The 70,758-nt window shown below is 39.3% G+C and overlaps 6 protein-coding genes and 2 long non-coding RNA genes across 13 annotated transcripts; 4 read left to right on the top strand and 4 right to left on the bottom strand.

Moving 5' to 3' along the window:
• Window positions 1-1,938: 1,938 nt before the first annotated feature.
• Window positions 1,939-2,565, bottom strand: LOC148715309 (uncharacterized). The gene has a single exon (XM_088705076.2). It carries the CDS (start codon window positions 2,563-2,565, stop codon window positions 1,939-1,941), a length of 627 nt encoding a protein of 208 aa, XP_088561202.2.
• Window positions 2,566-4,382: 1,817 nt separating this feature from the next.
• Window positions 4,383-4,943, bottom strand: LOC103712830 (uncharacterized). Its single transcript, XM_008799470.2, has one exon. It carries the CDS (start codon window positions 4,941-4,943, stop codon window positions 4,383-4,385), a length of 561 nt encoding a protein of 186 aa, XP_008797692.2.
• Window positions 4,944-6,258: 1,315 nt separating this feature from the next.
• LOC103712808 (uncharacterized) lies at window positions 6,259-10,054 on the top strand. The gene is made up of 2 exons (XR_604996.6): window positions 6,259-6,728; window positions 9,600-10,054. It is a non-coding gene; the product is annotated as an uncharacterized LOC103712808 (long non-coding RNA).
• Window positions 10,055-20,378: 10,324 nt separating this feature from the next.
• LOC103712809 (adenylate isopentenyltransferase-like) lies at window positions 20,379-22,058 on the top strand. The gene has a single exon (XM_008799446.6). The coding sequence runs from the start codon at window positions 20,541-20,543 to the stop codon at window positions 21,795-21,797; it is 1,257 nt and encodes a 418-aa protein (XP_008797668.5). The 5' UTR covers window positions 20,379-20,540; the 3' UTR covers window positions 21,798-22,058.
• Window positions 22,059-25,040: 2,982 nt separating this feature from the next.
• On the bottom strand, window positions 25,041-29,851 carry PRPL35 (Ribosomal protein L35). Of its 2 annotated transcripts, XM_089924051.1 has the most exons (4): window positions 29,538-29,851; window positions 29,345-29,461; window positions 25,421-25,465; window positions 25,041-25,302 (listed from the first exon to the last, which is right to left on the bottom strand). In XM_089924051.1, exons 1-4 carry the CDS (start codon window positions 29,784-29,786, stop codon window positions 25,225-25,227), a joined length of 489 nt encoding a protein of 162 aa, XP_089780177.1. In that variant the 5' UTR covers window positions 29,787-29,851; the 3' UTR covers window positions 25,041-25,224. The 2 variants fall into 2 exon arrangements, with proteins under 2 accessions (XP_089780177.1, XP_008797670.2); XM_008799448.6 differs by lacking the exon at window positions 25,421-25,465 and having other exon boundaries at window positions 29,538-29,847.
• Window positions 29,852-30,893: 1,042 nt separating this feature from the next.
• LOC148715308 (uncharacterized) lies at window positions 30,894-38,271 on the top strand. 3 transcript variants are annotated; one of them, XR_016395798.1, is made up of 5 exons: window positions 30,894-31,099; window positions 32,578-32,646; window positions 32,796-32,937; window positions 33,086-33,153; window positions 37,941-38,271. It is a non-coding gene; the product is annotated as an uncharacterized LOC148715308 (long non-coding RNA). The 3 variants fall into 3 exon arrangements; XR_016395797.1 differs by having other exon boundaries at window positions 30,895-31,099; window positions 32,592-32,937; XR_016395796.1 differs by having other exon boundaries at window positions 30,895-31,099; window positions 32,578-32,937.
• A 7,008-nt stretch (window positions 38,272-45,279) lies between these two features.
• LOC103712811 (Regulator of Vps4 activity in the MVB pathway protein) lies at window positions 45,280-61,065 on the bottom strand. Of its 2 annotated transcripts, XM_039125797.3 has the most exons (6): window positions 60,779-61,065; window positions 56,287-56,419; window positions 56,081-56,184; window positions 47,525-47,696; window positions 47,306-47,446; window positions 45,280-45,919 (listed from the first exon to the last, which is right to left on the bottom strand). In XM_039125797.3, exons 1-6 carry the CDS (start codon window positions 60,826-60,828, stop codon window positions 45,533-45,535), a joined length of 987 nt encoding a protein of 328 aa, XP_038981725.3. In that variant the 5' UTR covers window positions 60,829-61,065; the 3' UTR covers window positions 45,280-45,532. The 2 variants fall into 2 exon arrangements, with proteins under 2 accessions (XP_038981725.3, XP_088558527.2); XM_088702401.2 differs by lacking the exons at window positions 56,081-56,184; window positions 56,287-56,419; window positions 60,779-61,065 and adding an exon at window positions 47,970-48,079.
• A 4,259-nt stretch (window positions 61,066-65,324) lies between these two features.
• LOC103713958 (NAC domain-containing protein 92-like) lies at window positions 65,325-67,510 on the top strand. 2 transcript variants are annotated; one of them, XM_017844460.5, is made up of 3 exons: window positions 65,325-65,673; window positions 66,128-66,408; window positions 66,618-67,510. In XM_017844460.5, the coding sequence occupies exons 1-3, from the start codon at window positions 65,520-65,522 to the stop codon at window positions 67,125-67,127; spliced, it is 945 nt and encodes a 314-aa protein (XP_017699949.4). In that variant the 5' UTR covers window positions 65,325-65,519; the 3' UTR covers window positions 67,128-67,510. The 2 variants fall into 2 exon arrangements, with proteins under 2 accessions (XP_017699949.4, XP_008799244.4); XM_008801022.6 differs by having other exon boundaries at window positions 65,326-65,673; window positions 66,140-66,408.
• The last annotated feature ends 3,248 nt before the right edge of the window (window positions 67,511-70,758 follow it).

The following is a 70,758-nucleotide window of genomic DNA, read 5'->3' as shown; positions in this document are numbered from 1 at the left end:
ATGCCTCCCGAATCAACCCCACCCTCCAGTAGCCCCCCTCAGAGTCCAGTAGATCGCTGACCCTGTGCCCTAATAATCTCGCCGAGTCCACCAAGGTCGGCAAGCGACAGATCGGCCACTCGGTCACCCAGCTGTCCTCCATCACATCAATAGAGCGACCGTCCCTAATGGCCCATCTGATCTCCAGGAGCACCACCATAGCTCTAACACACACCTCTCTCCAGACCGGGGAATGATGACGCCCAGCTCGCACCCCAAGTTCCAACCCTCCATACTTGGCCCTCATCAAAGAGGACCACATACTCTCGGGCTCCAACACAAATCTAGCAACATGCCTCGCCGCTAGTGCCTCCCGCCTCGCCACCAAAGACTGCACCTCCAGACCGCCTACGCTGATCGGCTGGCACACAACCTCCCATGCTAGCAAATGGATACCGCCTCTACCACTGCTCCTCCCCCAGATAAACTTCCTGAAAAGCTGCTCAAGGGATCTCAGAGCTGACACCGGGATCACGGCATGGGACAGAAAATAGATGGAGACTGATGTAAGAACTGAGCGAACCAAGGTAATCCTACCCATCATGGAGAGTGAGTGTATCTGCCATCCCTCTAACCTGCGTCTGATGCTGAGCTCAAGGGAGGTGCAGTTCCTAGTCCTCAACCGTCGACCGCAGAGTGGGATCCCCAAGTATGTCAACGTACCCGCCTGCTCACCCACCCCCAGTATCTCCAATATGGAGTGCTTCACCGCCACTCTAGTCTTCGGGCTAAACATAACAGACGATTTGGACAAGTTGACCCGCTGACCCGACATAACACAATAATCCCGAAGTACCTGACTTATCACCCGGGCCCCTGCCTAGATGACTTGGCTAAAAGCAAGCAATCATCAGCGAAGAGTAGGTGAGAGATCGCAGGGGCCCCCGCCATCGGTCTGTAAGCCTCCAACTCCTGACTGGCCACCGCCTGCCGAAGAGATCTAGACAGCGCATCCGCACGGATAATGAACAACACTGGGAAAAGTGGGCATCCCTAGCGCAACCCGCCAGACGACTCAAAAAAGCGGGACGGCATACCGTTCACCAGAATAGCAAAAGAAGGAGCACTAATGCAGCCCATGACCCACCTGATCCATATCTCATGAAACCCATATCCCCGCAAAGACTGTTGCACAAAGTCCCACCTCATTCCGTCATAGGCCCTCTTCATGTCAAGCTTGATCCCCATCAAGCTTCTCCTCATCGGCGCCCTCCGAAGGTCAAACATAAACTCCTGGGCAATGAGTACATTGTCAGATATACTCTGCCCCTCCAAGAAAGCTCCCTGCTCTGGGCTGATGAGCCTAGGAAGAACACCCCTCAACCTGACAGCAAGAATCTTCGTCGTGACCTTGTACAGAGTCGTACAAAGGCTAATCGGACGAAAATGACTCGGCTCCGAAGCATCTAGCCGCTTCGGTAACAAGGTGATGATCGTCTGCTGCCACTCAACCGCCATCACAGTCGAGCTGAAAAACTGCTGTATGGCCTCCATCACGTCACGTCCAACTATCATCCAATATCTCTGAAAGAACACCGGTGGAAATTCATCCGGCCCCGAAGCCTTGTCCCCCCTGAGGGACCACACCACCTCCCTGATCTCCCTCTCCGAAGCCGGCCTGATCAGAGCTTAAGTCTCCTCCTCTGTAACCCCGTCCGCTGGCAGCGGAATATCTGCTAGACTCGCACCTGCTGACTGCTCTGTTCACTTGACCCTAAAGAAACTCACCAAAATCCTTTGGATCATATTCGGATCCTCCGACTGCTGCCCATCCTTACCTCTGATAGCTCTGATCCGATTTTGATGCCTTCTAATCACTGTCGCCTGGTGAAAAAATCTGGTATTTCTATCCTCCTCCATGATCCATTGTACCCTCACCTTCTGTCTCCAGAATATCTCCTATTGTCTGAGAAGGGCATCTTGCAGAGCCAATAAAGATCTGAGCTCCCCTACCTCCTCATCCAGAAGCCCCCCTCCTCGAACCTCATGAGCCTGTAATCTAGCAATGGCCACCTCTGACTCCTCAATCCTACTAAAAATATTCCCTACTTCCTCCCGGTTCCACCTCCTCAGTCGCCTCCTCGCCAACTCCAGTCTGCGGGAAATCCGATACATAGGATCACCCCTAACTGGGATGCTCCATGCCTCCCTCACCATCTCCCATGATTGCGGATAGCAAAGCCACAGCTTCTCGAATCTGAAGGGGGGATGCACTGGGGTGTATGCATCTGTACACACCAATAAAGGGCAATGATCGGACGCAATCCTGAGTAAATGCCTCACTCGGTGATCCGAAAACCTCTGGACCCACCCAGTTGTCGCACAGGCTCTATCCAGTCTCTCCCAAACTCTAGCACCACCCTGCTGATTGTTGCACCATGTAAATCTCGGGCCCACAAATCCCAGATCTATCAGTCCATTAGCAGTCAAGAAATCCTGAAACTCCTTCACCTTCCTCTCATAAGAGAAAGGCTTGTCCCCTATCTTCTCCTGAGGATCAACTATGCAATTGAAGTCACCAGCCATCATCAAAGGATAACCCTAACAAATCAACTGCGATGCTTCCGCCCAAAGCCTCCGTCTCTTTCTGAAATCAGTGCTAGCACACACCGCTGCAAGGACCCAAGGGGCACTAGTACCCTCCGAGATCACCATGATCATCTCTTGGTCACAAACATGAAAGATGTCCAATCTAAAAGATCCCTGCTTCCAAGTGACAATAATGCCACCCGACAGCCCACGAGACTCCACTGCGTAGAATCCCCACGATCTGGGAATCGCTCTTCTAGCCTTCTGTAGGCTCCTCCCGGACAAGCAGGTCTCAAACAGCACACATATGTCTGGACTATGCTGCTGCACAATCCTACGAAAAGCCGGGGCAAAGGAAGGCTTCCCCGCACCACGGCAATTCCATAGGAGAACTTTCATTGATCACTCATGGGAGTATCACAACCCACTATCCTGGGGTTGCAATCATGAAACACTGCCTCATCCGTAGTCCTGCCACTAGCCAAGTCTCCTGGTAACACCCTCTTCGCTACTACCTTCAGTTGGCTCAAAACCAGATGATGATCATCTCCACATTCAGGCTGTACCACATGACTAAAGCAAGAGGACTTCACATGGTCATTAGCACCCCCTACCACAGCCCCCCTCTGCCCACTGTCAGCCTCCAACCCGAAGCCCCAGGCCCCTTCAGCACACCTAGCATGCTCCTCTGATCTCTCCCCTTCACTGTTCAAACGTGCCATATGGCATGGTAGCAACACTGCTTGAGCCTTGGGGCAGCCTCGAGGATCATCCCCCACTCTGCTAGCCCCGGAACCATCGACCATCACCTCCCCAGCAGGCCCTTCCTTTGGCCCCAACTTGCCGATCAATTTGGCCGTCGACGTCTCCCCCAAGCCGGAGAGGTTAGCCGCCGCGGAGAGGGATCTGTCCATCTACTTCCCCACGGGTACCACATCCCCACACCGGAAGAGGCCACCAGCACACTTGGACTCCCGCACCGCCCGGGGGGGCCGATTACAAGCTGCCGAGTGGGGTGGAGGGAAACTCCTACTCCTCCGGTGATCCCCCAGCCGACCCTTTCTGGTTGAAGCAAACCCCCCTGCAGGAGAGAGATGGCGCATTGTGGTCGAGCCCTTGGGTCTACAAGGGCTCCTGCTTCGCTTCCTAGAGCTCACACCTAACCCACTGAGACATACCTTGGGTTCAGGTCTGACCCCACCCCGATCATGTCCACTGCCAGGTTCGCCCCCTTCCTCGACTGCAGCCCGAATCGGATCAGCGTCGTCCCGATCCGAACCCAGCTCTTGGCTTGACTCAGTCCCCGTTTCCGCTCCATGGGAGAGTTGACTCGGTCCGGCCTTGCTCACACCCACACCGGCTGCCGAGACATCCTTCTCCGGTGTCCTCCGTCGGGCGAGCTTGGTAGGCTTTTGCCACCCCTCGGCGTCGATCGGAGAACCCTCATTTTCCATTCTGTGTTCGGAAGGTTTCTTGCCGGAGCGAGGAGAAGTCGGCATCGAGTTCAACCTTGCCCCGGACTCACTTTTCTCCTTTCCCCGAGCCTGCTTCATGGCTGCCCGTGGATATCGAGAGTTACTTGTGACCATCCACGATCCAAACGTCGGCATTTCCTCCGGGATATCACCTTCCCTATTCACCTAGTTTGAGCTCTCCGGGAAGTTTGTCCCTTCCACTTCCTTACATTTCCCCCAGACCTCCCCCAGCTCCGCCACCCCACGGGTCGTCGAGTGGTAGAGACACTCCACAGCCGCATGCCCGATTCGACCTCACCGAGAACAGGGTGCCGACAGATTTTCATAAATGAAGCTCTGCTAGAAGAGCTCCCCTGCCCCCTCCGAACATCCCCTCACCAGAATGCCCGGCTTGAGTGGGACGGAATAGTCCAGTTCGATCTTAACTCTGGCAAAGCCGTACCGCCGCCCCTGCTTTGTGACTCCATCCTTAGCCAGCGGGATCCCGGGACTAGATGCAATTCGAAGGATAGTGGGCTTCTTCCAGTAGTCCAATGGCAGCCGCGGCAAGCGGAGCCATACTACCACCCTTCCTACACCCTCCTCCCCAGGAATGAAGTTAGGGCGCCACCAATCCATAGCAAGGAGTTGTCCGGCAACCATCCACGGGTCATTCGCCATCGCGGCCTCCCGATCCCCTTCATTTGCAAACCGGACGGCAATGAATCCGTCCATAAGCGTAAAACACTCCACCTCATAGCCCAGACGCCCCACCCGCTTGATCTCCCTCGCTACCCAATCCACCGGGACACTTCTCCCCAGGCTTCGCACTAGTACCGTTGTGCTCCGCCACTCTGCCCGGTTCCTCTCCAGTTCCTCCTCGGGAACAACCACCACCTCAGTGAACTTCCTCTGCAACATCTCCAGCTCCAACGGGGAAGTCCGATGACACGTCCATGTTTGCCTCCTCGGCTCACCCTTCGCCACCTATGCCCATGTGCGACCCTTCGCACCACCCCCAGGAGCAGAGACTCTAGGTCCCTCGGCCTTCCCTGGAGCTGGCATTGTCGAGCCACCCCCCAGGTCGGCCGTGACCCACACCCCCACACCTGTTCGACAGAATTCCCCAAAGACCCCCTAGGTAGCGCGAACTGCGCGACAGAATCCCCCCCCCCCCGCCCCGCCCCGCGCGCGCGATCTCTCCTTAGAAGTTCCCTAGGCACTCTTTATATAAAGTGAGGTTGGTTACTGAGGGAGGAATGCAGGCGTGTACCTTAATTAGGCAGTGAACAATAACCATTGCATCATGCACATCGTAGAGCTTAACTGGTTCAAATCGTACAATAATTGCTTCATGTATGTCACAAGCTGTAAGCATCCCACCACGTGTCCCATAAGTACACAAGGTCATAATCATCTTTATAACGAGCTTTAACCGTCTTAAATATGCTTTAATCTAAAGATACGCGGCTTGTTGCTATCGGTTGGTCGGTCTACTCAGATTGACATGATAGCTCAAGTCAACACAAGGTGCATAGTTCGGTTGCTTGTCAAGATCAATAGTAGTTACAAAATGATGAAAGCACTACTCGAACTTGTTTTATAGTCGAAAGATGCTTCGTTCCTCTCTTAAATCTCCTCCAACCCAAGATATACTAGGCACTAAGAAATTTAAAGGCAAATATAGAGACATACTTTATAATTTCAATATGCCTACAAGAGATAACAAAAGAAGAAGGATGGTAGAGAGAGAGGGGCTAAAGTGAGAAGATAATAAGCTAGGTCCACAAATTGATTGGGTCTCTTCGAGCACCAACTCAGACCCTAGCCGAGTAATGACCAAACACATATAATCCTGAGTTGGATTGAGTATATCTAAATCCTGACCCATTTTTCAGAATCAAGCTTGGGCTTTCTATTTTGTGACCAAATATATCCAATTAGCCTACTCAAGATGGAACATGGCAAGGTGTTTTGCATAAAAAAACGTTCCAATCTTTCACATACGATGCAATTGCCTAATCATACCCTGGAGTCACTTTGAGATGCATGATTGCATGTTAGCATATCTGTTCATGCCCGATTGCATATCTGGTCATGCCGAAAGACCTAACCTGATACCATCCCAAATTATATATAAATAGAATTTGAAATATGCATATAAATATAGTTGGTCAATATGTATTATTAGTGACAATATGCCAAATTGTTAGTTGGATTCTTCTAAAATGACTAGTTATAATGAGTATATATTATCACTGTGTGATAATAACACAAGAATTTTATTAAGTCCATCAGTTTCTAGAAGATCCTTAGACCATGGGTTGTATCTAGTCCTTGATCCATCATGTGATACGTTTTATTGGTCCAACATAAGTCTGGCCATCTTTGAATTGGGCTGCAAATAGATAGGTCCAAAGCAACGCACAGGGCCCGTGGAGAGCGGTCCATCTTGCCTCGTTTCTCGCAGAAGCAGCCATGGAGAAGGGCAAGGGTCTGGCTCCGAGATGGGCGGTGGAATTCGCCGAGTCTTTTTCTGGTGTTCCAGTTTTTCTCGGTCTCAATCGATCTTCCATGATCTCGGACCATTCATCCACTCCACCTCTTCTTCCAAACTTCTAGCAATCTGTATGAAGAATTGGAGATTTCCTTCTACGTGCAGGACGACGCGAATGGAGAGAGGCGGAGGCGGCGTGGATGTCGCAGGTGCTTGATTAGGGTTTTTTGAAATTTACAGCCCTTTCTCATATTGGATGAAGTTTTTTTTTTTTTTGAAAAGAATATTGATGAAGAATCGATTGCAGGTGTTTGCGTTAAGCTCGGATTAAATTTTCATGTGTTTTCATGTGTTTTACCGGTGTTTAAAGAATCGATTTGTTTAAACCCCTTTAGTTGTTTGGAGATAATTCTAAATTCTTTAGTTGGTTGTTTCCTGAAATTTATTTTTAAAACTCTTCTCAAGTCTGATTTAGTTTGACATAATCATGAGGGCAAACGACATTTTTATAAGATCAATCCTAAGCTTAGAAATGTTGGAACTATTAACACCAATCAGTTTTTTCATTCTGAATTTATATGGATAAAGGTACCTGTCTTCATTATAAATGACTTATTTTCAGTACCACCAATATATTTTGGTAAAATTCATGTATTCATAATTTTCTTGTCTAAAGGAAAAAAAAAAGTGAAAATGCCCATGAATGATTGACTAGGTTACAAAGCCATTCAGATGAAGAGCTTCTACTCCATTTTCTTGATTTGTGTCAAGTTTGACACCAAGTGGCAAGATGCATGACCTATTGGATGAAACCAAACCATGCAAGGGTTGTATGTTTTCTACAAGGTTAAAAAAACTCAAATTCAGTTTTGTTTTCAGCCATCTAAATTGAGCCTTGCTTCTGGCAATTTCAGCTGTTTGAACAGTTTAGATTCAAGACGACCTTCACCCCACTCCAAAAACCCCAACTGCAAATACGAGAAAAAAAAAAAAAAGAAGTAAAAGAAAGAAAATCCTAACAAAATGGAAAACATTTATATATGAGGCATCATTTTAGAATACACTTGTATGACTTGTTCAGGAAATAGGGAATGTCCCTTCCCTAGTAATTATTAAGTAATAAAACTATGGTTTTTTTTTACTATTTCACAATATATTTCTAAGATTAGTGCATAGAGATGACTTGCATTCAGGTCTTAGAATTTGTATTTGATACATATCCAAATCAGATATATGGTAGACACGTGGATACTTGTCATTTTTTTTTTAATTGTAGCTTCTGAAAAGTGGTAGAGAGTCAAGACTTCAAAAATGAACTCAACCCACTATACTAATTTATTCTATTCAAAGATTGGTCAATGACGGATGTATCAAGATAACTTTGTAGAATATTATTTTTATAAAATTTTTAAGCTAATTGGGAATGCATATTGGAAGACCTTAACAAAATATCACATCAGTTCTTTTATACAATACACATTAGTTAAAAATTATTTTTCTACATATCCTCATATTCTCTTTTTCTTCCTATTGCTAAGTTGGACATTTGGACACATATCTGAACTATTTTTCATATTTGCGTCTATGCAAGACTATGCATAAATTCTTGATTCTTGAAATTGGATACAATGCAAAGGAGACTCGAGTTCAAATTTCACAGCTTCATGCTCAAAATTTACAAATTTAGTATTTAAACCAAATTTACTTTAAAAATTTTTCCTCATCCTTCTAAACATCTCCCCCTAAATCTCTTGGACCTTGAAATACGAAGTCTCTTGAATTTCTTGCATTGATAAACTCAAAAACTGCCAACTTTCTCAACACCTGTAAAAATACAAGTTTATAATTTATTACTATTTGAAATGAAAGAATGAGCAGACAATGATTGTGAGGACCCGCGTGGGCATATGTTTAGTCCTATATCAATTATTCATTGGGTAGATCTTGGGTATTTATACAGGATCAAGGAAGCCAAATAATATCTTCCGGCTGGCCTTTTTGAATGAAGTTCTGGGTTGTTACAGTGATATAGTAACATAAATTTTCTTTGGATGCCCACTCTCCCATGTGGCCCCATAGGTTGGCTGAGTTGATGCTAAGTGAAAGTGAAAAGTATACCGGTCGCTTTACATCTGCTCTTGTAGCATCACAGACGGTGTTTATCACCTGTAAGCCCCACTTTCGAGTTTTCTTAAAGTCAACTTCAATGGATGTGTGCTGGATGGTGGTAGAAAGGGTGGTGCGGGCTTTGTGATCAAAGGTCCAGACTCTATAGTGGTTGCAGCTGGTAGGTGCTAGCTCTTTGATATTTCTGTTCCTAGGGCGGAGCGGGCCATGGTAGGTGGAAACGTTGCCTTCTAGGCTAAGCATGTCTACAGGAAGGCCAATGGAGCTGCAGATTGAATAGCCTCGTATGCGGCAAATCACTCTGGAAGAGTTCTCTAGACTGGTAAGAGGGAGTTGCATAGAGTGTTCCGAAACTTTTTACTTTTTGACTTTTTTGAATGCATTCACGCTAGACATGTATGAGTTATCCGTTGTAGCAAAAAAAAAAAAAGTATACTGGTTTTGTAGTTTTGGAGCTTCGATAGAGATTTGAAACTGTGGTTGCAATATTAGTAGAGGTGTTTTCATTTACACAATTTTGTAGATAGAAGTCATCTTTATTTTTTGATAATCTACATGTGGAGTTATACTCCATTAACGTACCTATTTCATCTGGGGAACATGCTAACTTAGACAAAAGGATTGGTTATCAATGCACTCAGTGTATCTGTTGGATATGCCCTTCCTAGGAAAGCTCTTTCTGCCCTTGTTCGTTGGCGTTGCATGCTAAACACTTCAGAATCAGTGTTTCTGATGCCTCCTCATATGAAATGTATCAAAATGTCAATTTCATTGTGTCAAAGTACAAAATCTTTTCTTGAAGGGTTGGCAAAGTACAAAATCAACCTGCATGTAGTATGAGAATGAACATTGAATCAAAAATTGTGCCTGAGAATGCATTCAACATGATGACATGTATTTCATGGTTAAACTTCTTTGCAAGCTGATGCTTTCTTGCATTCCATGTATTGTAGGCGGTCAAGTTTTCTGGTGGGAGTCTTCAATGCATTGACCTTATCTTCATCCACTGTGTCAAACCAGTTGAAGATTTGGAATCTTGCTATGTTGGATGCTGATCCTGGTGCGAGATCAATTTCCTGCTCTCAGAGGAAATGATAACTAAATTTCCAAGTGGACTTTTGCTCGTGCAATGTGACAGATTCTCATTATTTTGTGCTATATGCATAGCTCCATTTGTTGTGTCCTTTCAGAGAACCAAGTTAACCTTATTATGTCATGTTTGTTGATAAGAGGCCTCTGTCACTTATAGCTTGTGATACATATTAATGTCTTGATTGCTGCAACAGTGCTGTTAAGTATGGATTATAGGAATGCAGCTTTAGTAATATTTGTCTGGAGACCAGATGATCTGTTGTTCACAGTTAATTCTGAACCTGTAGGAAGTAAAACTTTTCTTTTTCTTTTTCTTTTTCTTTTTCTTTTTGTTGGTTTGTGTGTGTGGAGAACTAGGATGGTGGAAGCTAATCTAAAGCCTGGTGAGGGCAGGATTTGTACTCATGCCACTGGTATCAACACCCAGTGATTTTACCAACTTGAGCCAGTTGACAGCCTCAGGAAGTAAGTCATTGTTGATGGAGTAAATATAAATGGCAAAAGCTGGAGGATCAGATCACAGCATGGATAACCTATGCGTTAGTAATATGAACATTCCTGGAACAGGTGTAAACTTGGTTTTTCTTGCCAGACACGACAGGTCGGTGATTTTGTCCTCCTTTTCTCTTTAATTCAGACTTAATTTTTCACAGTTCTCATAACTATGTCATTCAAAATCACAGGACTGGAATTTTGATTGGAAACTAGCTTATAATGGTTTGATCATACCAAATGGGCTGTTAAATGACAGGTTAAGGATGGAAAGGGGATAATTTTACATATGACTACTTAAATACTTTCCCTTGGATGTTGAAAATGATTCAGCCGGTGTAAGCAGTGTGTAAATGATTAAACATTCATTTTTGAAGAAATCAATTGGAACTACTAGAAAGGCGCAGGCTCAATTCTGAAGTATAATTTCAAACCAGGCTCAAACTGTAAAGAAGACAGACATGCTCTGCCAAACTTGGACACCGAAAGTTTGATTAAGTTGCATATGGCTGAAAGTCAAATTTCAAAGTTCAAACAAGTTCTTGGCAGGCTATGTGATATGTTGATGTTCGTAGTAAGTGTCCTATTCTGGCTGAAGATAATTATCTGTGTTGCAAAAAATGGTTGTGTTGTCAGAGAAAAGAAAGAAAAGAGTTTGGAAGGAGAAGCAAGACCATTATGTGGGGCTTCCTGCAAGGGTTCAGATTGTATCTTTTGCGCGAAAGAATGGTTCACCTATGGGCGCTTCAAGACGACCTATGCAATGTGCCATCTAATAGTTGCCATCGCGAACGATACAATCCGAACCATTCTGCAAGGTTCGATGATCTGATTATGCCAAATTAAAAATTTTAAAAAATAAAAATTAGTTTAGAATTTTTTTGCGTGATTATTATTTTGTTTAATCAGAAAGTTTCTAACGCCACCTTTGTTCGTGTCCGTCCACTATTAGATCACCTACTGCATAGATCTCAAAACAATCCGAACTCTGCCGCTCATCTGCCTGTGCTGTCCTAGATGTTCCACAAAGGCAACAGGTGGCGAGATACCTCTACGGCAATGGTGAAGCTTCCCTCTCCTACCCATTGCCAGCTGGGCGGGTGGACTGGTGTAACTTTATAAAAATCCCACGTAGAAGTGATTAAACTAATGCCTCGGATGTGATCAATCTGTTCATAGTATAAGATGTGGTTGGGAAATTTAGGGGTTTGGTACTCATTATGAGAAAGCTCTCAACAAATACAGACACATATAAAATAGCAAATCAGAACGGAACATGACCTGAAGCTAGGACTTAATTTCCATTCAAAATCGAGTCATCTCCACCAGTTTCTTCTTGTCCTCACCTTTTGAGTACCGTTATTTGCAAGTTGTATAATTGGACTTCTACTTACATTTGAGTTCTTCTACAAATTATCCATTTATAGTGGGACATGAATTAAACAATAATTAAGGGGACTGTAAGTGCGTAATGAAAGCTACACTATATGTAACTAAATCACATGTTGACTTCAATGTTTAAATTGGTCATAATTATGATATGATAAGAATCAATGATTAATCTTTCCCTGAAAACAAGACAAGAAGGAGGTTTGGACTTGCAAGCTTTTGGTAATCTAGTGATTTGATTGATCAATTGATGAAGACAAGCACTCTCGATCCAAAGAGAGAAAACAAATCAGTTCCGTGCATTGTATGGTACCTCATAAACTTGAACTAAGAATAAAATGCATCAAAAGCCAAAATTTTCAGATGACATTTGTATGTCACTAACAGTCGTAGTCCACCTAAACACCCTGCAGATCATGCCGTCATGGCGCACTGCATTCTTAATTTCCATTACGTTAAAGTAGCCACTTCTATTAGCATCAACTAAGGATTATTATTAAAGAGATGCTTGCGGACGAAAACCATGGCCTACAATGGGAGCATCTATTGGTTCGAATCCGTGGACTACATGCAGAAAGTTGACTCTCAATATGTCCATCTCAAGCCAGGAATGCATTCCCATAATATTACTCTCTCATCTGAATACTTCTCTACATAACTAGGTAGGTGGTATTCAGGCACTTTGCATCTCGGAACTACTCATCCACATCGCACACTAGAGTGAATCTTTTCTTAATAAATATGCAATGCTTCTTCAAGACTCTGAGAGGCTAAGGCAGCCCAACTACTCCTATTATGTTGGTGTTATTTTTTTTAAAAAAAATCATCACCAATCTACATGTTTGGGAGGAGGGTCAAGATCTAGGATCGTTGGCGGTCACGGATGAGCTCCCCAGAGATTATACCCGTGATTTCGTTAAAATACTTTATATAGAATCATTCACAGCTTGCAAAGAAGTGGGCATTGTCTTGGTAATTGATTCTAATGGTGGAGCATATATGCTCTTATTTCTTAATTAGGACTAATTAAACAACATATCAATTGTATTAAGATTTAAGCACATCAAGCTAATCTTTAGTACATCTAGTGTGATATAGGTCATTGTCTTGCTACATTGTCCTAATACAAAGGGAAAATTCTTCCTCATAAACCAGTATCTCCCTTGGAGGCCATGCTTTCTCTAGGGTATTGAAGCAAGTTATCGATTCTTCCTTTTCCTTTTTTATTAAATTTGAGATTGATGGTGGGAGCACAATCTTTTTTGTGTTTCTCATGGAACCTCTCTAATCATGTAAGGGAGCATCTTTATCTCCCATATTTTGAAACTCGACCTTTGTAATTCCTAGATTGCGAAGAAGCTCAAGCAGAATTTTGGAAGTCTAGCATGCCACTTCCACCTCTCATGGGGAACGAAAATAAAAGCTAGTCGTGACTTACCATTCAAGACAACAAGTTGGTAACCATCAGTCTTAGGAGCGAGGATTTGTCCCACGGTAATAATTAATCAGTAATAGAGATGATCTAAAAATAGTCAGATAGGTACTTCCCTTTTTTTTTTTACTTTGAAAAATATATTTTGTAATTATGGTAGAACAGTCCAAAGCCACATAATTATGCCAAAATGACCCTACCTAGTTGATTCATTTGGCGAGCATGGCTCAACTCAGATAATATAAATTATTTTTTCCGCTTGAAATGCTGACTTTGTAGCAGTCTGATTGTTTTCATATTTCACGCGAATCTCTTCCTGCATGCCATACAAATATATCAAAAATTGTACTGCATGGTATTTTTTAAATAAATTTTTAAGAGAACTTTTATAATAGATTTAAGTTTCCACCATATAAAAAAATAGAAAGGAAGAGAGAAGAAATATCGACTCAACTCATATTATCATCAACCCAATTATCCAGTCATCAGCAAGGCCCGATTAAACAGCCAGCCAAGTAGATCACTCACTCACTTGATCTCACAAATCTTTGTACCGTATAAACCGTTCACGGTTTCGGATGCTATCTCCAACAAATACATTAAAAAATTGTATAGATTCTATGTATTTTACCACCTATAGTCAAAATCAATATAAATTAAAACATGTTAGCTAGAAAACATAAAGCACCAGTACCACACATTGGCTTATTTAAAGGAATAGCTAATGATTCGTCGAGGACATGTAAGCGTGTCGAACAGGAGGTAGGAGCACTCGATGGTCCACGCACATTCAGTGTTCAGCGGTTGGAAAGAGACAAGTTTAAGCAACCACTCGCAATTGGTGCCCTTCTGACCTCCTCCCATTTTGTTATTCTTAGCGCTGCCCCCCTCCCTCGGCTCGCACTCCCTCGTCCTTTGTCCTTGGCGAGGTGAGTCCCGTAATAATGATTTGGGCTCACGCCCTCCCCTCGGGTCCTGCGCCCCAGCTCGTTGCGTGCGGATGCGCAAGCTTGTTCATCATATTTATTCCAACAATAAAGCATAAATCCTCTTATTCCTTTGGCAGCAAAATTGTGGAGAAAAGTCCCACGTCGATTATTCGCTGGATAGATTTTAAATACTTATATAGAATCAAAAAATTCAAATAATACCTTTCCGCTAGTCATTTTGGATGAGATCCTGTATTATTACAAATTGTATCTGAGCGGATCCGACCCATTACCTATGTGGATTAAGGAACACTGCAGTACGGATTCATTGGAGCTGATCACAGACCGATCGTGGTATTTGTAATTAGATTTAAATAGATTTGAACGCTTAGCCTGACGAGAACGTCAGATCTTGAACGGAAAGAATAGCTTAAAGCATTTCTCCATCGCTAAAAAAAAAAACAGTGAAAAATATCATTTGAAGGGAAGTCGAGTGTGAAGGTGCATCCCTTTGTATGGCAGTATAGATAAAGATCATTTACAATATTAAAACAACCACCACCATGATCGCAAGGAGGCTCCTACATTATACAATGAAAATTCAAATAATTGATCACCTTATCTTTTAATAAAATAACATTTTTGTTTGAAAGAATATATAACTAAGGCAATAATCTTTGTATCTATTGTTTGGACAAACATGCCATTATTTTTATTATGAAGCAATTTTTCTAAGAATATGGCTAATATAATGTCAATCAATTACAGTTTTGATGCAAGCTGCTACTTAGGGGATTGTAGGGTTACTAAAACCTTACTCTTATAATTGTCCAACTCTCTCTCTCTCTCTCTCTCTGTTTGTCACGGACAGTGTGTGCAACTTGCCAGGTTTTGGTGAGGGGATTCGAATGGAAACAGCCTCAATTTGCTGGTAGCTATCATTATTATTGCTGTAGTAAACCAACTAACCCCATAAATAAACAAAGAGAGAGAGAGAGAGAGAGAGAAGGGGGAGGATATATAGCCAATGGGATAGAAGATATAGGTTTGAGCCGTGGGGGCTGCTGGCTTGGAAGTGAGGGCCCACACTAGCAGCATTCTTAAAAAGGCAACGTTCGTTCGCAGCTCCTCTGGATATCAGAAAAATGGGCAATCCCTGCACCAACCCTTTATTTTTGTGGGTACCATGTTGGCCACGCCATCTTCTATGAAGTAAGCTAAAGTAATTTATTAAGTTCTTCTCTTTCACAGTTTCACTTCCAAAAGGCCACAGCACATCAAGGTGACGAAGACTGTGACATTAGAGATGATATTATAAGGGTTAAGTGTCGTGACAGTGTGCGGCCCAGCAAGAAGACTCCTTCTGGATAATACCCTTTTTTTTTTTAAGGCAATATCTCCTTGTCTATAGTATTGAAGCTGAAGTGCCAAGCCGCTCATGCAACCAAGAACTATAGCTATCATTTTCTTTTAGCTACTTTGATGAAACAGTGAATGAGGCCATCAAACTCTAGTTGAGGTCTAACTCAATGGACTTGGACATAATTTATTGCAATTATAGAGAATCTAGCCTTTTAGTACATGTTTGTTGGCTCCTTGGTTAGTGAAAAACCTATCCTACCCAAATAATAATAATAATAAATGTAATGGCGTGCTAAAGGGATGCCATTTGGCTTGAACCTTTGTGGACTTCTGCCAATTGAAACTCCGCGGCAACTGCAGCCAAAATTTTGTAAGGCAGCAAATATTTGTTGCAACCTGGTGTCAATTTATGGTCAATGAAATTGAAATTATGTCTTACCACAGTATGCCATATCATGGTCTCTACTTGATGCTTTTAGATTAAAGCCAGGGGTTATTTTTTTATAATTCATAAGTCAAAGGGGGGCTTGGCATGACGCATTACACTACAAAGTATGGATACAACAAAATATAGTAATTAATATTGTCGACATAACAATCACTATCTTTGATCAGCATTTCAGCATTACTTGGATGACAGTCTGCGTCCGTAAATTTATCTTGCCACGTAGCAATAAGTAACGTTAAGATATGTAAGCATCACTTTCTACTTGTTGAATTTTTAATCTACGCTCTTGCTAGAACATTCAAAATTATACGTGAAATCAACCAAGAGGCAAAATGTTGGAAGGGGCAAATATGTATTTTTATAATATGTAAATAATGTACCAATATTAGAATCCATACACTTCTATATGCCAAGCAAATTCACTCCATATTGAAATTGTAGAGAAGTAGACAATTCTGCCGTAAGCGAAACTGAAAACTGCGAAGTTAGAGTAATTATCAAATCTAATCATATTATACAAAAATCTATACAGAAGTTGACTATTCGCAATTTGCTCTTTCCTTGAGCAAATCAATACCATCCATGTACAACATTTGCTTTTGCACCCTACTAAGGATGTGCAAAATTCCATAAAAAAAGAATGAAATGGTTGGACAATATTCTACGAGGGAAAGTTATATGCAACCTGAGGGTATTAAGGCCGGTATGAATTTCATTTTATATGCAAAAATAATTCAAAGGTTTCAATGATAGCATGACTCCATTATAATGGAATCGATTGAAAATGTTACTAACTATTGTCATGATTATATATAATAGCCTTTTTTATCTCAAAATGTAATTTTTCAAGCTTTAATCACTATTACAATGAATATTATAACTATTTTTTGAGGACATTTTTCCATTCACCATTTTCTGGATGAGAAAAACATTATTTTCCAAATGTACAATCACTTTTGAAGAGAAATTTGATACAAAAAATTTAATTTTTGATAATATTTTATTACTATAAATTTATAAGTTAAAAAAGAGCTGTAATATACATTATATCAGATCATTATAGTACTAAATAATTCATTAGAACAGTTGTTATCTTTTCTCCTGTCATTATATATATATATATATATATATATATATATATATATATATATATATATATATATATATATAATGACAAACTTGCGCAAACAACATATAAGCCACCTTCTTGCAACCATAGCATGTTAATTTATCTTTCTAGGATTTGGAGTATAAAGCAGGAGAAAATTTTGGTTCCACCTGAATTCACATCTAGTAGAATATCACCTTAAAATTTGAATTACAGGTGGTAGGCAAACCCCTTCGCAACTACTTTTTATGAGGAAACTTACGTCCTTAATACAATTGGCATTAAGCAAAAAATAGAATAATATAAATTAATTTGAGTTGGAATAGATTTTTCTTTTGGGGTTATAATGGGCAAGAATAAAGCATCCATTGCAAATCAGAAAACAAAATGCTCCCGAGCCTTTACATAGTAATCGTGACAGAGTTCCATTAGTGCGATCCACGCTGGTGATATAGAAGGCCATCTAATCTGTTATTGCATTACATTCATGATAAATAAGTGTAACCTAGAAGCTAAACAAGCCAAAAATAATCCTCCAAATGTCAAGAAGTAGAGGACGAGCCAACGTAAAAAAAGTTTATTAACACCGAAAGCCAAAGTAATTAAATTGTACTGCCTCATGACAGGAACGAGTTAAGCCTAGCTTATTAGACCAGTCGAGTTGATTTGGCTTGAACCTCGCCATGTCTTGCATATCCCATCCCTGCCATATGCAATCTTGCCGAATTGCATTCCAATATTGTATTATGGAGAATGTCTTCCATGTTTGGTCAAGCTTCCAAGATAATAGGAATATCAAATTCGGACTCGGACGGAGTTTAGGGCGTGCAAATGCTTTTTTTTTTTGGTAAATCGGCGTTTCATATTGCTCTTAAATGAGTACAGTCAGCTGCAGAAAGAAAATAAAACAGAGCATCAGGGACATCAGTATCCCCAGTTCAAATAACCTCTCCAGGTAGTGGCACTTGCACGATCAAAATTTTCTCTTTGCATCATATTTAAAATTGGCAAGAACAATATTTGGGCAGCTCTAAGAGAGTTCCTTATCTAAATTCTTCTATGATAGAGAACTAAGGGTCAGTTCAGGGCAATTGAAGGACCCATAACGACAACTACAATAATTAAGATACAACTAGCCATTTTAATTTTTTACACTCCTTCACCAAGTGAGACCAGTCCAGACACTTATAACAGAAGCAGAATTGTCTATAATCCCCTTACTCTGGACTGTCATCAACCTACGTAGGTGGCTTTCAATAAAGAAGACAAGTTAATCCAAGTGCACCTATTGGCCAATTATAACCTACACCAAGATCTGGGAAATTCCTACAACTTGGGATCTGAGGACCTGATGTTTATAAACAGCTAAGGTGTTTTTTTTAAAGTCTTTTTCGATAAGGGAGAACTGCGAGTTCTTTTTGCTCCATTTTTCTGAGCTGCAAGCCATGTGTGAAAACTGCCGCTTGTCAATCTTGTATATATATAGAAGAAGACTTTTATTCCCATTGTACTAGAAAGATTGGTGCTTGTTAGAATTATAAAGTTTGCTGTCATGGAAATAATTAACGTATCCAAGCTTGAGCATTTAAAAGCTTTATCGAGGCCTAGTGGTGGATAACTTCGTCCATAAAATTCTACATGTAAATCTTAAACACATACAAAAAAAAAATCTGCATCATCCAACATATCACGTCACTTTCTCTGTGCAGCATGCACAATAGAGGAGCCAGGCTAGTGCATGCATGGTACATGAAGATCGATCAGCAGATCAAAGATTATTTATTTATTTTTTTTATATCAGTTATGTGTTTCAAATTATGGCCATTCTTTCTTGTTTGTTTCCCTTTGATTTTTTTTTTTTTTCTCGTAACGTCATATATGCTCTTTTTCATCATGAATGCATCACGTACGTTTATTTTGAAATTTATGTTTATGGACATGTATGTATTTTTGCCTGACTTGCTAGTTTCTCCTCACAAGCATATCTAGCTATTGTCAAAGGGGATGCTGTACTTCAGCATGACGAAGGGAACATGTTCGTTGCACAAGAAAAAAATATCTAAGATGTCTGGTTTCGCTTTTCACTCCCTGCCGTTCTAGCTGGTGCTTTCGTATCTGAGAAAAACCTCGAGACAGAACATCTCCTTGGCACCTTCTCAGAAAGAATACCCTCTTTTGAGGCTAACCACTCCTGCAACTTGAGCTCTCTGGGTCCATGACAATGAAGACTCACCATGGTTAGGGTAATTTGAAGTTGTTCGCATCTTCCTCGAAGGAGAGCAAAGCCATAGCAGATGGTGATAGGCCCTCTCCTAGTTCCCTCGTATCCATCACACTTGTTATAAGGCAATCCAACGTCCCTTTCCTCACGGTGCTTGCAAAAACAAGAAAATGTCGAATTAACCCGAACCCAAAGGAATTCGATGATTAATAAATCATAGGTAAACCCCACATGTGCACCCCCAATAAACTCTTCAATACACAACATGAAGGCCTACCCCTAATCTAGGTATAATTTTCGGTTGGACCAGATCCATCACTGAGTTGGTGGACCAGTCCAACCACGAAGAAATACGTACGAAAACACATGTATTGTGTTCTTTTCCAATTTATCCATCCTTATGCATGTTGGTCTGCAGTTGGATCGCTTCTAATTTAGTGAGATATCACTTGGATTGAGTTTCCTCTTGGAAGATGGACAAGGTCCAAGCAGGCAATGACTACATTGGGCACGGAGAAACTACACTAAATTTGCTGGAACATTGTGAAATGCGATTTTTCGAAGAATTAAAAAAATATCAATCCTTTCCGTACGTGAAAGCACGAAGCATCGATGCGTGACTAATGGAATAATCCATGCAGCCAACCCGATTCCCTTGTTCGGATGAGGCTCAACTTGGCCAACACCATTACTCACTACCACCATCCACCCATGCTGGTCTGATCAAGCAGCGGCCACTTGTGCTAGTTGCAAACCAACCAAGCCACCATATTCCCACTCCTCTCCTGCATTTAAGGACAGAGAGCCCCAGGGTGGGGCTGATCCCAAAGCACCAGGCATGCTCATTTTTTTATGTTTCCACTTATTTTATCCACACAAACCATCTATTTGTAAGCACAACCGAACCAGCAAGGACCAAGACAAACTATTAACTCAAAAGGATCGTGACAAGAGCTGGCTGGTTTATTACCCTTCCATTATTTCGTTGCCTTTTTTTTTATACTGCTTCGGGAGAAGGGAGAGAAGGGCAGGGAATAGAAGCAGAACAGTAGAACACACCACAATATTTAATGGTGTAACGCCCATACGCATGGTCTTCGAAATGATTAACCTAAAACTTAATTAAATAGATAGGAAAGGGGTTAGCTTGTATATATCTATATATATATATATATATATATACATACACACACATATATATGGGATACCTGGAACCAGTTATAAAGCGTTAGCGTGAGCAAAACAGGGTAAGTGAGAAAGAAGACAAAGGGAAATAGTGTGTGTGGGAGAGAGACCCAAGTCCATGGTCCAGAACAACAACAAGAAGTGCATGAATTGAGATGGGCGGTTGCCCTCTGCTGCTGCTCTTATGCGAAACGGCATTCCCTCTTTTCCCACAGTCTTGATTCCCTTTGTACTGAATGAGATCATTGGCGAACACTTGGCATGCCAGTCTCCCACCTCCACTACACGCTGTATCGGATTCTCCTTTCTACTTCCTTCTCTCCTCCATTCTCTGTTCTTCTTCTTCAAACTCCTCCTCTTTAGAAGAAAATATATTGCAACAATCTGTTGACTCATACTGCAATAAAAAAAATTTCTATATGAGAATTTTATTCTCCAGAAGCGGCAGCACCTTCAGCGCTCTTCTTCTTCCGTTCCTCCAGGGTGTCCAGCGGCCCGTGGCGAGGGCGGCGACGGCGAAGTTCTTATTCGGGCAGCAGAGCGTGATGACGGCGGTGGACAGCCAGAGCCTCCACCACCAACTCTTCTACCTCCCCGGGAGGGCCTGCAGCAGTCGCCGGAATGAGAGCGTGGTCGTGGTCATGGGTGCAACCGGGACCGGCAAGTCGAAGCTATCTATCGACTTGGCGACCAGATTTCCATCCGAGGTGGTCAACTCCGACAAGATCCAGGTCTACCGTGGCCTCGACATCACCACCAACAAGATCCCTCTGGCGGAGCGCTGCGGCGTGCCGCACCATCTGTTGGGGGAGCTCGACCCCGAGGCTGGGGAGCTCCCGGCACTGAAGTTCAGGTCCCTGGCGGCGTCGGCCATCGAGGGAATCGCCGCCCGCCGACGGCTCCCGGTGGTGGCGGGCGGGTCGAACTCGTTCATCCACGCGCTGCTGGCGGCACGGCACGACCCTCGGGTGGACCCGTTCGCGGCGGGGGACAGCCGGCGGGGAAGACGGGAGCGGCTGCGCTACCGGTGCTGTTTTCTCTGGGTGGACGTGGAGAAGAAGGTACTGGCGGAGTACCTGGACCGACGGGTGGAGGAGATGGTGGCGGATGGGATGGTGGCGGAGCTGGAGGCGTACTTCGCGGCGGAGGGGGCGGAGCCGGGGAGGCACCCGGGCTTGGAGAAGGCGATTGGGGTGCCGGAGTTCCGAGAATATTTCGAGAAAGGGAAAGGGGCGAAGAAGCACGCGGCGGCGGTGGCGGCGATCAAGGCGAACACGCGGCGGCTGGCGGAGGAGCAGGTGCGGAAGATCGGGAGGCTCGGGGAGAGCGGATGCGGGTGGGCGCTCCAGCGGGTGGACGCGACGGCGGCGGTGCGGGCGCGGCTGGAGGGGTCGGCGTGGGCGGCGGCATGGGACCGGGACGTGGTGGGGCCCAGCGTCGCCGCGGTGGAGAGCTTCCTCGAGTCCTCGCTTTCTCCTCCACTCGGTTGTTAATTGAGCGAGTCCGTGGTTCTCCTCCCAGCCCAGACCGGCCTTTTTTCAAGAATTTGGAGAAAGGTGACTAAAGATACCAAAAGGAACAAAGAAAGGGTACGAACAGCTCGAGAACGTATTTCCTTTTAATCTTTAAATTTTTGTATCAGAGAGAGAAAGGGAGAAGGGTGAGTGGAATATCGTTGGGAGGAAGCCGGGGCGGAGCAGGCGGCCAATTTTGGTGCGTGAGGACGCCTCTGACACGAGCGTGGGGGCCGAGCGAGTGGTGGGATTGGGGACAGTCAAGGGACACAGCGGTGAAGCGAGGTGCAAAAGAAAAGGCAAAAAAATCATACAACACAAAAAGAGCAAAAAAAAAAAAAAAAAAAGTGGAGCTGGGAACAGAGAAGAGACAGAGCACTGGGTGCCAAAAGAAAAAATTATACAACACAAGGAAAAAAAAAGAGAAGAAAATGTTGGGTCTAGTTCGGGTTATCTTAGTTATTGTATCTTTTTCTTTCCTATCTAGTTCTCTTTTTTTTTTCTTTTTTTATCTTACTTTCCTTCCGAGTGTGTAGGTTTGAAAGGGGAATCTCAATCACATTTTGGGTGTGAGTTTGAGAGAGATGCCCACTTAAGAAGCGTGTTGTTGGGAGACATGTGATGTGGGTGGAGGCAAGCACCTAACTCCCAGCACAAGTGTGAAGGATTATTTCTTCTCTACAATCAAATATGAAAAAAAAAAAACAGTACTAGTTTTTGGAGCATCTTTTGGCTTAGAGAGTATTGTCAACGATTATCCCTGTGCACGTCCATTTCTTTCTTGCTCCATAGCATATACTAACTCAATTTTGAAAGCAATCTTTTAGACTATATATATTAAACGTGTACTTAATGTTGTGATTACTGCTGATGGCTTGGCGCCAAGAGAATGGCCTGGTGGTTGTTGAGTCCATTGAATTTGAGCTCTTGGTGGTCTCTAGAAACGGCAAAAGCATCATTGCAGTTGTAGGAGGGCTCAAGTAGTGTTTGCTCCTTCCCGGGGCATGGAAATTGGAGAGCGGAAAAAACATTGCCGGCGTTATTAGTCCTGGTTATTCCCAAGATGCCCACGCTGGTCCCTCTCTCTTTCTCCCTCTCGCCTGCAGCTATACGGTAGGTCGTACCCGATTACGAGGTGCACCAGTGGGACCACGGGTGGCCGGGATCTGACGGCAGCTGATGCTGTGATCGTCGGATCGTTTGATGAAGTCCAATCGATCTCGTCCTCCAGACTACGGCTGACGGATGGGACGTGACCTTGGCATCCCATCCACCTAGCTCCGAGCCCTGCACCTGGCCCTGCCATGCCGCAGAATAACGGTCGTTAGAACACAGTGACCTAATATGAAATATAGGTACGGGTGGCTGCATGGAAACTTATTCCGTTCTTCTTCTTAACTTAGTCTCCGTTAAGAAGATCAAAGGGATTTTACAAGAAATTAAGTTTTGATATGTCGTTTAAGCACCTTGTATAGTGATAACTACTTAATGCGAGTTCATTGTTAAATCAGTAAAAGCTTTTCTATATTTTCTTAAGAGCTTGGTTTCGAGACTACTTTCATATATCCAGAGCATTTGAATTCTTTAGTAATGATTAGAGCACCATGCAGTTGCTAATTAAATATGCTTCGTTTTCCTCATTACAAAAACCCATCTTCTATGTCCATGGGTCAAAGAGAAAACCCATAAAGTAAGCACATTTTGTAAAGCCTCTACCAAATTCGGCGCATTTGATTAGCATGTTTTAGGTTGGGTAATAGTTGAACTAAAGGTTCTGGTTGTTGCATTAAGTATGGTTTCATTATCACCTTTAGTAACACGTGGTTTTATCCCTTAAGAGAATAGAATTTGTTTCAATTCTAGTGTAAAGCCATAAATTGAGTTGGAAAGATGTTCCATAGGTATGCAATGTTGTAATTGATCATATCGATTATTAAAAAGAGAACGTAATGATCAAATTGATGCATTAGCCTTTTTTTTTCCTATTGAGAATAGAAGGAGCTAATTCCTCACCCCATTGCCTAGGTGATACCATGCCCCTTCATGCAAGGAATCAATGGTGCTTGTAAATAGAGCAAAAATGAGTTGGCTATTTAGATGTAGCTGGGCTGGCTTTTGGGCTTGACTTTTTTAGCTCCATGCAATGTGAGTGGGCCTTGATCGTGACCTCGAGAGAGGGGGAGGAGCATTCCTTGTGCGTGATGATCGAGCATCACGCTCCTTCCAACTAGCCCAACGTAGAGGAGACACTTCGATCCAGTACACCCAGTTTTGCCGCTCTATTGCAGCACCTTGTCCAAAAAGAAGGGTCGATCCTTTAGAAAGTGCTTTAAGAAGACAATATAAAAATCCCGATTTGAATGATGAGTATATGAACTGGCAAATATGGATGGTAAGACCCTTGTGATCAAAAAGTAGCATCATCATTGAGGTCTCAAAAAGAACTTAAATGGAAGCTAATTAGCATTTCCAAGACTAAAAGAAGGATCACTCTTGCAAAATGCTTGTAAAGAAGAGTTCCCAATTCTTCCCAGCCCTAAAAAAAGAAAAGTATGGAAATCCCTAAAGCCAAAAAGTAACATTTTATTGTTAAAAAATATGATAATCATAAAGAAGAAAGAAGCCTCGCAATCACAAAAGTTTTATTGATTACAAATTTGGCATAGAGCATCAATAGGCTAAAATTTAATATATATTTTTTTTATTTGCTAGAACGCACTGCTCATACTAATCTAGTATGAATATATATCTAACAAAATAAAAAAAATAAAATATGACGAAGGGCATGGCAAAAAATAAAGTGCTCTCCCCCGCCAACCTCCAAATATTACCCAAGATGCACCACAAAAGAGTCTGAACATAAAACCTCCCTGCATGAAGGAGCCACCAGCATGCGTCCAGTTCACTACATGGCTATGTAGTTCAACATAATTTAATCATCATAATACGTGAGCATGATAAACAGCAATGTTTAGTCATAAATTCCCTTGGTATGTGATTGAAAAAACAGAAGCCACCCTCTGCGTTTAGTCAGAGCTGGTCGCTGTCCGGGTCGATCCATGGCTGGTCGCAAAATGAGTCCTGCAGCATCTTTATATAAAAGGCTTTTGATTCATTAATTCAAGAAAGATGTTGATAAAAACTTTGTTTCAGGTTGCTAAGCTAATAACTGGCATTTGCTCAAAGAACCATCAAACATGGAGAAGGTTATTGTGCGCTGGATTACTTGGGAAACAGATCCATCATATTAACATCCAGATTGAGAATTTTAGCAGACATAAACTGAACAGTCTAAAAAACAATGAGTGACTATAAATAATATATCCAGGTAACAAGCAAGGGACATTTAAGTTTCAAAGAAAAGAACTAAAGAAACCATCAAATTCCTTTGATGATCACTTGGACATCACGTTGCCTTCCGATTCACTTTGAGGTATGGTAGTGCACCAATCACATTGTCATAATCACTTCTGCTAACTGGGTGCTGTAAGCAAAATCCAATAAATTTAAGAAAAGCAAGTATTTGATCATATGGTGCAACAGCAGTTATTGAATAACAGGAAAGCAGGATGACAAAGTACCTAATAAGCAAGAAAACATACCTCAAAGCAGTTATTGAATAACAGGAAAGCAGGATGACAAAGTACCTAATAAGCAGGATGACAAAGTACCTAATAAGCAGGATGACAAAGTACCTAATTTAAACTTACCCCTAAACTAAAAGATTTAAATATCTTTCTTATTTGACAATTGGTTATATCTTTCAAATGACAGAGAGAACATGGAAGGATGCAGTAACTACATATTATCTTGAAGGAAAGAACAAGCCAATCTTCTTCGGTGACTTGCTGTAGCCAATACCAACGAGATTTACAATCCATGCAATAATATGAACTAATCTTCTAATTATCAGTAACATGAATTTGATCTCACAACTCTAGCGTTCCCATTGCCAACCAAGAAATAGACAAAAAATATATATAAAAAATTAATTATTCCACAAACCATGTCTAATTACCCCACACATCACCAACTTCTCAATCTTTTTCCTCTCCTAGCATCCAGCAATGAACTTCCAAAATCATGATGACACCATATTGCCATTTGAAAATGGGCACAACCTCATGTTTTTGGTTTGGGGAGAGAGCATCTATTAAAACAAGTCAAAAAGTGCACAATCCCTGCTTCTTCTACATTAAGAACCATGGATAGTTTAAAAATAAGGTTGCAGCTACTTAATTGAAGTATATCAAGATCTTCAGCATTTCAGTAGCAGAGACCTACACAACGTATTGAACTGTTTTTGAACATCTGCACTGCTTCCACTGTTAGCATCGTTCCATTAGGCAACAACAGTACTACCAACTTGTGCCAAGAGTACTTTAAAAGAATAAGTAGTGCAGAATTGTTTCTTCCTTTCTTACTGAATTATCTCTGTTTCCCACAATTTTCTAATCATATCAAATATTGTTTCCAAATTCAATATTTTGAGGGGAAGATAATTTTAACTGCTAGTGGAATGTCTTACATGTTAAATTTTATTCCCACAAAGCTGTTATATTTTCATGATATCTTCTTAATAAAAATACCATATATTTTAGACGTCTTATGGTTCTATTATGCAGGTCTTTTCATTGAGTTTCTTTTGATCAAAGCAAGGCTTCCAACCCCTTCCCCTCTCCTTGCACTACATTGCTTTTCATCGATGGACTTTTAATGGCACACTCACCTCTCCTCAAAGAAGACAGAAAGTTAATTTAACTATTATAATTTTGTTTTTTGTAATGTTTACTGCCACTCTGTACAAGATGTTTTGCTTCCATCCAAACCAAAATAACTCCTTCCTATTCCTGGTTTAGGCCTCCAAATTCCATTTTAAAGCATGCTGATGTTAAAGGCCTTTATGACACTATAGTGTTCAACACTTCAGGCTTGTGAACCATTTTGAAAAAGTCCAAAGACCAGGGACAAAGGTGGATATATGGACCGCATCAAAGATGATAATGGATAGCAGTACAATGTAAACTACATTAGATGCATTAAGATGAAAGATGCAATATATGAATAAAGGGGAAAAAACTGAAGATCATTGAACAATGATAAAATAGTTGCACCAAATCATATATCAAATTAGATGCAAAAGGAGAAAAAGCATATAATGGATGAAGACATGAAAAGAATACATCCCGATGCATTACAATAATAATAATTTTGCAGGTAAATATCATTGAGGACTTGATGACGAAGCACAGCTGATCTGACCTACAAAAGCCAGTTGGAGATAATAAGAGAGTAAAGCAACCCTAATTATGAACCATATTATTAAAGGAAGATCAGTTACGAAACAGGTACTTAAATGCTTAAGACTTCCAAATCTAGGTCAAGTAATGCCTCCAGAATGCAGCTACAAAATGACCTCATGACCTCATATATTCCCATCACAGAAGCCCAATAGTCTAATATATTCTAATAGAGAAATACCATAGTCTAATATATCCTAACAGAGAAACCTATCTCCTGATCATGACAAATCTTGATGAGAAGGTATCAAACATATCAAAACTCCCACATACAAAAGAGACACCTAACATCGGTCCTTCGCTCGACTGCCAATTGATAATTGGTTCTGACACTGTTAGCCGTTTTTGTTTAGTCCTTTACATACAGTTAAGCCTTTTTTTTTTTACATAGAGTTGGGCTTTATAGCACACAAAATTGGGGTTGTGTTATGCACAGAGCAGGGATTAAACATAATATGGACATTGAAACCAAGAAAGGGAATAAAATACCTAGGTAACAGAGGCTAAATATAAAATGTCAATCAATTCATGAGGCAGCTCTCAATTTTCCCAATAAAAAGTCTCACCAACCCTAACTTCAAGTTTGCTGCATATCCAAGGATTGAGGGATCAAATTATAAAGTACCAGTGCCTTCATATGTAACTTTCGACAGCCACAGATATTCACAACTCTTATAATCCTTCTCTTATTCTCTAGTGACGCCATATCTACTTTTTATATTAAAATTCGATCTCACTGATATTGTTTTAACATTTGTAGATTCACTATCAAACAGCATAAGGACATATTAACTCCACCTAAATTCTATTCATTTGTTATATTTTTCACTCACTCCAAAAGAATCCATTTATTACACCTCTCTCTCTCCTTCTGAGGCTCTGCAAGATTCATAATGTTTACCAAGTCTAACTTAATGAAATTTGGTGTAGGAAATATTTTGAATTTGGTCATGCTGTAACTGATCCCTCTTCCTATATGCCGTCAAGAATATTAATGAACTTCCAAGTTGCTCGGAATGGTTCACAGAAATCTCAGCTATAATTACAAAATCATAATGTTTAACTCTTCATGAATATTTTCCAGTATTATTTGTTGAATTGCACATGCAGGAGGCAATCACATTGCAATAATGCAATTGTTTCATTATCCAATGTCAGAGTAAGGATAAATCATATCAATTACCACAAGGAACTGAACTATCTTAAGTATAAAAAACCAAAAGAATCTTCATATAAATTTCTGATATTTCATTTCAATTTAAGCCTAGTACCAGTAAAATCAAATAGACATTCTAACAGCTAACATTCTGAGTCGGGAATAAAATTACTAGCTTTAGAAGTTACCAAATCTTTTTCTCTTCATTGACGTTGTAATAGTTTGTAATGAAGTTTTCTTGATTTCGACATCTAATAATGGTATTCACATAATACTGGCACAGAGTACCATTTCTGCAATAATGATGTCTTAGTAAAAAATCTAAGTTAAAACAAAACAAATACTCAAGGTGAGAAATTTTTTCAATGCTCCAAATTTCTTTTACAGGTTTTCTAGATCCTTTTTGAAAAGACTCCTAGTACAGTAATGCTTATCTCTCTTTTTGACATCCTAAGAAACAATTCTTTCTTTAATATTTATTTTGCTGATTCTCTCTATGTTATCTTAAGCAAATGGTTTTAATCTTCTTTAGCTTTATCTACATTATCCAATACAGGAAGCCCAGACTCTCGTGAAATTTTCATCTAAATCTCTATGCAACATGTCTTTTCAGTTTCTTCAATAATCTTCTTCTTATCTCTCTCCAGAGCATCCCATATTGAAACAGTTGCCACTTTTTTGCCTCTCTTGCCAATAGAGGAGCATAGACAGAAAGATCAACAATGACTGCTGCCCCTTTTTGCCACTGGGCGAGGGAAGCAAGGAAGAATTAGAGATACCAAGTACCTAGGCTTCTACTTGTAAGATTACTATTGGATATATCGGCCCGAACTATACATCAAATAAATAAATAAATAAATGATGGCGAAAAAAAACGACGGAATTGCAAGATTCACCATCCAAGAAGTTGGGAACAAGCAGCAGCACAACCAAAATTATAGTGTTTGGAACCAGAATAACACTATTAATTTATAAGATGTCAATAAATTTGAATCAATAGCAGTACTTGGAACAGTCCGACAATCAAAAATATTCAACATTAAAAGAGGAATGGGGCAAAAGGAGTTCACCATTTTGGAGAGCCGGAGCTTCCTCTTGGTGTTCTTCTTCGCGAGCAAGTGCTGCTTCCCCGACCTCCGCCTCACTATAACTCCCCTTCCCGTCACCCGAAACCGCTTGGCCGACGCCTGCCAACGGAGGAAACGAGAGAGGGCTTCTCCTCAGAACAAATCAAAATGGAGAGAAAGGTGAGGAAGGTGGCACCTTGTGGGTCTTCCTCTTGTATCCTTTGGCAGCGAAAACGGCGAGTTTAGAAGCCTTCTGAGAGGGGGAAGGGATTGGAGAGAGACTCTTCGGAAGAAAAAAAGGGGACCCGGATAGGGTTTTGGAGGAGCTGAGCTTCTTCTTTAGAGAGACCGTCATGGGAGAGGGAGAGAGACGGACGCCATGGAAGCAGCGAAGCGGAAGTGGGACGGAAGAAGATAACCTCATGAAGCAGATGGAAGAGGCCATTTTTCTCTTCCGTATACCGTGGCGTCCCCTCGGTTCTCTCTCTTTTCTGTGGGTTTTTTGGATAGATAAAAATTATTAGATGGACCAGTGGATCAATCCAAATCCCAGGGCACGTGCGCGCGGGCCGAGCGAGTGGTGGCTGGTGGGATTCGGGACGGTGAAGGGACCGTGCGGTGAAGCGAGGTGCAAAAGAAAAAGAAAAAAAAAATTATACAACACAAAAAAAGTAAAAAAAAAAGTGGAGCCGGGAACAGAGAAGAGACAGAGCACTGGGTGCCAAAAAAAAGTGGAGGCATGCAAATAGATTATATAGCTCATAGTTTGCATGACTCCACTCCTTTGTACCAGTCGGTGCCTATAAGAGTATATTTGTTTTTAACTTAGGAAGCTCTTGATTAGTTGGAGACTACCAAACCTTCTCCTTATGCATTGTTTATTTCTCCAATTAATTTATCTCTTGATTTGGTTGTTGTTTTTTTTTCTTTTTTCTTTTTTTTTCCTTTTCCAATTTAGTGTGGTTTGATAAAATGTCATTTGAATTGGTTGATTGAGATTTTTTAGTATTAATTAACTTTCTTGTTCTTAGTGTTTATTTTATTAATTTTGTGAGAGACCTTCAGAAAGATCCCTTTCGAGGAGCGCATTTTTTTTCACTTTAGTTGAAATTAGATCTTCTTATATTGGCATTAAGTCATGTATCTTTTAAATCATGCATCTTTCGAAAAATTAAATTGCACGTCTTTTGGATCATCTATCTTTTAAGAAATCCGATCCTGTTTATTTTATTTTAATTTTTTGAATAGAGGATGAGGTATGTGGACTGATTTTAATATGAACACGTTCTTTCACTATTTGGTATTTAATAGTCTTATTTTTTTCTTCTCCGATATTTTCTCAAAGATTGTTCCTTTTTTGGTTCCTCTATTTGGGTTTAATTTACAGGTTTGCAACCTCCCTTGTAACCACACACACAAAAGAAAGAGTTTGTTCGGTTCATGGTCTATACTGAACCGGGTCATGCAGCGACCGACCCGGACGGTTCGGGTCCGGTCTAATTCTGATAATTGAATCCGGTTCAACTTTCCGGGTTAGCTTAAAACTCCAAACCGCCATAGCCTACCGGCCTTCCCCTACAAAACCCCCCCTCTCCTCGTAGCAGCCCGTTAGATCACCGACTCCCACTTTTCTACGTTCCCGGCCTTCTTCCCCGGGGAAGGAGGGGGCCCGAAGGCGTCGTCTCTTCTCCGGTGGCTCTGATCGTTGATAAGAACTCCATTCTCTCTTCCTCGAGAGCTCCAGGTGCATCGAATTCGGTAAGATATCTAGGGTTTTATTCTGTTCTTGAAGAATCTATCCATTTCTTGATTTTAGATTTTCTTTCAAGAAGTTTCTTCTACTCGTTCCTCCAAAAATTCGAACGGGATCATATTTATTCTCTATAAGGACAACCCTAATTAAGAGTTGAGTTTTAATCTATTGTGCGGCTCTTTCTTTGTTTCTTTACCATTATCTCTTCTGCTTCTTCGTTATCTTCTTGCACCAGAGTTCCCTTTAATTTTCTTTGCTTCATCCTTCTTCGATTGATGACTTCTTGATCTTCGAAATGAAAGTCAATAAAGATCTACTAAGGCGTGGGTGTCTTGAATATTTTAAATGCTACGACTCTCTTTTTTTTGATCTTAAAGGTAGTATCGTTCTAATAATTTGTTTTCAGTTTTCTTGAAATATTTCTATGATTTCCCAATTTTTCCGAAAATATTTTCAATTATTTCAGTGCTACGAGTCATTGATATTGTCATCTTGAAGCCCGTATTTTTATGATGATTTCTTTTGTGTTTTCTCTAAATTTATATGATTTTCCAACTTTGATACAAATATTTGAAATTACTCCAGTCCTAAAACTCGTTGATATCGTCATCTTCGAGCTAGTACGTTTCAGGTGATCTCTTTGGGGCTTCTTGAAATTTCTACGATTTCAACTTTAACACAAATTTTTGCAATTATTCCCATAAGCCGTTGGTTGTTGGTGTTGCGATCTTAAAGCTAGTATCTTTCTGATGAATTTTTTGGGTTTTCTTGAAATTTCTATGGCTTAAATGATGTAAACGATCCAATTAAACCCTTTAGTTAAGTCATAGTCTCGCTCGGCCTACTTACCCTCTTTCTAATGACTTCTTTTGGGTTTTCTTTGAAATTTCTACTATTTTCATGATGTGAAGGACCCAGAAAAAAAAAACTTTTTAGTGTTTACGTGTCAGAGTCTAACTCTACCTGTTTTCCCTCTTGAGCCAAACTGCTTATATGGTTTCAAACTTGAGCATATCGCAAGTTTATTTCTGAACCTGTAAATGGCCTATCGATACTAAATATTCCATATCAAATTCAACTTATCTTTTCTTATCAGGAGTTATCAGCCTGGTATACAGATAAATTATGTTGGCTAATTGTTGCATAATTATTGCTGGTTATACTGCATCAAACTCTGTTTTACAATTAATATGCTGAAATATTAGAACAAAAAGTTATTGCCTATTTTGATATCTAGCTGTGATGAATGTGTGCTCTAAAATTATGTTGAGAAACAAAGTATGCATTAACTTAATGAAAATAAATATGGCTTTGTCGACTTAGAACTTCCTTTATGAATACTTTCTCTCATTCAATTAATTATGATTGTCTTCCTCCATCAAAGATACAAACCAGTTTGATTCATATCATTTTATAAAGGGCATATTCCCTGAAATATTTAATACTCATTACTAATTTAGCATTTATACTTTTGACTATCAAGTGCTTTCCCAGCAGTTGCCACTTGCTGATAAATCAAGAATTGCTGCAAGGAGTCAAAAGTTTTGGTTCAGTGAGTGAATCTGGACAATGAGATTCTTGTATCATATGTTATTGTTACAATTTTAAATTGATTTTTCTTTATCCTTTTTTATCTCCCAATTCCTGCCAGTTTGCACTTTGTTGGATGTTACATTGATTATTTCTTCATGATTCTTCAAGTGTACATGCATGGCCAAACAGATTATTGCACTATGGGTTCTGATACATAAATGTTTTGAAGATGTTGTACATTGTTGATATTACAACCATAATGAGCTTCATGGGAAAAAGCCTGCTTTTTGGTGAATTCTGATTCATAAAAGTATGACCTGTACCATTTCTGCTTTATATTTGATCGGTGTATCTAGTTGGTAGAATGAGCACTGTCTGCTTATAAACTTTAAAACAGTGCTTATCTCCCCTTACCTCCTATCGTAGCTGAAATGCTGTTCAACTCACATGATTTGCAGGTTGCTGTCTCACTTTATGTAATACTCACAACAGCTACAAGCATGTATCCTGTTTTTGCAATTCCAAGGTAAGAGTTGATTTTGATGCCTATAACTTCGTTACAAGATTTCAATAGTCTGATTTATAAATAGCAACATGCCCTACATACGTGGAGATATGTTATTATTTTCTAAAAAAGGTTCCATACTTGACTCGTTCTGATTAACTAATGATTTTACCAATAAGTTGATTATTCATTTGGGTGACTTTGACTGGAACTTCTGATCTGCACTTTATAAGAAGTGTTACCTTCAGAGTTGTGTTTTTCTGAATTTGGAGCTTTTAAACTTGTGACACTTGGATGGTTGGATGCGACAATATAATCTGTGGTACTGCAATTGTGTATCCCATGCTTTCTTTGGCTAAAGTGCTGGCAGTTGGAGTGTTATATCTAAAACATTTTAAAGCAAGTGATGACACTTTAATTCTTTACTGTTTAAAGTGTTAAATGAACCTAGAGTGATTTATCGATCATTTCCTCCATGCACGTGAAAATTATGATCTACAGTCATTGTCCAAGTCTGTTGATGAAGTAAATTGACACTTTCATCTAACTAAATTTGTAATTACTGGATAAATGTGCATGCAGGAAATATATTATATATGTCAGCATGAAAACTATTGTATTTGGCTAGATGAATAACTGAATGAAGGAGAATGAATTTTATTGGTCGAAACTCAAATGCATTTGTAATAATAGGAATTTCTTTTTCTGAGAGGGGCGGACAATATAGATTCCCTGTATATTGTTTATTTATTCAAGCAGTCATAGAAATATGGGATTTGATGCTATATGATAAATATATATCCATGATATCCTTGCATACCAGAATTCTTTGATCAACGAAAATCCAAAATTTTGATTTTTGTTTGAAGAAATTTTTTTTGCTAGTATAGCTAATGGCATTCTCATTTAAGTGAAGTGCATTTGTAATAGTATGTTCTTTTCTTTCTCTGCAAATATTAAATAATTACGAACAAAGATATCTTCTCAGGGCCTGTTTGGACAGCTGAGCAGCTAATCTATGAATAACATTTTCCCACTCAAGAAAGATCTAAGAAAGAGAGGTCCTGATTAAGATTTTTGAGCAACTATTTAGGGGTTGATGTGGTTTCATTATCCCTATTTACCAGAGAGACACTTAATTACATTTTTATCAAAATTGTTTGCCCTAATTTTTAGGGATAAGGTTCACTGCAAGAGTCTTCTGATCCTTCAAACTCAAGAGCCTCCCGATCCCTCAAACTCTTCTTTCACAACTTCCCTCTTCTCAAGAGGTTCACTGCAAGTGTCTTCTGATCCTCCAAACTCAAGAGCCTCCCGATCCCTCAAACTCTTCTTTCACAACTTCCCTCTTCTCAACTCCTACTTTTCATGGTGCAGCATCAAGCAGATAATCCACTGGACATCCAAACAGGCCCTTAAGGACTTTGTAAATACCTAGCTACCATGTCCATGGGAGATTTTTCCTAGACAGTTGGAAAATGGCTGAGGATGATGTGAGAGCAAAGGTAGAAGTTGAAGGGGTTAAAGTGGTGGTTGATCCCACAATCTCAAAACTTTTATGACATTTCAATGCACTGGCTAATTCCTTTTCCTTCCACCACCTCTCAGCCAATTCCTAGCTGTGAAGGAGACATCGCATGGATATTGTATCTGTGGACCCTTACGGGTCCATATGACTGAAAGCCTGTTAGCCCCTTGATGGCTAAGAATCTATCACTTCTAAGTGTGATGTGTGATAGGCACGTTGGGCTGGTGGATTCTGTAAATGATCCATCATTTCTAGCAAGCATTCATGCATGATGATTGTGTTATTAGCCAATGACAAGTTATCCTTACTACTATTAAGAAGTATCCATAACTTTGCCGAGTGAAAGTTTTCACACTTTTAATCCCATAACAACCCTCTTGTCAAGTTACTTCTGTATTCCCAGAATACACCAAACTGATGATTAAAATATTTTTACATTTTTAATCCCATAATAGACTTCTCTAAATTCTTACGCATTCTTAAAATACATCAAATTCACTGACTAAAAATATTTTTGACTTGTTTATGGAAAAAATTTTGTTGACTCCTTTTCCTCCACATTTTTGTGCATAATTAATGTGGCTACCACTTCTACTTGGGTTTTTGTTTCGTTCTTCGAGTTTTAAAAAAAGTTGGAAACTAGATCACCTCTAATCTTAAGATACTATCCGTGAAACTAATCGATTTCCTATATTTCATCCAATTCCTTCCCCCTCATGTTTTTGTAAATTACAGATATGCGTGTCATATCTACTCAGATTTCTGTTTCCTTGTTGGAGTCCCATTAATTGGAGGACTACATCCTGAATGCATTTGACTCACTAAAAGCCTCATCTTTTTCTATCAAAACCATCCAAAGCCCCCTGCTAACCCAGCAGAAGAAGAACAGCGATCTGATGGACATATATCTTCCCTCTTTGCAGCTCTATCTCTTGATAGAGCCAATGATGCAACAGTAAGAAGTTCAAGCATGGATAAGAAGGCATATTGTCCGATGAAATGCCTCTCTGAAATGTCATGTTAGCAAATGAGTCTAGAGCAAGGTTAAATACTTATAAGCAAAATTGTTGAGGTCACAACGTGAAATATGATCTCTTCAATTGCAAGCCCAAAGTGGCATGGTATTCAGCATTTGCTCCATGTCCAAGAAGCATATTGGTTGCCATATATGGGTTCAAAATGACATATGACTTGGAATAGCAACAGGCCGCAAAATTTGTCTTATCCATACCTGAACTCTTAAAATCCTTCTATCCGAACCCATCCCAAATCTGATTAAAAATTTGTCCAAAATTTCCAAACCCAATTCTCATCAAAAAATAGTAAATCCATCGGGTACTTGAATCCATCCGATTAATGTTTATTTAGATCCGTTATTCGGATAGGGTTGGGTACCCGACCCGGAATTACAAAAAAAAATAAAAAAGGAAGGAATAATATCAAGTAAAAATGGGTATAAATAACTTAGCAAACAGTCTAAACACAAATGAGTTTTATAGCTTAGTGGTAAAGGTAGAGGTTGGATGTCTTTGAGGTTTGGGGTTCAAGTCTCATAAGGCGAGGCCCTTTGCTTGACTTGGGCTTGAGGGTGGGCAGCCAGCGGCATGAATCACTCATTTCAGGTTGACCCTTGGTCGAGGGCTTTTTTATTGAGAAGGTGGTGGTAGTGGGTTTCCCCAGAATTACAAAAAATTAAAATAAAAAGGAGAAATAATATCAAGTAAAAATGGTATAAATAATTTGGCAAACAGTCTAAAGCACAAATGAGTTTTGTAGCTTAATGGTAAAGGTAGAGGTTGGATGTTTTTGAGGTTTGAGGTTTAAGTCCCTTCATAAGGAGAGGGCCTTTGCTTGACTTGGGCTCGAAAGAGGTGGGCAGCTAGCGGCATGAATCACTCCTTTCAGGTTAACCCCTTGGTTGAGGGCTTTGTTATCGAAAAAGGTAGTAGTTGTGGGTTCTGTGCAATTCGAGGATATGAGAGCATTGGCTATTTCCAACACTTCAATCATCATTTCATCACTATTTGTGGGTAATTTTTTTGTCTTTACCGGATGATCTCATGGTGGTGGCCATATAATTAATAGGTTCTCTTGTTTGTAGAAGGGCATGATGATTGAATGCATAACCCATTCTTGATTAAAACAATCATCAAACAGGAGGGGACTACTTCCACATTCCTTCTTCTCCCACAATTGGGTAAGGGGGAAGTAAATTACCCTAGAGTACTACCAATGACTTTTCTTGCCTGCTTTTGCTCCGATGAAGGCATTGGAAGTCTTGTTGATTGTGCTCCTCAAAGAAAGAAGGTCAGTATCTGCTATGGAGAAAAAATCTGCCGTGAGACAATGGTCTAGCCCCATGGACTAGTCATTCAGTAGTCTTACAGGGCAATTATATATATATATATATATATATAATTTTATAATGTATATATATGTATTATATAATTGGGTTTGGGAGCAGATACCTCGAGGGGCAAATCCTAAATCCATCCCAAACCCAACAAGGTTTTTCTAAATGGGTCCTATTAGGGTTGGGACAGGTCGGATATCCGAAAAAAGCCACGAGACTGCCATCCCTACATCTAACAGTATTTTAATATTTGAGAGAGACATAAGGACATGGATAACACTAATCAAGGGAACAAGATGCATGAAAGGAGATTAAGTAACCATTGTTGTAGAAAGTTTGAGCTAACTTTGATTACTAAGATTGTTCATAGGTAACTTACTTATAGGCCAATTGGCTTAAGCTCAGCAAGTATGCATTCCTCTTCATTTTCTTCTCTCTGTGCAAAGTGTGCAATATGGGTTTGACGACCCAGGAGTGAATAAGAGAATAAGAAGCAATGAATCTTGACCTAAACAAATCCTAAAAAGGCATTAGAAACAATGAATAAGAGAATTCTTAATGAAACTAAGCATCCTCGTAAAGACCAGGAGCCAAGCCATCCCAAGTGTTGATATGATACCAGGTCCTAACTAATACCAGCTCCAAACCGAGGATTTCAAACCTTGCAATAGATCTCAACCTGCAAAAGTGAAGAACTCTAGAAATTTTGAAAGCGTAGGAGTAGTTTAGTTGGTAGAATCACAATTTTTCTGGTGGATCAAATTGTAGTGTAATGCGTATCTCATGATTGCAACGCAGTGTTGTTACAGTGTTCTATTAGTGGAAGCAATAGAAAAATTATTGTGTCAAGTGTGAGATAACTATTTTCTTGGTTATTCGAAGGAAATGCACATCAAATATTCTCACTTTATGCTTGTAATGTACCAGGCTCCCCTTGTACCAGGTTACCCTTGGAGGTGAGAACTATTTTCTTGGTTATTGTACCAAGTTTTCCTTAACAACTTGACAAAGTACCTCCAGAATAAATTATTTCTGATCTAGTCCTCTTGTCATCTGGAAATGCAATTTTATGGAAGCTATCATTTTTTTCCTAATTTGAGAATCTAGTGGTCAACTTTTTATTTTCCTCGAGTACTGCCAAGTGGGAAACATGACCCTCTGGTCCTTCAGCATATATGGACAGTCTACTTGTTTTCTTCTTTGATATCATGCTGTGCTGAACAGAGAGGTGATAATAGAGTGAAGAAAAGTTCAGTCATCTTGCATGTTTCAGACTTGGAATTTGAAGATGCATGAATTTTTGTGATCTTTCATCTACACACAACTCAACAATTTTACCTTTTTGTACCTCCAGTAAACCATGTTTTTTAGCAGAGCACATAGAAGCAGTCAGCGAGTATGATTTCAAGGCTTGAGTAGAGCTACTTCTTTTTTCTAGTTCAGCAGGTATGAAGTTTTCTGTGACTTGTTGGTGGACCCATGTATTAGTCAAGTGGTTCAGGTCATCATATTGCAAATTCAGCTTTGGTTTTGTAATTTTGGTGAGTCAATAATTTCCACTATCAGAAAAAATTTACAGGTGTAGACAAGCTCCGCCGAATCGGTACCGGGATCTGTACTGCCGGCAAACGGGTCGATACGGTACCGGTACTGTACCAGTTCGGTAACATAGATAAATCCAACTTAAGCCATGGCACATGGCAAACACAGACAACCAGTAACAAGAATCGCATGCATGTATGCCAAAATTAACACTAAATTTAACCATGAAGATGATGAAAATAAGAATAAATACCTGCCATGCAAATCTTTGTGAAAAGGAGGAACAAGGGTTTCTAAACTCGGAATGTAAATGGGTCGGTTCAAGGATGAAAAAGAGAACGATAACTTAAAAATGACGATCTTTCTTCTTCCCTCTCCCTACTCTTGTACTCATTAGGTTTGGTAGGTCTCCCCCATCGTTTGCTCACAAACAGAGGGAGGAGATCGCTTGAAAATGGAGGAGAATAGAAAGAATAGGGATGGCAAAACCATGCTTTGGGAAGGAGGGGAGAAAGAGAGATAGAGCACACCCAAAGAAGGAAGGTAGCCAAGGGAGTGGATGAGTCTGGCAGGACCACCACGGGATGCCGCAGCGGGATTGGAGGAGGCCGACACTTGCAGGACCACCACAACCACCTGGTGAGGGAGGGGGAGACCGCTGACGATCAAGAGGGGCAAGCGGGAGGGCGGCGGACAGATGGCACGTAGTGGGGGTTGAAACATGGGAATAGGATCCATTGGGCGTCCATAGAAATCGTATACAGATCGGATCAGACGTAGGTCGAATCAGAAAATCACAAAACCTCACCTGTTTATTACACAGGTCAGAATTTAAAATCTGAACTTGTTATGCTTGATAAGCAGGTAACTTGACCCGGCCTGCTTAACCAGTTTAATAAACAAGTCAGATTAGATCAACCTTTTAGTTTGACCTATTGGTTTAACCTTAATAAATAGGTTAGGTCAACTTGTTGGTTTGACTTATTTATTATCTGCACTGGTCCAGCAAACAATAAACAACAACCAAAAACCAACAGACAATAAACAAAAAACTACAAACGACATAAAAATAAATCCAAAAAACTTTAATGGTGCACTTAAGGAAAAGAAAAAATTAAAGAATTTTTTTTTTAAAAGAAAATTTATATTTTTTAAAGGAAATTTCCTAAACCGTCCGCCACTACAGTTGGTGATTAGACCTTTTAGAGTTTATATTTATGTTAGTTTACATATGGACTATGAATTTTAACAAAAAGAAGTATGCTCTTGAATGTATTGGAAGAAATTATATATTACTTTGCCTTTGTATCATTTAGCTTCTCCTCAATTTGTACGGGCTAAAAGCATAGTTTCGTATGAGGCAATTGGGCTTTAATCAGAAAAGACTTATCAAATTAGGCTGGAAGCATAAGGGTATTATAAAAAATATGGATAAATTTTAACAGCTTACCCGGAAAGGTAGTAATGCAATAGAACATAGATAACAGATTTAGGGGCTACTTTTCAATGCATAAAAAAATATGGGTAAATTATTTTTTTGTCTAAATGTTGTCTGGAAAATACTTATTCAGAAATACAAGTATTTAGGTAAGTTTTTTACCCTCAAAAGAATGGGCCCTTAAAGTTAGAGGTAGTAATTTATGATCCGATCCATCAATCCGACGCTTGAATGATCTACTTTAAGCAAGTTCGAGTTTGACATAGATAAGTTTGGGTCATAAATTGATCAACCCGTCTAAAGCTGTTTATTTAATGGGTTGGGTTCAATTTAGACCTTTGACCTATTTTTAATAATTGGGTCGGGTTATAACCCGACTCATTTAATCTCTTTTAAGACTTGTTTAACTAATTTAAAATCTGCTTAACTTATTTCTATTTTGGGTTTTACGTATTTATTTTTCATGAGTAGCATTTACCTATGAAATGAAGAGAAAATCTTACCCATCTAAGATGGGTAAGTCATTTTTCAGCAACCAGTAAAATATTTTTTTATTTTATTCATAAAATACCCTTAATCCTAATATTATATTATTTTATTATATAATATATTATAATATAATGTTATGTTTTATATATATAATATAATATAATATAATATAATATAAAGATTATGATGGAAAATATGGATAGATCTAATGAGCAACTTATCCGGAAAAGTAGTAATGCAAAAAATTATAGGTAAATTATGTTCCTGTTTAAATATTTTCTAAAAAATATTTATCAAGAAAAATATAGACTTTCAGATAAATATTTTACCTTCCCAGCAATAGATCCCTAGTCTAACTTATCTAAGCTATTATATATTGTGGTTTTAGCATGAGGGCCCCGGGAGTTAAAAAAGATGTCCCTCGTGTGAAAGATTGTGCGTGCGTCAATCAACATGACTTGTGTTTGCTTGTTCTGCTTGTGTTGGTCTTTGCCTTTGGACTTGCGTGTTGCTGGTCGATACTTGATTTGCTCGTACATAAACACCATTCTTTATTTCTGTGGAACGTTATCTAGAGAAAATACTGAGGGGTTTTAACATTAATTGTTACCGGCAGAATTCTTCATGTCAAAAATCTTTACAGGGCGGAATTCTTCAGGTCATGTTGCTGATTGACTTGCCTTTACATAACAATATTCTTTGTTTCTCTAGAAGAGAAAATAATTGTTACTGGAGCAGCATTCTTCTTCACTCAGGACTTCATGTGATAAGATAACACTCATCTTATTCATGATCAACAGTAGACGCAGTCAAGATTTTATAATCAGCAGTAGGGATTTATAATCAGAATATTGGATGCATAGTGACTTGATAAAGAGAATGAGGGTAAATTGAATAATAACTGATATAGGTTATAAGATAGCACTCATCTTCATCTAGGGCTTTTATGACTTTCATTAGATTTACTATCGGTATCTACTATATTAATCCAAATTTTTGGACTTTCATTAGATTTACTATCGGTATCTACTATTTTATAATCTACTATATTGAGTAGGAATTGACTTCTATGCAAGTGAAGAATATGCTATTCCACTACAGAACCACTAGTAAATTACTAAGAATTGTAATTTCCGAATTGATTGCTGATTGACAACCATATAAGAATATGTATAGAAAGTTCATACATGGCATTAGGTTTATTAACCTAACAATTTGAAATTGTTACTCAAGAGTTACATGAGTCAAGGACGTGTCTCAAAGTCTCACATCTAATTTATTGGTAATGCATATAGTTCATAGCATATCATATTTGGTAGAAATAAAAGGTGTAAACCATCCTCCAAGTAAGCAAGTGATTTGAACTGAAATGCTATATAGTCAGCCAAAATACATCATAATAGGTAATATTCTTGTGGAAGGAGCTGAGGTGATGTTCGAACTTTGAGTGTAGCTGTCATATTGGACCTCCCAAACCTCACTCTCAGAGACTGGCTGGGTTGTTCCATTTAGATCAACTCCTGAGGGCAGGATTGGCTGCTGTCAAGACATATAATTAACCATCTTAAACAAGATTTCAAGATGGTAAACCACATGGAACTAAACAACAAAGACAAACCAGGAATAACTTTGAAGACATTAGCATGTCTAAGAGAGGGATCGTTAGAGCAATAATTAACATAGGAATGCGCGGTAACAGCAAATGCATGAAGGAGAGAGACTATGTGGGTGGCAGAGTGGGCGTGGAGTCCCTTTGTTGGTGTAATACTCGATATTAACTGATATAATGATTTTAGAATTTATAAGTTTTACCCAAGTAAACCATTTACAGGTATAAGAAGCTGAGCTTCAGACTCTATGGGTTTATCCAGCTTACTTGAATTTAAAATTAAATGGTACATGTAGTTCTAAAACCGTCTGCATTGAAACCTATAATTGTGCATTGCATTTCATATTTCTGGATTTTGATGAGGCATATGGATTATCATCACCGTACACCTTTAAGATTACCCAAGTCAGTATGGTTTTCAGCTTGAAACTACAAAAGGGAGAATGATTATAGATTGATATATAATTTTTTTACTTGCGGTTACCTTTAAAGATTGGCCACTAGGATAAACAAATATATGTGTATCTGTGTCAAAAGAATACTCTGCAGGAGGTCAAACATTCAGTTCTGAGTGTGCATATTGAAGTGAAAGGGTAAAAAGAACGCATTCTTGTTTCCAATATCTGGCATTAAATCAAACAAACTGCTTCTAAAGATTGAGCAAGAAGCCATCTTACTACACATATATGCTTTCGTGATGGATGAATATCAACGGGATGCACCATGCCAGTCAAACTTCCTCCTCGCCCTGTATCATCAGCAAGTTCAAAAGAATCAGCCTGCATAACAGAGCATGGCCGACCCCTGTTGCAGAAGGATGAACGAGTATGAGATCGTGGTAGTCAAATGTTCATATATAGTTTCTTCTATATATGCCCATGAAGGAAAAATTAAAAAATAAAAGTTGTTAGCGTTAATTAAAAAAGAAATATGAATACAGTTTGTTTGAGAGTTTCATTACATATGAGATCCAGGTGAAGTTTCATTCAGGTCAACAAAAGGACCGGAACAGAAGGAAAATGAGTCTAGAAGAAGATACTGCTGCCTTGCTTACAGAAAGCAAGTGTAGATGCTCGTAAAGCTTATCAGGTATCATCGGGATAAGCTACCCGGACACATTGGCAAACCAGTGGATTCATGTGCATGTGTACAGATGGAAAGAATTTATGCCTTGCTATGTCGTTAATTAATAGTTCATACAACAAGAAGTCTGTTATTTTAGTGTTCAGCAAGGTATCAAAAGCAATTGATAATCCCCAGCAACCTGACAGGTTTCTTCAAAGATCTATAGATTATGATGGATGCTACAAGGAAAAATGGTGCAGTGAGGCCCCAGCAAATTAATTGGCTCTTTGGTGTCTAAGCTCAAATTATTCGTATTTTATGCCCCGGAAATGAAAACATTTTCCTTGTATCAAACCTTGCATGCTTCCTTCTGTCCAGAAACAACCCAAGGAGACGGCAATGTTTTTGCTAACTTGCCTTCTAATCATCTGATCTTAAATGACGAAGTACTTCCCTGCCGCCATCCGGTCATCCAGGTTTCTAGGAAGGCCTTCTCTTGCCCAACTGCCATTACTAGAAATTTAGCACAGAAGCAAACTCTAGTGGATCATTTTTTTTTATCCATTAAGCTGGCTGAGATAGATGTGATACAGCACCCAAGTTCAGGTGATCTTAATCTTCGTACAATTTAGCACCTATGTTTGTGGATCCTTTAAATTACCACAAGGATTTATCGAGATTCTAATTCTTCAAGAATTTGAATATTTCAACAAGTACTACGATAAGAAGGCCTGAACAGAACTGGCCCGCGTATCAGCCATGTTACTAATTTTGAACACGTAAAGATTTGTAAATCGAAGTAATGCAACAAGTTCATTTTGGCACAATTTATTCCTGTGAGTTTGAAGCACAATGACTGATAATCCTTGCAAGAATCCAATTTTAACTGCAAAATTTGAACATATTATCTCAAGTTTCCATCAGGTAGAGAAACCCTTGGCAACTTGAACAGGATAACATGCTAAATTTTTTACAAAGGGCATATGTTAAGAAAGGATCATCCTAGTGACAATTGAAGACTCCAAACAGCCGAAAAGCAGAAAGTTCGACATCAGAAAAGACAGCAACTTCACCGTGAATTCTAGCCTCCCCGTCGCAAAATCCACCGGTGACCATCACCTGGTGGCCTCGCCATCGGTCACCAAGTTCGCCTTCCGGTCGTCCCCCATGCTTATGCAAACCTGCCTGCCGGCCTCGAGGTCGAAAGCCGAATTTCTATCGATCTTCTATAACTTCTAATTTTCTTCTAAGCTTTTTTATAGAAAATCTAAAATATGGTATCTGACAATGCAAATTGAGAGGGCTGTTGGTATTTTATATACCTTGTAAGGCCACCGAATGGCGGTTCTTCTTACAATACTGAAACCTTGTGCTTGCCCTTAATGCAAAGATTGACATATGTAATTTAATGTTAAAGTAGGGGGAGGGACAGCTTCTAACTCTCAGTTCTGCCATCATTTCGGCCAGCCATGGATGGAGTACATCACATCGTCTTTGCTTCCGTTCATATGTTGTGAATTCCAACATTGGAAATTTTAGGCAGCTGAGTAGCGTATCTTTTGTCTTGCATGGCGCAACCTTGAGGCCAGGAAGATGGTTATAAAGAAAGTTGACATCAAGGCTTCAAGTGGGAATTAATTTGCGTAATGTGTACATAATCATATATGATCCTTGAAACCGACCATACGCGTGCAAAGAATTGTGGAGGTAAAACCTTCTAACAGCCAGGCATAGTTTTATGAACTGCCCGAGTGCTCTAATTTCTTGTTTTTATGGCACCACTAAGATCGACAGACCTTACCCAACTGAATGAAGATTTTCAAAGAGAAATTTGATTTCAGAAGTTGCACGTTTGTCACGCTATATTACTAGATCCTCGTATCGTCCTCTGTATATATTTTATATTTAAATGAAATCTGGTCGCCTGGTTTTACTTCGAATAGGTCCTTCCGGCATCAAACAAGTCCAAATAACTAATGAATTTTTGCACCGGGAGCCTCTTGCATGCACCTTTTTATTTTGAAGTCTGTTTAATTACACATCCAATTTGCAAAGCTTATTTCTATGTACATGATATAATAAAAATATCCCATTCTGATCCAAATCTTTTGAAAAGGTACAGCTTAAAACTTAAAAGACACCACCTTTTTTTCGGTTGTATAAAAAAAAAAACACACCACCTTTCAAAGAGTAGTTTAACAAATAGTCTTCCATAATAAAAAGGAACAAACAAAAAACAAGTTAAGACCTCATCATGCACATTCAGCCACTTAAATTTTCCATAAGATATGGCTGATTAATTACAGATTAGATTTTCCTTTCATCTTTTGGGAAGCTTCAAGAAATTTTAAATTTGTAACAGAGATTGATCTGATTTTAACTTTTGGTGTTGCTAGCTGGGCGATCCAATCTAACATTTACAAGCTCGGCAGCAGCACGGGCAGCAGCAGATGCGCGCTCTGCTGAAGCAATGGCTGCTCGAGCTCTCTCCAAAACATCGGACGAGCTCCAGCTTGTACCTGCTTTCTCATCACTAGGCGGCCCCCCTTTCTGAGTGCTGAGTGGTTCAATTTTTTTGGTGCCCTCCAAAGAGACTCCACTCATGAGAGCTGAAGCGTTACTTACTGAGGGGATGGAAGCCACAAGCATTTGATCTTTTTGATTCTCTTTGATAGGTGAAACGGGAAGTCCACTCTTGGGTAACGACATATCCACAGAACTCTCAACAACGGGTCCCTGTAACTTCGAGGGAGTTGATCCATCCTGCATTCCAGAGAAATGTGTTTATGAGTCATGAACAAAGGGATTTTTTCCCCCCTAAAAATTTTAGGGACATAGAGATTGGAAGAAGATAATGATAAAGACTTGTGGTGTTGCAGCATAAGTTGCAGAGTTTTCGTGTTGTCGCATGTTGCCTTTTATATTTGATTAAATCACAAGTACTTCTATTTGGTCAGTGCACAAAAAGAAACATAAGGCCTTCTCAACAGACTAAAGTGGACTGCTGCAATCGATTAACTCCCTACTGTTAACCTTATTCAATGACTAAGAAACTAAGAAACAGAAGAACCTCTCAATTTTGGTGGGAGTGTATTTAACTTAATTCTCACTCCTTTTCTCAGGCATCACCAAGTTCAGGTAACTTACATGACCAACTTAATAACTAAATGAAATTTTACACTTTTAATATGCTTGAGATGGAACTGCAATAACAAGGTAGGCACCAGTAAATTATTCATGAATAAATAAAAAATTGTTTGAAACTTATAGTTTATGCAGGCTTTGGAAGATCTAAGAAACAAATTCAACATAAATAGGGCATATAGGTCCATAGTCTAGTGCTAAGAAAAACAAAAATGAGGTTCCAGTCAAGATGATAACTAAGAGACTGTCCATAATGACTATCTTATTTATTTTGAGATTTACTCTATGGAATAATGAAGCAAGTTAATGACATTGAAGGATCAGTCAGAATCAAAGCAGAATATATAAAATGGGACTCTGGTTTTGAAACGTGATATGCAAGCTGCTGGTAAGTTTGAAGATGGAAGCCCATATGGTGATAAAAGCAGCAGCACTGGATTCAAAGAAACTCTGCAGCATAATAAGTTTTTCTTTCTTAACTACATATAACTGCAGCAACAAGAATGCAAAGACAAATGTGGTAAATCTAATAGTTATAAATGAGCATACTGTTGAGTGTTGAAGCTGTAGAATTGCACCCTTCGGTGACCAAATTATGGAGAAACAATGGAGACAGTACGGCCATGTAGTCAGTCATGTGCAACAATGGCCAAACGTCTTGATCAATAGATGGGATCAGATAGTGCTCCAACAGTCCGATAAAAGGAGGAAGCACATGAAAACCTGCATTGTTGTTGTGACAAAAGACGAAAAGGATGCCTATGACAAGTTGACCCATGGAAATTGATGGCAAACGACTGTGGAAGCCAACTCCAGACGGCATAAGGTTTGGTGATTACGATTAACGTTATAAGATTACAAAACAGTAAAAAAATGAAACTCAGCATTGTTTCCACAAGGACAACAAGAAAAAAAAACAAAGAATAAAAAGCTACAGTTCAGTATAAACTACAAGCTATTTATAAAGGAGATACCTAGAAGCAATTTAGCAACAAGAAAACATACCAGCAAGTCTTCATGTTTTTTACTAAATTCTGCTTCAGTGTTTGATGAGTCCCATTCCACATTGTACTCCTGAGCAATTGCTTTCAAAATCTTAAGCTTTAAATCTGCAGGTGGAGCTCTCACTGCAAGTTTCTCAATGATCTGAAGATATTACTAGTAAGTTGATCTTCTTGCTTAAGATTCCATATCAACAATTTGGAGTAAATAGATGCTTCTTACCGTACGATTGACGCTGCTATCTGGTCGCAGCTCAGAAGCAGCCAAGGTAAACTCCTTCCCATATTTTGCAGTAAATAAATTCCGGACCTGCATCAACTCCGGCAAATCTGAACATCTTGGAGAAGCAAAGATTATGCTAGCAACAGCCTCCTGCAATTCTGAAGGGCAATTCCTGTTACATGGATATGATATTTATGGGTTAAATGGTGAACATGATAATATTATATAAAATCAGCTGAAATTAATTGATTTCATTTGACATTAAATCTTGACTGTTTCTAGAGCAGTTCAAATAAGCATCGATTTACAAATACAAGAAATGGTTAAAACACAACTAAAAGTATGGGCCTGGAAGTCTATTACTTCACAGTTTCTACCAAAGGAGTATGAATTAATGATCTATCTGCCTGTAGACCTCTGTCTCTGTATTTATGCCAGTGTTTACCCATTACATGGAAGCCTCCCCTTAACAGATTTTGTTTTAAGCCATTCAGAATGGGGTTGCCAACTCGTGGAAGCAACAGGAGGGTGGGACCCGACACCGACCATGACCATCTGAAAAAGATGTTGAAGTGTAAAGGAAACATGTCGCAGAGAGGATCAGCTTGTTCAGCATGATCCGACCAACTCTATACATATACTCCATTCTGATCTGATTGTGAGCCCCTCCCTCTCTTGTTGGTGGAGGTCTTAGTTCATCCAACCATGCCAGATGGATGATTGGATCAAGATTTCAAACCTAAAGCAATAGCAAAAGATTTCAATCACTCCTTATTTGTTGGTGCTTGAAAGATGGGTGATTGGACTGGACCCTTCATTAACTTGAGAGAACCTGGAATAGGGAAAAAATGAGTATTTTTTACGCGCGCACGAGAGAGAGGTGATATCTTGGTGTTCAGTAAAATGTAGGAGAAATTAAAACTAAATAATAATAATAATATAAAAAATCCAAATGACTCAGAAGGTGACTACACTATAAACTAAAAGATATAAAAACATAAATATTAAAAAAATGAATAGAGAAAGTGGGGGAGAAGAAAGGGTCTGGTTTGATGTAAAGTAAAAGCAACCAGGAAATGAGCAACTGATATTGTAGTCCCATCATCACAGCAATTCACTATCCAGATGTAGCTCCTATAAACCAAGACCAGAAAGGAGGCTCATTAATCTTTGATGACTAAAACCCTAATTTCAGATTGATGTGGTGAGACACTACCACCTCTTCAATTCCTTTGATTCATTTGATCCCTCAAGCTTCACTGCAAAAGGCTCCCTTTGTGAGGGCCCACATTTTATTGGGCTTGGGGCACCAGCCTGACCCATGAGAAAGGGGGAGGGAGACTCCCGAGCGGGTCTTCTCCCTCCCCTGTTTTCATCTATTCCTCCTCCCCAAATCCACCGGAAGGAAGGAAGAGAGGGAGAGAGAGAGAGAGCCAACTCTCTCTCTTCTTTATTATTTTATCTCCTCTCTCTAGTTGTTGTCCCTTATTAGTCTGTTTTCTCTCTAGTTTAATTCAGGGAGATCATGGACTGTTGGTTAGTCTTGGGGTACTAGATAATTGTAGACCCTTGAGAGGATCCATAGAGAGTTTTGGGTTGTCAGTTATCTTGGGTAATTTTTAATATTGTCTTGGTTCTGTAGAAGAACAATCTATTGGACGAAAGGACGTTGAGCGGAGTTCTGCGTATCCCAGTTTCTAGATCGCCGTGAGGGCGGGTGATTAATCTGTATGAGTTTTTCAACAAAGGATGAGGATTCCTGTACGCCGACCTGCATGATATAAATATTTTTGCACCTATACATGTATGATGTCCTATGATCCTGATAAGTTAGAAGAAAAAAATAGTTTTATATTAAATTATATTTTGATCGTATTTGCTTGTGATTGGCATCATGATGGATGCATGCTTACGCATAACCTACACCTGCATAATTGGATTTATGAATGTGGTTCTTGTGATATGATGGCATTAAATTGTATTTTGATTACATTTGTTTGTAATTGATAGCATGATGGATAAAATCCTGAGCAATACTTACACTTATATAATTGGACTAATGGATATGGCAGATGGACTAACCATGTTATATTGATTGCTTTGTCACGGGCCGGAAACGTGACCATGGTTAGTCTAGGTCAGAAATAAAATGAAAAAGAAAATTGATGTGTGTATATGAATTGATTAAATGAATAGGGACTTTGGGCTTATCTCGTTATTATTGATTGCCCTATCACAGGCTGGAAATGTGATACTATCGATTGCCCCATCACAGACTGAAAATGTGATACTATCAATTGCCCCATCATAGGCTGGAAATGTGATACTATCGATTTTCCCGTCACGGGCCGGAAACGTGACCGGGATGTAGCCAAAGTCAGAAAGATAATTGATCCGGATCAAGTTAATATAGAATGGAAAGAAAAAGCATTGAAAATAATAATGAAAATTTATGAGCTATCATATGCTATATCATTTTTGTATGGCTGGACTTTCATTGATGTTTGACGTACATACTTATATTGATTATTTGAGCCTGTTGACAACCGGTTTATGATTTCATGACATGTGCATCAATTTCTTGTGGTTTCAAATCTATATTATTATTGTATTGGTGTGGATGTATAGGGGTTCTTACTGGGCTGTAAAGCTCACCCCCCTTCTTTTTTCTCTTTTCAGAGTTGCAGGATACATAGACATGGATGGGTTGGGCGCGAAGCGCGAGCATTAAAGTTATTAGTTAGTTAGTTAGTTTATCTTTCTTTGATGCCAATGAGCATTTGAAGATCTTGTAATTGAACCAATTTAATTATCTGGACATGTTAGATTTATCTATTTGAATTAAGTAATTAACTATGGAATTATCGGATTTTTGTTCATCTTAGGCCTTGCATGATCTTTAGGGCACTGCTCTAGGGCTCATGCAGCCGGTCGCGTACCGGACCCGGATGCTGGGATCGGAGCGTGACAGAGTCGTATCAGAGCTTAAGGTTAAGGTATCCTAGGGTTTAGGTTCAGGTGAGTGTGAGTGGAGAATTATGATAGAAAGACTATCAGAGCCTTGGTTTATAATCACTTGAGATTGGAACAAGAATGATATTATAATCTAAGGTTTAAGACCACTAGGGACTGTGGCCTTAGTAGCATTAGAGTTTGAGGTTTAAGATCATTGGGGATAGTGACAAAATTAGAACCAAAGCATAAGTTTAGGATCGCCAGGTATTGCGATAGAATTGTGTCAGATCTTGAGGTTATGATCATTCTAAACTTGACATAAAGTAGCAGAATTAAATTCAATGCTTAGGTGTAAGATCACTAGGCATTGTGATAAAATATAAGTATTAGGTTTGATATTCGATGAGTACGAAACGATTGGATAAATTGTCTCTGATCATAATACGAGAGGTTAGACCTAACGTAAGTGTATGAAGGTTAACCATGGCATATCAGTTATACCATATTTAGATATTGTGTCAATGATTTGGAAGTTCAAACTTGATATGGGTGTAGATGTAATAGTACTTTTGCTTTTGCTGTTAATTTTTAGAGTAGATTTTGTGCATGGATCTATCATAGTATTGGAGTGATTTAAGAAAGATTTTTCATAATATTAGAGTAGATTGTTTTTCGAGGTTAAATCTGTATATGGATTATATTTGGTATTGGCATGTTTGGATATTGCAATAGGTGTATTTCTATTAGTAGATTAAATTCTTAAGGCCATAGAGTATGCAAATTGGTGAAAATTCTAGTAAATCGAATTCTCATATTTGGATCGGGCTATTAGATTTTTCTTATAATTGTTAGAGAATATTGAATGTGTAATTTAAACTAAAGTCTAGATTTATGATCTAACCAGGAATCTGTCATTGAGTAGAGATTTAGATTTTGAGATGCTTATGTGAGTTATCATATGTAGCATTGATCATACATATTAAGAATCTTGGCGAAGAAAGATTTGAAGGTTGATATAGTTAATTTCTAATTATAGTGATATTGGCTCAATGATTTTTAACCCATTGAATCCGGAGTAAATCCTATTGGGAGGAAGATGAATCTAGACTGTCTAATCGAATTGCTAAGGAAATCCAAAGTTAATTAAACCTAAATATTTTGGATTCTAAGTTGTGGAGATCATGCAGTGACCTTAAACTTGACTAATGACTTAAGAGTTAGTTATGGTAAGTATACTCTACATAAATTGAGGACAGAGAGATCTGGAAGTTCTGCTCAATTAAAATTTTGAAATTTCGATTTTCTTACTCCTAGTGTAAAGTGATATTTCGGTCATAAATTATTTAGAGGCTTTAGAGTATTTAATGAATTAAATCAGAGTGTGCAGCGGAAGTGTGGTGGTTTGAGTTATTTTGAAACTGGTTAAGGACATTAATATTTGCTCTAAAAGGTATTATGATGGAACACTTGAGTTAGTTTCTAGCAGAGAAGAATGTTGTTGATTCTATGGATGATCTAAAGGTAGCTATGTTGATTCTATGGATGATCTAGAGGTTGCTAAGTAATTTTCACCAGTGGGTTCTTTTGTTGACAACTTTTGGAAAAAACTTGGGCATCTTAAATTTAGCATTAACGGTTGATGATTCCTTGGTTGGTCTTAGACTTGGAATGTTTTAACATGGATCTGCTATTTGTTGGGATGATGTGAGCAAAAAAAAATTATTAGGCCCAAAGATAGTGCAACAGACCATAGATAAGGTGCAAGTGATCAGAGAACGACTTCGTACAGCTCAGAATCGTCAAAAGAGTTATACTGATAATAGAAGGAGAAAACTAAAATTTTAAATTGGGGATCATATGTTTTTAAGCGTCACCCACTAAAGGCATGATGAGATTTGGGATTCGTGGTAAATTAAGCCCTAGGTATGTTGATCTATTTGAGATTCTGGATAGAGTTGAAGAGGTGGCATACCGACTGGCTTTACCACCGGCTTTATCCAGTGTGCACAATGTATTTTATGTGTCAATGTTGAAGAAATATGTCCCAGACCCGAGTCATGTGGTAGCATATGAGCCATTACATCTTCATGAGGTTTTATGAGCCATTACATCTTCATGAGGTTTTATGAGCCATTACATCTTCATAAGGATTTGACCTATGAGGAGTTTCCCACACGAATTGTGGACAGAAAAGATCAGGTACTACGACATCGAACCATTCCTTTTGTGAAGGTGCAATGGAATAATCATATGGAAAGAGAGGCTACTTGGGAGCTCGAAGAAGAGATGAAGGTCAAGCATTCGCAACAATTTGAAACTTTAGGTATGCTAATTTCGAGGACGAAATTTTTTTTAGGGGGGGAATGTGAGGGCTCATATTTCATTGGGCTTGGGGCACCAGCCCGACCCATAAGAAAGGGGGAGGGAGACTCCCGAGTGGGTCTTCTCCCTCCCTTGTTTCCATCTATTCCTCCTCCCCAAATCCACTGGAAGGAAGAGAGGGAGAGAGAGAGAGCCAACTCTCTCTCTTCTTTATTATTTTATCTCCTCTCTCTAGTTGCTGTCGCTTATTAGTATGTTTTCTGTCTAGTTTAATTCAGGAAGATCATGGACTGTTGGTTAGTCTTGGGGTACTAGATACTTGTAGACCCTTGAGAGGATCAATAGAGAGTTTTGGGTTGTCAGATATCTTGGGTAATTTTTAATATTGTCTTGGTTCTGTAGAAGAACAATTTATTGGACAAAAGGACATTAAGCGGAGTTCTGCGCATCCCAGTTTCTAGATCGCCGTGAGGGTGGGTGATTAGTCTGTCTGAGTTTTTCAACAAAGGATAAGGATTCCTGTACGCCAACCTACATGATATAAATATTTTTGCACCTATATATGTATGATGTGCTATGATCCAGATAAGTTAGAAAAAAAATAGTTTTATATTAAATTATATTTTGATTGTATTTTCTTGTGATTGGTATCATGATGGATGCATGCTTACGTATAACCTACACCTGCATAATTGGATTTATGAATGTGGTTCTTATGATATGATGGTATTAAATCGTATTTTGATCACATTTGTTTGTAATTGATAGTATGATGCATACAATCCTGAGCATAACTTACACTTATATAATTGGACTAATGGATATGGTGGATGGACTAACCATGTTATATTGATTGCCCTGTCACGGGCCGAAAACGTGACCATGGTTAGTCTAGGTCAGAAATAAAGTGGAAAAGAGAATTGATGTGTGTGTATGAATTGATTAAATGAATAGGAACTTTGGGCTTATCTCGTTATTATTGATTGCCCCATCACAGGCTGGAAATGTGATACTATCGGTTGCCCCATCACAGGCTGGAAATATGATACTATTGATTGCCCCATCACAGACTGAAAATGTGATACTATCGATTGCCCTGTCACGGGCCGGAAACGTGACCGGGATGTAGCCAATGTCGGAAAGATAATTGATCCGAATCAAGTTAATATAGAATGGAAAGAAAAAGCATTGAAAATAATAATGAAGATTTATGAGCTATCATATGCTATATAATTTTTGTATGGCTGGACTTTAATTGATGTTTGACGTACATACTTATATTGATTATTTGAGCCTGTTGATAGCCGGTTTATGATTTCATGACATGTGCAATTTCTTGTGGTTTCAAATCTACATTATTATTGTGTTGGTGTGGATGTATAGGGGTTCTTACTGCGTTGTAAAGCTCACCCCCCTTCTTTCTCTTTTCAGAGTTGCAGGATACATAGACATGGATGGGTTGGGCGCGGAGCGCGAGCATTAAAGTTATTAGTTAGTTAGTTTATCTTTCTTTGATGCCGATGAGCATTTGAAGATCTTGTAATTGAACCAATTTGATTAATTGGACATGTTAGATTTATCTATTTGAATTAAATAATTAACTGTGGAATTATCGGATTTTTGTTCATCTTAGGCCTTGCATGATCTTTAGGGCACTGCTCTAGGGCTCATGCGGCCGATCGGGTACCGGACCCGGGTGCTGGGTTCGGGGCGTGACACCCTTGATTACGGAAAAAAAGAATTCCTATAGAAAGGTTGAGAGCTGCAACAGAAAACCATCATATATAACCAATTGATTGGACCTCATCGAAACCATACCCTTTTTGTCGACCCTAAATGTTGAAAAGGAAGAACCCCAGTCAAACCTCCTCCCTATAATATTACAATTTCATGCATATGGCCTGGGGAAAGCTTTTTGCTTCCAACTCCATCCTAAAAATAAAGATAAAAAATAAAAAGTAAAGAGGGAGAGAGAGAAAAGCAGCACATGCAAGATAGCGGTTTGGGAAAAAGGGTCACAGATGTGATACTAGATGGTGATCGTATCTACACGCAACACATCCACCCTACACTCGAAAGCAAAAAAGAAAAATCCTTATCCAGAAAATTAAAATGACAAAAAGAAGAGTGTAAACGAATTTTTCTATAAATGTTAGAGAGCAACTGATCATGGGTGTGCTAGGCAACACAATTGGATGCATCTAATGATGACAGCTGAGCCATGATCTGATCCACCCTTTGGAACAGAGTTTAGAACAGGGGTTTGGGAAACAGACTTGTTCAAGAAGCTTACAGTTGGCAATGGAAACAGACTCCAAGCTAGAGTGGAATTTTTAAGATCTGAGTCGGAGAAATCTCCAATCTGTTGGGTTGCTGAAGTGTTAGCAATTAACACCTAAAACATTTTTCTTCAAAAAAAAAACATGGTATTAGGGGAAGATGCATAAGCCCTATGCTTGACCGCTGATTTGGACTTTACCACTAAAGAATTTTCTTTTTCAACCTGGGTTGAGAGATAGTCATACAAGTGCAAGCTTATGACACCATTATGTGGGGCAGAGTTCTGGTTTAGCATCAGGGTGTCTATAAAGTTAACAAAGAGTGGCAATATTGTTGAGTGCTGAAGGCAGCACGGTTTAGGCTCAAAATGAGTTTGGCAAGATGAAAGAGCAAGACAAATTCACTGGATAAGATCCATAAATGCTTTAGCATAAAACTCAAGCCTGGAGTTAATAACACTCGAACACCATGTTAGAATGTAGAGAAGAGCAGATAAGTGTGGAGACCTAACATATATCATCTGCATAGGGTCAAGCCAACAATCTAAATGCAAAGGAACACCCACACATACATGTTAAACTAACCAAGTGGTGAGCTTGCCACTAGAAATATAAAACAGTACATAAGAGGCACTGTTCCTCAAACTGTTGGTGAAGCTATTCATTATTCAACAAGATAAGCAACATTGGAACAATTTTCTTTGAAGCCAGAAATATTTGAAATTAAGTATATGCTGCCTAATATATTCTCTGTACCCTATTTCCTGTTTTACAATCAAATGTGGCTCAGCCTAGTTCCATCCCCGTGAAAACAGTCTATGAAGTTCGAAGATCATGACGGTTGGTGGACTCCAAATCATCAGAGATGATTCTTGAAGTGTTATATATAATGATAAATTCTCAAGAACATAAATACATGTATGTGTATATACATATTATATATACATATAATACATATCTGTGTATATGTTTAACAGGTATGTGCAATAAAAAAACACACCTTTGGGTTTCAAGAATGGGAACACGCGCAAGAACAAATTCACAAAACAGCTCTATGATCTCATAGGCAGCCAATATATTCTGTTCACGTATAACATGCTCCACCTACATTAACATCAATAAATCAAAAGAATCGGTGAAATATTATCATAAATAATTAGGCAATTGATAACAAGATAGCTAATAGACTAAAAGTTTTTATTATACCCGAATTCGAGCAATGGCTTCTTGCCCAGTCTGAAGATATTGAGAGATCTCTTTGCGCATATTCTTCAGTTGCAACTCTCTCTTATTATGCAGTAATTTGATCCGTGAGATGGCCAAATTCAAGCAAGTCTTGCTAATAAATGATCAAAAATGTTCGGTTAAAGATACATTCTCAAGCATTAGTTTCCTTGAAATATAAGACTCTGCTCATAAAGTCAAATAATAGCCCAGAATAAATGCGAAAGAATGAGAAAGCCCCAAAATATGAATAACTAAAAATGAAAATCATTCCAAAGAATGCAAACTACAATTATAAAGATCTATGCAAGACAAAATATGCAAGCTGATAGAGCTCAAGTGCATGAGGATCATTCTATTTGGGCTTCTCCACACTCCCTTTTTCAACGGTAAGTAGGAGATTGAAAATTTCTTCTTGGATGATAGATTTTTCTATTAAAAAAAAAAAAAGTAAAGGTCTGGATATATTATCCAGGGAGCTAAAGAAGCCAGATCTTTAGCAGTTTTTCTCTTCCAAGGTTGGTTTGCAAGGAAGACTGGCAGCCAGAAAAAATTTCAAGATTTCCTTAAAACTCCAAAATCTAAATTTATTCAGTTTAGCTTGGAAAAGAATTAAATCCAAAGTCGTTTTCAAAGTTTTAGCTCTATTGCCATATGATGCCATACATAATGCATGTACATAAAACGAGTTTCAAGTACAGAATACAGGGCCATACTGGTCAGATGCTAGCATGGTATGTATCATGGTGCAGTTCCTTATCGGCTCATGGTTTGCTGATATGGGTCTATACAGCACATGATACATCCTGGTATGCCCTGTGGCATGGTCAATTTTCAAACCTAGTGATCATCTTGTGTTAATTATATCACTCATCAATTTCTTCATTCCAGAAAGCTTTTTAAAAATATCAGACTCAGATTTGCAAGTTCGGAAAAGAAAATGGAAACATTCCGGTATTGGATGCAATAAATTCAACAAAAGGTGAGTTCTTACAAAGTTGAAGAGTGCTTTCCTTTTTTTGTTTTTTTGTCGAGTTTTTGGGAGATTTTTTAAGGAAAAGAGGATGGGGTAGTAGATTGGACCTGAATAGGATGCAATACTTCAGCTCAAAATTGTAAGATTTAAGATCAGATCTTATTTATAAGGTGACAAGTTCCACAATCCAAGAGGTTCTAGGAATATCACTAATTCACTGTCCTCTTCTGTAGGATCATACTTTTATACTAAAAAATTGAACAATGAAAACAATTCATAAAATGTAAAGAATGAATCTTTAATTTTTGGGGTTTTTGTATGTATACCATTCAAAAAATGCTAATTTATTTGAATTTTGACAAGTGAAATGTACAGATATACCACTCAAAAAGTCTGAACCTTGCACACATGCCCCTTAGAAAATCTTATGTTTGCATATCTACCCTCCTACAATCTGAAACTTGCAGATAAGCCCCTATGATTAGATGACTTCCTTAAATCAAGAGTTATATTAAAATATTACATTACTAATTTTCCTTTCCACGGATTTTTGTACATATAATCTTTGAAAAGTGCTAAATTGCTTATTCATCCATCAAAAAAAGGAAATTGCATATATACCATCAGAACAAAGTTTTAAATATAGCCTTCAAAATTAAAAGCAAAAACAAATGCAATGAAATGTAAAATTAGTAAGTAGATAAGTTATGTGCCTTTTAACCCCCAAAAAAATAAGCTTAGAAAGACAAAGTTGGTGTATCATGACAGGATGGGTATATATGCATATTTCATACTTCAAGGGTTAACCTTTTGAAGGTAAACCTTTCTCGAAAAAATGAAGGATAAATACAAAAATAAGAATTCTTGAGGTGTATATATTTCAAAAATATTTTAGATCTTAAATTTTGAGAATTATTCAAAGCTTCACTCTCAAAATGTATCTATATGCAAAAAGATCAATATATTCTATAATTGTGTTGAATATATTTTCTTGAGTTGTCTTATTCAAGAATTATTTTTTATCACCATGCTACTACTCAAAATTCGACAAGGTATGCATATGATGCAGTAGCATGTCAACACTTGGCATGCATTGGCAAAGAGAAATACAAGAACTAATATTCTGAGGTACACTATTTTACTCATAGTTCTTAGAACTCAAGCTAATTTTCATTACTATATCTATCGTGTAGACATGTTTCAATGAAATAAACATAGCTCTAACCAACTTATATAAACATAGGATTATAAATTAACATAGAAATTTATGTTGATTGTAGGTTAAAATGTGCATAGCATAGTTACAAGTTACTTTTCATAAAATTTAACATGGCATAACTACTTTACACATTAACAATATACAAAAGCTCAAAACTTAGAATAACCACTACAAAGGGACATCTAACTCTGTTTACACATTAATAAGACATCCTGTCAGTGTTGTTCATATGTTAGTACCGGTACAATGGGGAACTCATATACTCGTAGTATTTTACGAAGCTTATGAATTATGGTTTGTTTAGATTTCTGATTTTTGGTTCAAAATGGAACAACAATCATTTACTTTTATGCTGTCCAATCTGTCTGTAGTCCAGCCATCAGATTGTCATAAGAAGTTAAATATCAGAAAAATAAAAACACAAGCAAGAGCTCCAGACCATTAATGTTGTTCAAGATGGTCTAAATTGGCAAAGAAGACACTTAGGATGTGAAGTAACTAATATTCTTTTTCCAAACAAATCATAAAATAGTTCATTTTCTTATAGTATTTCCAGGTGATGAAAGTTGCATTTCCTATATGTGGCATAAGCTATTCTTTAAGGATACTGAAGGAAAGAAACAAAGCATCCCAAGTTTTAATTTGTTTGGTTAAGCTGCATACGTATGGGAGTTTTTGTGGGTAAAAATCAATTGTCTAGCAAACAAAAGGCCAAAAATAACCTTTGCAGTTAATGTATTGACCCTGTTATGCTTACTCCCAGAGCTCCAAATTAAAATGTGGTAGTGCTGATCCTGAGGTATCCAATGTCACAATTAGATAAGGTCTTACAAATGAAAGAACTCCCGAATGTTGAGGTCTACTCTCATGTAGACAATGCTAGAACTTCATGGACAGATGCGCCACCACAGGTTATTTATCATTTCTTAGAAGAAATCTAGTCAGCTCAGAAGTCTAAGAAAATAATGTGGAGTTTAAATGCAATAAAAAATGAAGCATACATGTCAACAGTTCGCAATGCTTGGGATTGAAAGTGGTTTAAATCCATCAAGAAGAAAATGAATTCAATGTTAAACATGTTGAGCACATTGCTTTGCACTAACTAGCCAAATTCATATGTGAAATGGAAGATCCTTTCAATGTTTTTACAAGGTTTCATAGTTGATACATTCTTTGACAAGTTTCAAAGAATGGAGGGGGAATTTTAAAGTTAGAGGTTTTTTACATTTTGGATTGATTTGGAGTGGTTAAGAATCAGTATGTACTTAATAGTACAAGTTTGTTGAAAAAATCACATACTCTCTTTATTACAAAGAAGTTTTAGTCAAATTCCAGTATTCCACCCCAGACACAAAAATGGCTGATAATAACCGAAGAGGCAGCACAAAAATTTGATTAAGAACCTACAAGACCCTATTTCCACTCCACTTCTTTCCCCTTTCTTCAAGTATTACCTTGTATTTCCTCATTTTATTCCGATGTTATTCATATCTCATATCAAAACACACAAATATTAACAATCAACAGCTGCATAATGTTTCTGCATCAAGAAATTAAGCAACTAGTCACCAGTGCATTATTCTTTCTAATTCAGTAGTTGACAAACATCATGAAAAGATCCAAAAAGCACATCCCCGAAGAACAAGATGATTGCTGAAGGGAGATCTAAAATGCTCAAAGAGATTTCTACTAGTTGTAGACAACTCTAGCGACCTACATATAACAAGTCCATCTAATGTTACCAGACATTTTACTAATAAATGAAAAAAAAACACAAAATGATATTTTTCCCTTCTTCAGTGATTGAAGAGGGAAAACAAAGAAAGAGTAACGCAACCAATAACTTGCCGGACCAAGAAATGCATGCTTGTCAAACGGTTGGTAATATTCAGAGGGTCCTCGGGATACAAAATTGTTCATTCCCCGTCAAAAATTATACTTTGCCCACCAAATCGTATTAAAGATTTAAAGAAAGTGGCCGTGCGTGGAAAATAGGATTCCATCAAGAAACACATCAAATCGAAACCAATTCCATTTTTCTACAACCAACAATATCAAGAAATCAGTGCATAAAACCTCACTATTGCGAATTTTCTCAGAGTATTAACAGAGAACTGATAACGACTGTCGACAAAAGGGGTAAAAGGCCGTTTCTTTCGCTATGAACCTCTTGTCAGGGATCACAACTCGACGAATCTAACCAATATGATAAAAAGGGAAGAATAGAATGAAAGAAAAAGGAATAGATTAACCAAAAATAATTGAACGAACGAACGAACCATCTTGCTCCGAGTGTAGCCCTGTTGAACAGCGAATTCAGAACGGACATCTTCCCGACGAAGGCAGCTGCTACGAATCGTAGAGATATTTGGATAAGTTTACCAAATTGTAGACGAGAAACGACCTTTTTCTGTTTTTGGGTACACGATCGGAACCCTAGGAGAGGAGATCGAGAATTCTTTCGCTGGAACACGATAAGTTGGGAATCCAACGTTCGTCGACTGTTTCCCCACGGCTGAACAGCGGGCACCGACGAAGCAACAGATCTTCTTTCTTGAAACTTTATGCAGCACCGCCCTATTCACCGCATTGCCGATCTGTGAGATTGACTAGTCCGTACGGTACCCGGACTGTGCGAATCATTGGGAGCCAGATCAGCAACGGAAGTCGTTGCGATCGCAGCGGCGGTTTAGATGCCGGGGGATATCTTTTATCTGTTACGGGCGGAGATCCTACAGGATTTGACCATCGCGGTGGTAGCAGGGGAGGATACAAATTAGTCGGATCGGATCGGATCGAGTCGAATCTTAGGTGGTTCCAATTTGACCTGATTTTTTGTTCGGATTCTAATTTTGAACTCAGATCCGATCTGGTTGAAAATCGGATCGGATCGAATCTGGATCTGAGTCAAGTTGGATTCGGATCCAAATCAGATCCAATTTTTTGTGTTTTTAGAAAAGAATTTGGGCAAATCTAATTTGGTCATATGATATGAGGTGCTGGGTGACCCATGACTTCAGAGACTTGCAATTGACCTCCAGTCGGAACAGATGACCCATGACTACTAACTTAGTCGAGTCTGCAAGCCAAATTTCATATCACACTATTTTTTGTCCATATGACTGATTAAACGGAACTTGGTGTCTCTTAGCTCCCCTCTCACGAGGATAAAAAGAATCCCAAACCTTCTTCCACAATCCAATTCCATTGCAGAAAATTGGCACATGACCCATATTCAGTTCAGTGTTCCTTCACTTCCTCCCTGCAAAAGTTAAAAAAAAACAGAAGCCAAAAAACAGAAAGAAAAAAAAAAGCCAGCTACCGAGACACCAGAGGTATCAGCAGTATAATAGATCGAGAGAGAATCCAGATAGACCAATAGTGCCATGACCCAAAAAAAAAAAACTCATTTTTGCTTCCCCCCCCCCCTCTCTCTCTCTCTCTCTCTCTCTCTCTCTCTCTCTCTCTTCAGGTCCATTCGGTAAACCTAGACCCGACTCAAAAAATGATTCGAGTCCAATTTTAGGACCCGACCCGGATCCGCGGATCCTAAAATTCGGGTCAGGTCGGGTCTACAAGGATCGTTCCGAGACCCGACCCATTTGCAGCCTTAAGCACGGTGGAAACGGATATTTGATTCCACCAGAGTGGCCCAGATTCGAAATGCACAAGCGTCGATTAAATGTGGAGACCGGATGCCCCCCGTCTGGTTTGCCCGGTGGAGTCGCTATCCGGTCTGCCGGTTACTTAGATGGTGCTGGTGGGGAGGTATGAGTAAAACTTGTCGACCCGTATCGAACATTCTCCAGCGAGGAGGGGTCCATTGAAGGTTGCTACGCGGGTGAGGTTCTCCTCACCCCCCCTCTTTTCTTTTTTTCAGCAAAAGGAAAAAGAATTTCAAGAATTATTATCTGATTTCGAAAAAAACACGTAGTTGATTATTTTAAAAAAAAATGCAAAAAAATATGCTTTATTCTTTATTTTGCATATCATACGTTATTTTTCCATCTTGGTATCAATTTTCAGATCTTGACAAGAATATAGGGCTCGTTTGGTTCGCGGGAAAAGAAGGGAAAAAGTGTGGTCAACAAAAAGTAATGAGATGCCTCTGATTTGGTTAGAGTTTTCAAAGGAGAAAGACGGAAAAGTTGTATTCCCATAAAAATATGATTTCCACGTTTCATGAAAAAGTTACTTTCCTGTAAGCTAGGGCTGTCAACGGGTCGAGCTGCTCGGGCTCGGTTTGGTAAAAGCCCGGCTCGGGCCCGTTTAAATTCGAACCCGAGCCCGAGCAATTCACGAGCCCAAATGAGGGCTCGGTCCAATTAACAATTTAATTGGGTCCCAATTAAACTTGGACTCGACCCAATTAAATTTTATTTGGTTTAATCAATTTAAATCCCAATCTAATTGAACCCAATTGGATTTAGATCAAACCTAACCCGGGCTAACCCAAATCCATTTAATTTCTTTAAATCAAATTGGATTGGTTTGGGTTCGGACTCAACCCGTTAACCCAAACCAACTCGTTAACCCATTCCCTCCTCCTCTTTCTTTTTCTTTTCTTCTCCTTTCTTCCCGATTTCTCTAGAACCTTCCCAACCCCACCTCCACGACTCCACCCTCACCCACGACTCTGTTCTCCTCACCCCCAAGCCTAAAGCCGATGCCCCCCTCCCCGCCCTCCTCTCTAACAATAGCTACGACGATGAGGACGAGTGGATGACGACGACAATGACGCCATACACCTGATCCCAGCTCTCCGAGAAGCTCCGCCGCCTCCGCAAGAAGTTCTGCATCATGGCCGGCCGCATCGCCCGCGGTCAGGACCCATCCCGCCTCGCTCCGCATGACCGTGACCTTCTCCACCTCTGCACCCGCCTCTGGCACCCTTCCTATGCCTCCTCTCCTTTCTCCGCCCCCGACAGGGGAGGCAATAAGCACCGCCGCCCAAACCCCCGTGCCCCATCCAGCCATTCCAGCGCCAAGGCTCTCCCTATCCCCCAGCTTTCACTTCCTCCCCTGCGGCAGAGCCGCAGTGCTCACGGTCGACGCCCGTGCCGGCGGTGCTTGCGGCCGCCCCCTTCTTTCTTCTCTTCTTCTTCTTTTCTTTCTTTCTTTCTTTCTTTCTTTCTTTCCTTCGTTGTGGATGGGGATGGGGTGGGCTCGGGTTGGGATAGGGCGGGCTCGGGCTCGACCTCGGGCAAATGAGCCTTACGAGCTGAAGCCCGAGCCGGGCTGTGCCAAGTGAGCTCGAGCCCGAGCCCAATATAGGGTTCGATACTGAGCTCGAGGCCAAGCCTGGAATTTTATGAAACGACCCGAGCCAAGCCCGCAGAGGCTCGAGCTCGGCTCGGCTCGTTAATAGCCCTACCGTGAGCTGAAAATCACTCCATTTTTATTTTTTTCAAAAAAACCTTTCATCATTAAATACCTAATTTTTATTAAGGGTATTATAGAAATTATATATAACTTTCCTAAAAATGTGGATGGTCAACCAAACATAAGCACTATGAAAATCTGTTACTTTTCCATTATCAACCAAACATACCAAAAGTACTTTCCAAGCATCCTCTTTTCAGAAATCTACTTTCCAGAAATCATATTTCTTAGAGGAAAAAAACTTTCCGCGAACCAAACGAGTCCATAGGTTATATGACTTTGTGTTAAGTCATTTAAGCATTACAAGCAATACGATTCTTTAAGAGGTGGAAAAAATAAAAACATATGTGCAACATTCTTAGCATGTTTGTTTGCAAGTAAAATTACTTGAAATATATTGTTTCTTAAAAAATCTAATTATTTTATTTATTCATGTTATTATATGAGAATATTTTGCTTTGTCGTCCATTGTGGATTCGAATAATAACATGATTCACTGCAACTAGAGCCCCCATTCTTTTACCTTGTTCTAAGACCTTTGAATAGCAATTACCAATTCAGCATTGATATTTCTTCTTGGTTTAAGATAGGCTTTGTAGATGTTCCATGCGTTTTGTTCTAATTGATATTCCTTTACATCTCTCATTCACAGGTTGATTTGTACAATATGCTACCCTTTTGGCACAAATCTGATTCACAATCTCCATGCTCTGAGAAAGTAGTGCTTTTTGTTTGAATTTGCGCATTCATCTATCTCTATTTAAGGATCAGATGGATGATTCTGATCGCTATCATTAAAAACTTGAAATACGCTTTTGTCATGTAGATTTTCAACAACAATGTGATAGCTTTACACAATGACACGAGAAACTCTTGCATTACTATTTATAAGCTCGCTAGTGTGAACGTTTTTGAGTAAATCCATACTAGTGTAATCAGCTCCATGCAATATAAGATTGAAATCAACCTCTTTTCATCCAGTTTTCAGTATTGTAGACCAAACATATTACGATATTCATCGGTACCATTAAAATCATCACTTGTTCCAAAAGCTTAAGCTAATAGAATGAGATAGATTTATTTATATATTTTATATTTTTTTACACTCTTTTTCATTTGTGGGTTGGATTTTGCTCTGATACCATATTAAAAGTACTACTTGTCTCAACAATTTAAGCTAATAGAATGAGGTAGATTTATTTATATATTTTATAACTTTTTACGGGTACCAAATCCAAGTTGACACGTTTCTGGGATTGGATGGAACGTGGCCTTGGTGGCGCGATGGTCTTCGACGCGTGCGTTTCCGATTCGGGTGGTGGGTAGAAACGGTTGGAGTTGGTTGGACCGCAGATCGGAAAGATCCATGGAGCTTAAAGCTTGACAGCGACTCTGCTCTCACATTAAACCACCTCATATTACAAATCTACCACGAACGAAATCTAGGTGCACGTCTCCAATATATTCTCCACAATCCCATGTCGCGTGGTAATTCGTAATTAGCGTGAACCAAACCATCTTTCTCAAGTTGCTGGATGGGATTAAAAAGAGTTCCTTGGGGTGTACAAGAAGGAGAGCATCCTTAAGAGAGCTATGTTCTCTTAATTAAGAGTTGCTGGTGAAGTAGCTTGATTGGAGATGGAAGGGAACCTCCCTCCGGGTTTTAGATTCCATCCAACGGATGAAGAGCTCATCATTTGCTATCTGAGCCGCAAGGTCTCGGATTTTAGGTTTTTCACCAAAGCCATAGCTGAGGTTGATCTCAAGAAGTGTGAGCCATGGGAGCTCCCAGGTAGTTATATGATTTCTTATACCTCTTTATATCTATAACATGGATCGATTGGTGTGTGCTAAGATTAATTTGCTTCTCTCTTGGGCATAGAAAGCCTTTTCTTTTTTTTGAGTATCTCGGATTTCCTTTTTTTTTTTTGGACTTTGTTGCTCTAACTTGTATTTCTTTTCGGTCTTAGTAAACTAAAGATCCTCTATTCCTTAAAGCTAAGTTGCATTTCCATGTGATCGAAAATGCAAATCCTTTCTTATCATCAAAAAAGAAATGAAATTCTTTCTTTTCTGATGTTTTCCATGAGTATGTATAATGCAAAATTGTCATCACATCTGGCTTTTTCTCGAGTTACCACATATTTCCTGATTTTTTTTTTTAAAAAAAAAAACTTAGAAGGATAGTTCGATCTTTATTACTATATCATTTCATTATATTTTTTTGAAGTGCCTAGTTTGCTCAGAAATAATTACAGGGAAGGCCAATTTCATGGGAGAGAAGGAATGGTATTTCTTCAGCTTGAGAGATCGTAAATATCCGACGGGCCTCCGGACCAACAGAGCCACTGATGCAGGCTACTGGAAAACCACAGGGAAAGACAGGGAGATCTTCCATTCGGGCATCCTGGTTGGCATGAAGAAAACACTGGTATTTTATAAAGGAAGAGCTCCAAATGGTGAGAAGACTGGTTGGGCGATGCATGAGTATCGACTCCACACCAAATTCCCTTACAAATCCACAAAGGTGGCGCATTTAAAGTTCCCTTCTTTCAAAGGAAATTACAATTAGCTGCACATAATTAAGAAGCTGAATGGTAGAGAGGATGCAAGAAGATGAATTGAATTGATAGAATAAGTCACTCCCTTTATTAACGCGGAGGTTGAATTGTCTAAACTAACTGGTGATTGCTTTTCGCAGCACCAACTGATGACATTTGAGTGTCCCCTCTGCAGGAAGAATGGGTTGTGTGCAGGGTCTTTAGAAGGGTCTCCAGTGGCAAAAAACTACAAGAGGGCACTTCATCCATGCCACAGTCATTTGGATCTCCATGCAATACTACTTCAGGGACAGAGCTTGGTGAACGCAATCCATCCATCTTAGATAATCTCATCAATCCTTCTAGCACCCTTGATGCGGTGTTGATTAATAACGACAACGACAGCAATAGCAATCGGGGTTTTGCTAAAGAAACCACGAACCAGATTATGCAGTGTGCATGGCCTTCAGGCTTGTTAAGTTCCAGCTTCTCAGCGGATCCAGGGATCTTGAAGGCATTGCAGCTTAACAATAAACAATCAAGAGAAGCCACAGATGTGACCACTTCAAACCATTTTATAGCACAAGGAGACACCGTCTTTGGAGATGAATCGAGCTTGAGTTTCCCAGCTTCTTCGTCTAGAGGCATGGATTCTATGCAGCAACAACAGCTGTTCGATCAGAATTCTATTTGGAAAGGCTACTGAAAGAGGAATGGGCACTTCCTTATATATATACATATATATTTATAGAAGAAACCTTATTAAAAAAGCAATTGATGAATTGAATTATTTTCCCCTTCCTTCCGAAGAAAAAAGGGCTATTCAGAATGCTCATGTTAGTAATTATTCTTAACCATGGTGCGTGGGGGAGAATCCACTCTTGAAAGCAAAAGTTCGAAAGCTTTATTTATGTTCAGCCATTATTGCTGCTCCAACATCCTCAGCAAACAAATATATAGTTGGCACGTTATGTTTTTCATTTTGATTGCTGTCTTTAATTTTATAAGAGTGTCAATTTACACATTGATGAAAATGATGAAATAATCCTATGATGAAATATATAGTTGGCACGTTAGTTTTCTGCATGCATATTGGGTGCGTATGATTATTTTGTTAAGTAATTAAGTAAGTTTAATTTCTTTTTAACACCCGAGGTTTCATCAGTCAAATATATGAGTAATACATCATCTAAGAAGCGAATTGATTTACATGATTGATAATAGCTTATAGGTATCCTTATACTCAGGGGCGGCCCAATACATTTGGGGGCCTAAGACGAATCCAATGAATGAAGCCTTTTTTTTTTAATAATAATTTTTTTTAATAAGTATAAAATATTTAAAAAAATGATATGAAAATGGATAGCTATCAAGTACACTATTTCGATAAAGATATATGAATCTAACAAAGATAGGCAAGAAACCTTTTTAATTTAATATTATTTTTGAATGGAAGTGCAGAAAAATAATTATCCTAAAAGAAGGGCCATGAAACTGATTAAATAATTGAGATAATGCTTGGCAATATTGTTTATCATGTATGTCAAGCAAGAGCAGAATTGGAAAAGGTCATCCCATGGCACTTCATGGTCAAAGGTAAAGAAAAGAATTTGTCCAGAAAGGAGCCTCTCTATAAGAGAAAGTAGGGGCATTATAGAAAATTGACTCCATCTAATTAATAAAAGTCCCGTCCCACCATCTCCCCTTCAAGTGAGTACCCAAGCAGCAACCACAACATCACAGCACAGCAGCCATTCAACCCCCTCCCTCCTTCTCTCTCTACCACCCAAGAGGGGAGAAGAAACCGAGAGGAGAAAATTAAAAGAATCTCCACCCTCCAAGAAGTCCATTTCCAATCCCCCTTTCTTCCTGATGGCCCAGCTGGATCAGGAGTAATGTGAGGGAAGGAAAACCAAGACCAAAACCAAACAAGAGAAGGGATGAAAGATAAGAGTGGCTTCAGGCGTGTATCAAGCCAACCAAATCCCTCCTCTCTCTCTCTCTCTCCATCCAAAACAAAACTACCGTCCCCAACTTCCTAAATTTCCCCTCAGCAGGCCAGGAAACTCTCCACCTCCCTTCCATTAAAGGGGAAGACTCGTAGCCAGCTCCTATTCCCGTTTTATATGGGGCCTTTGCTTCCTTTTGGTCACGATCAGACCCAAGAAACTTCCCTCCCTCCCTCCCTCTCCTCTCCCTCTCTCTCTCTCTCTCTCTTCACCTCCCGGGGGCCTTCCATTGGCCTGGGGCCTTAGGCGACCGCCTCGGTCGCTTAAGGCTCGGGCCGGCCCTGCTTATACCCTTCACCATGTTAAGGAGTCCAAAGACATATTCTACAACAAAGCCTTCTAGTTGTATTCCTTAATAGGACCTGGGTGGTCGCCTAAGGCTCGGGCCGGCCCTGCTTATACCCTTCACCATGTTAAGGAGTCCAAAGACATATTCTACAACAAAGCCTTCTAGTTGTATTCCTTAATAGGACCTGTATTTGGAATTTAAATCAACTACAAGATAAGGTGCAATTACCAGAAATTAGCACACAATTGGCTATATTTTTCGAGCTCAAATGATGCAGATTGCGATTTTACAAAGTGTCATCAATAAGGTACACCATACCGCCCGAACCAGATGGTACATACTGATACTTGGTACGTTAAAAAAACTTCATACCATACTGTACCAATACTGTGCTAGTGTGGCACTAGTACAAAGTTCGGTAGTAAAACGGCAAATCTTAATCAGCAATATGTCCAAATTTAGTCATTAGGAAAGCCAAAGCCTATTTTAATCCAAGCCATCCATTTCACCCACAAACATATGCGCAGGACACCACACCCAAAATATATAACAAAACCCTTAGCCGCTCAAAAATCGTGCAAAGCATTAAAGCAACTTAGGGTAACTTCACTATCTAAAGTTCCCCTTTATATTAAATGGACCAATCTACATGGAGTCTATGGGTTATTACCTGATCATGAAACCAGGATATCTACCATATATGCGCATAAAAATTTCCTATATCAGAATTAATTCTGTCAGGCTCATACGAGATGGTCTATGGTGCAGCTGGCAGATTAAAATACAGCCAATGAAATATCAAATCCAGGCCCAAACCCAATTCCAAATTTTTCAACGCAAACACAGATTAGGTTGCTATGAGTTAAATTGTGTCTGGCAGTGTGCGATTTGGTTGAGAGGTCATATGGAATAAGGTTTAGATTTGGTTGGATTATGCTCGGTTCAAAGGCTTATTGAATTTGGGCCAGATTTCAAAAGTTTGTGAGCCTGATGCAACATGGAATGGAAGTAGCATTTTCCAATCCAAGTCCAAACCATGTTACGTGCATGATGACCCATGCAAATTCTAGATTGGATCAAGTTGGATTGCGTTAACTCGGGGCAAATTACCCTATAAGTTGCACTCTAAAGTTCTCCTTTTATTTTTCTTTTTCCCTTTTTTTTTGATAATAAGTTGCCCTCCAAATTTGATCTTCTCTTTTTCTACATGATCTGCTAGGAGAAGCCATAAACAGCTTGGGAGCGTACCAGGATGGGCGCACCATTTCCCTTCAAAAGGTTAGTTAGGATTTGTTAATTTTTATATAAAAGACTTATAATTAAGAGCTTATTTGGTGATACCTTGGTTTCATGTATTTGTTTTCGAAAACTCAAGAAGAAATTAAAATGAGCTAGATAGATCAACGTGTAGGACGAAACACTACAATTTTCCTAAATCATTTGGAAATTTAGAGCTTTATGCAATTCAGAAATCGTAAAATAGCAGCGACATGTATCAACATATATCATCATGTGGTATTTCATTAATCGGTAAGGCAATAAAATCGCAACATCAGCAGCGATGACAAATAGGGCTTAAGTTGTTGATCAGCCACAATAACTAGACATTGTTCTGACATGAGTTCCAAGTAATTCAATGTCTTTTATTTTATGTGTCTAGTTTGAGATGCAATCTAACTAATCAAGATGCATGGCTATTGTTCACTTGCTTCAACAGAATCTAGGTTTTTCTTGTTTTTTACTTGCATAAACTTTTTATTGGATGAATTGAAGTGATTAGACTCTGGCCTATTCTTTTCTCCAATAAAAGGGGGAAAACTTATATGTACTTTACCACACAATCAAATTAGAGTGGCAACCTTGATGGCTTCAACAGCTTTGGAAGGTTTACACTGGACTATCTCTACTCGTGATTCATGTCCACAATGTCTTGATAATGTATGAATCTCACAATTGATTTCTACTCTAGGATATATGTCTATTGGTTCCTGACTAAATTATAAAATAGTCCTCCTCTGATGAGATCAAACAACATGATC

Source organism: Phoenix dactylifera, chromosome 1 (assembly GCF_051530095.1).
Source record: "Phoenix dactylifera cultivar Ajwa chromosome 1, Ajwa_hap1_PhDact_Kaust_v1.1, whole genome shotgun sequence".
NCBI classification, from domain to species: domain Eukaryota; kingdom Viridiplantae; phylum Streptophyta; class Magnoliopsida; order Arecales; family Arecaceae; genus Phoenix; species Phoenix dactylifera.
The sequence above is the reverse complement of the archived record's forward strand: the minus strand, read 5'-3'. Positions and strand labels throughout refer to the sequence as shown.

Excerpts from the sequence above, each read along its gene's own strand:
- LOC148715309 (XM_088705076.2), bottom strand. The coding sequence starts at position 2,565 with ATGGCTGGTGACTTCAATTGCATAGTTGATCCTCAGGAGAAGATAGGG.
- LOC103712830 (XM_008799470.2), bottom strand. The coding sequence starts at position 4,943 with ATGTTGCAGAGGAAGTTCACTGAGGTGGTGGTTGTTCCCGAGGAGGAA.
- LOC103712809 (XM_008799446.6), top strand. The coding sequence starts at position 20,541 with ATGAGATCATTGGCGAACACTTGGCATGCCAGTCTCCCACCTCCACTA.
- PRPL35 (XM_089924051.1), bottom strand. The coding sequence starts at position 29,786 with ATGGCCTCTTCCATCTGCTTCATGAGGTTATCTTCTTCCGTCCCACTT. Across the intron at positions 29,462-29,537 it reads ACAAGAGGAAGACCCACAAG|GCGTCGGCCAAGCGGTTTCG; the intron begins GTGCCACCTTCC and ends CTCCGTTGGCAG. Across the intron at positions 25,466-29,344 it reads AGCTCCGGCTCTCCAAAATG|GTACTTTGTCATCCTGCTTT; the intron begins GTGAACTCCTTT and ends CCTGCTTATTAG.
- LOC103712811 (XM_039125797.3), bottom strand. The coding sequence starts at position 60,828 with ATGTCCGTTCTGAATTCGCTGTTCAACAGGGCTACACTCGGAGCAAGA. Across the intron at positions 56,420-60,778 it reads GCTACACTCGGAGCAAGATG|CAAGACTTGCTTGAATTTGG; the intron begins GTTCGTTCGTTC and ends ATCATTTATTAG. Across the intron at positions 47,447-47,524 it reads ATAGCAGCGTCAATCGTACG|ATCATTGAGAAACTTGCAGT; the intron begins GTAAGAAGCATC and ends TAATATCTTCAG.
- LOC103713958 (XM_017844460.5), top strand. The coding sequence starts at position 65,520 with ATGGAAGGGAACCTCCCTCCGGGTTTTAGATTCCATCCAACGGATGAA. Across the intron at positions 65,674-66,127 it reads TGAGCCATGGGAGCTCCCAG|AAATAATTACAGGGAAGGCC; the intron begins GTAGTTATATGA and ends TAGTTTGCTCAG. Across the intron at positions 66,409-66,617 it reads TCCCTTACAAATCCACAAAG|GAAGAATGGGTTGTGTGCAG; the intron begins GTGGCGCATTTA and ends TCCCCTCTGCAG.